At 40.3% G+C, this 56948-nt stretch overlaps 2 protein-coding genes across 2 annotated transcripts; one reads left to right on the top strand and one right to left on the bottom strand.

Moving 5' to 3' along the window:
• The first annotated feature begins 22982 nt into the window (after positions 1-22982).
• LOC124381585 lies at positions 22983-31125 on the top strand. Its single transcript, XM_046843355.1, has 9 exons — positions 22983-23125; positions 24233-24339; positions 25125-25209; positions 25317-25515; positions 25602-25670; positions 25988-26949; positions 27115-27887; positions 27991-28191; positions 28519-31125. The coding sequence occupies exons 1-9, from the start codon at positions 23004-23006 to the stop codon at positions 28755-28757; spliced, it is 2757 nt and encodes a 918-aa protein (XP_046699311.1). The 5' UTR covers positions 22983-23003; the 3' UTR covers positions 28758-31125.
• Positions 31126-33820: 2695 nt separating this feature from the next.
• cabz01076234.2 (butyrophilin subfamily 1 member A1) lies at positions 33821-41246 on the bottom strand. The gene is made up of 9 exons (XM_046843316.1): positions 41019-41246; positions 40797-40853; positions 39526-39888; positions 39120-39413; positions 38597-38707; positions 36919-36939; positions 36813-36827; positions 36246-36278; positions 33821-36013 (listed from the first exon to the last, which is right to left on the bottom strand). Exons 1-9 carry the CDS (start codon positions 41023-41025, stop codon positions 35409-35411), a joined length of 1506 nt encoding a protein of 501 aa, XP_046699272.1. The 5' UTR covers positions 41026-41246; the 3' UTR covers positions 33821-35408.
• Between the last annotated feature and the right edge of the window lie 15702 nt (positions 41247-56948).

Raw genomic sequence — 56948 nt, forward strand, 5'->3', positions numbered from 1 at the left:
AAAAATGTGAATCTTACTTTAGAAAAATAAAAATAAATAATAAAATTAATATGCAAAGAAATTTTTTTTAACACAGAAATGTTGGACTACTGAAAAATGTATGAACATGTACAGAACTTAATACTCAGTCGGTGCTCTCTTTGCATGAATTACTGCAGCAATGCGGCGTGGCATAGAGGCGATTGGTCTGTGACGCTGCTGATGTGTTATGGAAGCACAGGCCTTCAGCTCTTCTACGTTGTCTGGTGCCTCATATCTTCCTCTTTACAATACCCCATAGATTCTCCATGGGGTTTCGGTGGGGTGAGTTTGCTGGCCAATCAAGCACATGGATATCATTGTCCTTAAGCTCTATCATGTATCTACTCTCTTCTGGTAAGGTAGGATTCTAACTTTGTATATCTACTTAACTCAGTTGATTCTAGAGTGTTGGTCTGGGTTTATTAGTTCTGTCAGGTGATCAATCAAGGGTATTTTCAGTATCACTTGAGGTGTAAATTGTGGGCAGGGCTTACTCACTTATATTAAAGGCGCTCTTGCGGTTGTAGATAACCCCCCCCATAAGGCCAGTAATGCTTAGTGTTTATTTATAATTTCTTATATTTTAACTTTTAAAATTCATACATTGATCTCAAATTGGGAGATCAGTAAGTGTCTTAAACCCATCTCTGTAGTCACCTCTTACAGACACAGATGTTCCCATCCACAGAAAAGAGGTCACATTGCCAGTAACCTCATCTATCCTCCTCTGTTGTCTTAATCTCAAACAGTAGTGCTAAGTGGGCTCTGGAATTGCCAGTCTGCTGTAAGGAAAGCTGACTTTATTACAGCCTTGGCTTCCCACTACACTTTCTGGCACTTATTGAGACCTGGATATCCACACAGAACACTGCTAAACCAGCTGCTCTGTATTCCGCCTATGCTTTCTCTCACTCACCAAGGGAAACTGGAAGAGGTGGTGGTATGGGTTTACTGTTTTCACAGAGATGGTGTTTCACACCTCTCCCTTTGTCTCATCTAACCATGTCTTCTTTTGAATTCCATGTAGTTTCAGTTACCTCTCCAATCAACCTCTTCATCATTGTCATCTACCGCCTTCCTGATCCCCTTGGAGACTTCCTAGAGGAGATGGACACACTTCTCAGTACTTTCCCTTTTGACAGCACCCCTCTGACAGTTCTTGGTGACTTTAACCTCCCATCTGACAAACTTCAGTCATCTTGCCTTCTGACTTTTCTGAATACATTCTCCTTGACATTTAACAGCTGCCCTCCAACACACAAGGGAGGAAATGTCCTGGACCTGGTTTTCACCCGCCCTACCCCAGCTACAGACATGACCGCCACTCCACTTCCAATTTCTGATCACCTGGTTTCCTTTTCAATCACTCTTCCTATTCTACCAAAAAACAATTCATGTTTTTCCTATCCGTCCTAACCTCCACTCCATCTCTCCTTCCTCTGTAGCTTCCTGTACCTTTTCATTTCTTCCTGACCCTGACTCATTTTCCTCTCTACCCTTGGACTTTGCTACTAACTCTTTCTTCTCATCTCTTTCCTCAACCATGGCCCTCCTTTGCCCCCTGACTACAAAACCCAAGAAAACTTCCTGTCCCATGCCCTGGCTGTCAGAAGTTTTATGCAGCAATCAACAAGAACTCAGATCAGCAGAGAGGAAGTGAGAAAAAATCACAACTCGATGTAGACCTTGCATCTTACCGCGCACTCCTGACCAAATTTTCTTTGGATGTGACTTCTGCTAAAACTGCCTTCTACAAGGAAAAGCTCAAGGCCTCTGCACAAGATCCTCGTAAGCTCCACAACATCTTCTCTTCACTACTCACCCCCCCTGCCACACCTGCTTCATCCTCCCTGACTGCTAATGACTTTGACTTTTTGACTTTCTATGATGAAAAGATGAAGGAAATCTGCCAGACCTTTACTTCCTCCCCAACAATGATTACACAACACAGCCAGGAATCCACTAATCCTTTGTTGTCAAGCTTCTTAACCTTAACAGAAGATAAGATACTGCAAGTCATACAATCTTGCAATCCCACCACCTGTCCTCTGGATCCAATCTCTTCAGCAATGCCTCAGACCATCACACAAGATCTCCTGCCCTTCATCTCCACAATCATCAATGGGGCCTTAACATCTGGCTATGTGCCAACTACCTTCAAGCAAGTAAGGGTCATTCCTATCTTAAAGAAACCTGCTCTGGACCCATCAGACATCAACAACTACAGAACTACTATTACTTCTCTCCTTTCTTTATAAATCTTTGGAACACACTGTTTTTAACCAACTGTCTGTCTATCTCTCACAGAACAACCTCCATGATCCGAACCAGTCTGGGTTCAAAGCGGCACATTCCACAGAGACGGCCCTTTTGGCTGTTTCTGAGAAACTGCATGCTGCTCGATCAGCCAAGCTGTCATCTATACTTCTCTTCCTGGACCTTTCAGCAGCATTTGACAGTCATCCACAAGACTCTCTTGTCTACCCTCAAAAGCCTCGGTACACGCGGTACAGCATGGGAAAGGTTTGCTTCCTACCTGGAAGGTCACCCATACCAGGTAGCATGTGGGGAATCCACATCTGCCCCATGCAGACTCACCACTGGTGTCCCACAAGGCTCGGTACTTGGTCCCCTCCTTTTCTCCCTTTATACCCACTCCATTGGTGAAGTCATATCCTCACATGGGTTTTCTTAGCACTGCTATGCAGATAACACTCAACTTATCTTTTATTTCCCTCCATCATATACCACAGCTTCCACATGCTTGACAGACATATCTTCATGGATGAGTGCTCATCAACTAAAACTCAACCTCAGCAAAACAGAACTGCTGGTCATCCCAGGTGATTCATCTCCAGGGCAAGATCTCCAAAAAAATCTTCATTACTCTCTGCTCTCCCCTGCCACTGCTTGTAACCTTGGGGTAACTATGGACAATGAACTGTCCTTCTCCCCACATGTTGCTAATGTGGCGACAATGAACTGTCCTTCTCCCCACATGTTGCTAATGTGGCTCGTTCCTGTCATTTTCTTTTCTACAACATCCAAAAGATTTGACAATTTCTGTCCACACAGGCTGCCCAGGTGCTTGTTCAGTCTCTTGTCATTCCGAGACTGGACTACTGCAACTCTCTGCTGGCAGGTCTTCACCTGAATGCTATTCGTCCACTGCAAATGATCCAAAACGCAGCTGCACGACTTGTGTATAATCTGCCCAAGTTCTCCCAAACCACCCCACTGGTGCGCTTCCTTCACTGGCTTTCAGTAGCTGCACGTATCAGATTTAAAACACTGATGCTTGCCTACAAGGCCAAAAATGGACCAGCACCATCTTACATCAGAGACCTCATCAGATCTCGCACTGCACCATGCTGTCTGAAATCCTCCAGCCCTGCCCGACTAGTACCACCTTCTTTCAGAATGAGAGGTAAGTATACATCAAGGCTCTTCTCTGTTTTGGCACGGAGGTGGTGGAATGAACTTCCCCTAGATGTCTGTACAGCAGAGTCCCTGGCTATTTTCAAGCGACGGTTAAGTGTTTCCTACCTTTTCCTGAAAAACTTAAATTAGCACTTTCCAAGTTTGCTTTGTAGAATTCAGAAGTTATATTTATATTAAGTTTGTACCAGTGTACAAAGTGTAGCTTGCATACCAGTGAAGATGTATTCATTGCTAGAGACTCAAAGCACTTTTGTACATCGCTCTGGATAAGGGCATCTGCTAAATGCCGCAAATGTAAATGAGTTTTGGCAGTGTGGGCAGGTCCCAAACCATGTTGGAAATTGAAATCAGTGTCTCTATAAAACTGGTCAGCAGAGAGAAGCATAAAGCGCTATAAAACTTCCTGGTAGATGGCTGTGCTGACATTGGACTTGATCAAACACAGTGTTGGTCCAGCAGATAACATGACTCCCCAAACCACCACTGACTGTGCAAACTATACACTGGACCTCAAGCAACTTGGATTCTGTGCATCTCCTCTCTTCTTCCAGACTCTGGGACCTTGATTTTCAAATGAAATGCAAACATTTTCTTTAATCTGAAAAGACTTTGACCCACTGAGAAACAATCCAGTCCTGTTTGTCCTTTGCCCAGGTAAGACACCTCTGATGTTGTCTCTGGTTCAGGAGTGGCTTGACACAAGGAATGCAACAGTTGTAGCCCATTGATCGTCTGTGCGTGGTGGCCCTTGAAGCACTGACTCCAGCTGCAGTCTACTCTTTGTGAATCTCCCCCAAATTCTTGAATGGGCTTTGTTTCACCTTATTCTACCACATTTATTCCTTCCATTCAACTTTTCATTAATGTGCTTGGATACAGGCACTCTGTGAACATCCAGCTTATTTAGCGATGACTTTTTGTGTCTTACCCTCCATGTGCAGGGTGTCAATGATCATCTTCTGGACAACTGTCAAGTCAACAGTCTTTCCCCATGATTGTGTACCCTGAATCAGACACAATTTAAAGGCTCAAGAAACCTTTGCAGGTGTTTTGAGTTAATTAGCTGATTAGACCACAACCCTCCAATTTTAAACTTTTTTACAATATTGTATTTTTCTGAAATAATTAATTTTGGGTTTTCATTAGGTGTTAAGCAATAATCATCAAAATTAAAAGAAACAAACACTTGAAAATATATCAGTCTGTGTGTGATTAGTATGTGTGTGTGTGTGTGTGTATATATATATATATATATATATATATATATATATATATATATATATATATATATATATATATATATATATATATATAGTGTGTGTGTGTGTGTGTGTGTGTATAATCAAAAGGGTAGGGCTTGTCATTTTTTTAAATCCCGGTGACGTCTTAGGGAAACCATTCCGAAGACCACGCCCCCCGGGAAGGCAGTTTTGGGCTGCGCAGTAGAAGTACAGGGAATAAGATCATTGCAGCAGGTCGACGCTCGTTTTTGACGTTTTAAACGTCCACGCGAAACGACATCAGCACCCCGACGTCATTCCTGCACAGATTCAGGGGTTAAAATAACGCGATTCCTCTGGATAAAATACGGGCCGTTTTTGCGCGTGTCATGGAGGACCAGAAAGACCTAGAGCCGGGTCGGGTGGCCACTGCGCGAGCTGTTGCTCTCGCTCAATTACTGCACCAGGAGTGCACAACCCTCTTAGAATTATACGTAAGTATGGGATTTATTTATTTGTTACAGTAAATCTGCATGCATGTGTACCGTTATTTATTATGCATGAGTTCTATAAATCACGTGTTGTTGTTGCACCTGTTAATATCGTGTACTGTGCCAAATAATTGGATAAATATTATTTCCTATTCCTGCCACAACTCTTCTTCCTTTTGCCTTCAATATAAATTGCATTAGTTTGGAATATTGAAGTGACCCATCTGTCAAATTAAGTGGATTGAGGTCAGATGTCTTATACAGCAAATAGTATAGTAGCTTTAATGGGACCTTCCACTCTGGTAAGCAGAACTGATGAGTGTGAAATATGTGTGCTGTTATTAGGAATGTTGGTGCTGAAATGTTAGTTGATGCACTATTTCCATTACTGATATGAGAATAATGTGAGGTGGAGACATGGCTAGGACATGCATGTTGGCATTTAACAGCAGAACAATATTAGAAATCCATCACCTTCAGTGAATTTCCAGCATGCATTGCGGATGTACGATGCAGTTACGGTGAAGTCTCACTCAAACAGTCTGTGATTAGATTTATAAACCTGCATCGCTCGTTTTAGATATAGAGATCCATCAGGTAGTCGAGGAGACATTTCAGGGTATAACCCCAAAATAGAACAGGATTGTAAACAAAAAAAGACACATCATTATGTTCTTAATCTTTTAATTCTGAGAACTTTGTTACTTCAAACCATCAAAAATATATATGTACAATTGTGATTGTGTGAGTGTGTGTTTTAGTTTTGTTTATTCATTTTAAACCTAAAACATATTGGCCATAATTTGTAATAGTACTGAAAAGTATTGATTGATTTATCGATTATTTTTTTATGGTACCCTTTTAGTTCATATTCCCACATTAAATATAATAAAATGTAAAGGTTAAAAAAAAAAACAAGCTCTAGATATATCTTGAGGAAATAGTATTTGGTGTCGTTGCCATTGGTTGATAAGATTTTATTTAACAATTATCGAACACACTTAAATAGAACAAAAATCTATAGAGCCATAGAAAAGTGCTTAAACATCCCAGTCAGTATAGTTTGTTTGTTAATATACAGTTGAAAGTCATGGACTCACAACTAATTTTCCAAAGACAAGCGGGCCTGCACGTGATTACTCTCACACTAATAATGAGAAAGTGAAAATAGTTACAAGATTATTCACAATCCGCAGGAACAACAGTTACATAGAAAAGAATGGACAATTCACCACAACCATGTTAAACTCCTCTGATAAAAAAAAATAAAAACAAAAAAAACAAACAAACACAGAGATGCATTTCTAAAGTGGTTGGACAAATCAAGTCAAGTTTATTTCTATAGCGCTGTTCACAACAGACATTGTCTCAAAGCAGCTTTACAGATTTAAAGAGTTTTAGGCGAGTGAGGTGTATTTATCCCTGATGAGCAGCCATGGTGACTGTGGCAAGGAAAAACTCCCTTAGATGTTATGAGGAAGAAACCTTGAGAGGAACCAGACTCAAAAGGGAAACCCATGCTCATTTGGGTGCTAAAAAATGTGTGATTATAAATCATTAAAACAATACACAACAAATCCGACGTCTTTTGAAACAAAGTAGATCTCTTCAGCAAAAATTCAGCTGGTAATGCTTGGAGGAGGAATGGTTACGTGTGTGAATCCAAGAACACACGACCGTGGTGATGGGAGCATCGTGGTATGGGGCTGCTGTGTTGCAAATCATACAAATGCATTAAACAACCTCATCCAAGAAACTGTATCTGTGGAGCTAATGGATGTTTTACCAAGATAAGAACATACAGCCACAGTATCTCAACGATGGCTTGCATGGGCTAGCCTGTCTCCTGGAGAACTTTAAAGCTGTGAGTCCATCAGAGGAACGTGACCAGTGTAAATGAAGATGGAAAAGGCATGGTACAAAACTGAACCGCAATGCTGTAGAAGTCTAATTATCTCTCTCTCTCTTTTTTTTTTTTTTTTTTTGTTGTTTTTGCATCTCAAAGCTATAAATGCCAACAAACAACTAAATAGTACTAAAAATTGTCAATTGTGGTGTCTGAAAGTCAGTATTCTTCCGTATATTTAATAACAAAAATGTCTGAATACTTACTTCCTTACTGTAATATTTAAAATTGTTAATATTTGCACATAGTGACATGTTTATTTGTCCTCACTAGGGTGCCTTCTTGCTCATATCAGTCTCTACTCCTCTTGTCACTCATTCAGAAAGAGCGAGAGAGCTTTCTCACTCATCACGTCCCTGAGGGTGATCGTTTGTTGATCGTTGACCTCTGCTCTGACACGCCAAGCTCTGTGCAGCGTGTAGGCCACGCCCACTCAGCCTTGAGCCGATGTCTGGAGATGCTAAATTGCCTGATTAACCACGAGGTAGAGGAACTGGGTGAGGAATTGGAGGGTGAGTATGAAACTGCCAGGAAAACTGTAAAAGATCGAATTGGACATCTGCTACACAGCACTGGAGTGCTGCTAGAGAACGGAGAGGGCATGTGCTCGCTACTGCCTGAGTTTCAATGCATCCAGGTGGGTAAAGAGAGACAAAGAGAGTTTTCCATTCACATTTATAAGCAATTATGACCTACATAATAATAAGTGTACATATGTAGCACAAAACAAGGAATGTGTTGCAGATTTTCAACAATGCAGAACAATGTTCTCCTTTACTGGGTGCTGTTAGTGATTTCTATGCACTCTTTATTGCTTTTTCCATTCTTGCTTGTTCTAGCCAATGAACAAAATTTGTTTTAGAAGTATGGTTTCAGCCCTGCATGCATCATGTCAAATAGCAAACAAAACAAAAGTTCAAAATCAAAAGTGTCTGTGCACTCTTTCAGATCTCTGATGAATGACAAAATAGGAAGTGTTTTACTACAAATATTAAATACCCACAAGACAACAGACAAGAGGGACCTAATGTTTGCACTAGGCTCAAATACTCTTTATCTTTTAGCGCAAATCACGTGGTCAGTTCTGATATATGAAATATTAAAATAATATATATATGTGTGTGTGTGTGTGTGTGTGTGTGTGTGTGTATATATATATATATATATATATATATATATATATATATATATAAAATGTAATTTTTTTTATTTATTTTTTTTATTTAGCATTAAGTATGTGCACTTATTTTGCTAGATATATTGACAAGGTGTAACGTTTCCCATGTAGATTGCTACATGCCTTTTCCCATCTTTGTGAAACTTGAACCAGGAAGTCACATGACTGCCTTAACTAATTATTCACTGCCTGGACCCAAGATCATATTGCATTGACACATGGTGTGGTCACACCAGAGTTCACTTTAAGCAAACCAAAGACCGTAATGTTCAGGGTTGCTTGAGATTTTCTTCCCTGCAAATTCTCAAATACCAAATGTATTTGAGGAAAAAGGTGCACTTTTTAAATACCCGGTTATTTTGCAAAAAAAATTTGAAGGGTTTAAACTTGAGTTTTAGAGGTAATGTTATGGGAATTTACGAGAAAGGGTTCATATTTGTGAAAATAATCATAATAGTCCAATAAAATGTGTTCTTAAAGCGTATCTGACTCACCCCCAGAGTTTGGTCGTTCTCTATAGTAGCATTTTCTCAGCAGCGAACTTGGTTGACAGGGTTTTGTTAGTTTTTTTCAGACTATTCCATTTACCAGACATGCTTGGGTTGGTGGTTGGTGTTTATTTGTTTTCATTGCCGTTTGTAAGACACGTTTTGAAGATGCTTAAGTTCTTCAAACACTGTTGTTGCTTTTCCATCTATATTAACAAAAAAAAGGCTGTTGTTAATCCTATTGCTGTTTCTTGATGTTTAGCTTGCTCACTAATCTATTGCTAATTTGTATCAGTAAAAATAAAGTGTTGCATCGTGTATCACAATCTCTACTGGCAATGAAAATCAGTCAAACATCACTCAGACCTATATACGTCATCATATAGAATCTAATCATATCTAAAAGATCGTCATATTTACATTCGCAGGCAAAATCTAAAGTGGACCAAACATCGCACCACTGATCACTAGTGAACTTGTATTACTGATGTAGCATCCAAAGCCTTGACTTAACTAGCCATTTCAATTGAATCAAGAGCATTAGCTTTAATAGGATTGTGGGAATATTTCAAATTAAAATGTTTAATGGTTTCATTCCTCTGCACTATGAATCAATGTACAGTGGCTTTAGTGAAAATTGTAGCTCAGGTTGGAGCTTTGCCAGGTTGTGCCAGTAAATCCCTCTTTACAGTAAAGTAGTATTTCCCAGACACACACACACACACACACAAACTAAATACAGCAGCTACCAACAGATCACACTGTGCGTTGATTCAATTACCAACTGGCATAGTAAACTGTATATGATCCTGCATAGATACATACTGTAAATACTGCCTTTGAAACTAGAAGGTTATAAATGTGTCTGTTCCGAGTGGAAAAAAACTCAGGGGATCCTGATTTGATCCTGAGCTCTAGTTACTGTCTTTATGGAGCTTTGCATGTTGTTCCTGTGTTTGCATGTTGTTTCTGTGTCTGTATTTCAATCTGGGAAGACTTTAACTTCACTACGTTTTAAAGTCAAATATCTTTACTCAATTACATTTTGCTAAAGCAGTCATTATCTTTTATTTATGAGTTGATAAAAACGTAACTGGCCATACACGAAGCAAGCCACCAATCAGGGTAGAGCGCATTTTTTTAAACAGAATTACAGTTTAGCGTCAGTACAACAGCAAGCAGAATATTAATAGTTCTAAGAGTAATAAATGATGGAAGAAACTCAAGACTCTAACATGTCACAACACCCATGCCCTTATCTGTGCGTTTTTTTTAATTAATTTTTTTTTTTTATGTAATTGAGAAAAAGGTTTTGGGTTCATGTTAATTTTAATAGATATCAATCAGTGTTTGAATAATTAATATCATTATATTAATAGAGTCTTTTCACATAAACTGAGTTGATTAAGCAAAGTCGTGACAAAAATGATAATCTGACTTTATAGCCATAATAAATGCTAGTATATTTTTTATACTTGAGTATATTTACAAATACGTTTACGTATTAAATATTACTAGAGTAATATTTTACCTAGTGTATCCATGCTTTAACTCAAGTACATGGTTTGTGTACTTATTCCATCATTGGAATAAGTGTTTCATCATTGAAACCATTATTACTATTGACCACAAGTGATGTGTATACCTCATATTGTCTGCTTTTTCCCCTCATACACATTTTGGTTATTAAACACATTTACACACACACAGACAACTCACCTCTTCTCTCTTTGGCCCTCTTATTTATTTCTCTCTCTCTCTCTCTCTCTCTCTCTCTCTCTCTCTCTCTCTCTCTCTCTCTTTTCCTGTCTCTTCCTGTCTCTCTCACTGTCTCTCATTCACACTCTCGTCTGTCTATCTCTCCCCTGAGACTGTCTGTAAGAAAAATAAACCACCTCTCCCTCACTCTGTCTCTCACTCCTCTGTGTGTGTGTGGGTTTCTAACCTTGAGGTAAAAGCCACTTGCCACATACTATATTATCACCACATACATACAGATATTTATTTAACAACAAAAAAAAGAACTATGAAGAAGGAATAGTGCTTTTTTGATTCCTATCTGCTCTTTCAGAATAATGTGTTCGTATACAGTTACATCCCTACTGGGGACGAAATGTCCTCATAGTAATAAGAAACAATAACAGTTTTGACCTTGTGGGAGCATTTGGCTGATCCCTGAGAGGAAAACTGATTTCAACTGACGGGAAAGAACTGTAGTACTAAACTAAGAAGATAAATGCACATGCAAAAAAAATAGTGCAGCGAAAATGTCACTGCTGTACTGCTCCAGCTGTTCCATCCTGCTCTAGGTTGAGTGATTTAATCCAGAGCATTGAAAAATTGATGATGAACTCATGTTAAATGTACAGAAACAAACTGTTCTAACGTAATGCAGTTAATTTGTGTAACTCACGTACACAATTGGATTAAGCAAATTCAATTTGTGGAAGAATGCTTAGCAGCCAGTGTTTCTTCTTGTTTTGGTTACTGAATTTTAGATTTGTGCATACCATTAATAACCTGCAGTAATATTTGTCATTAAATTATTCCAAGGTTACATGGATGGTAAGGGTGTTGTATGTGTTTCTTTTAGGGTTTGGATGAGGTCGAAGGTTCAGGCAGCTTTGCCACTAAGCTCTGGACCTACAGAGTTCTGCTGGAGCTGATCCACTGGAGCGACTCAGCTGCTAACGCCCTTCACCTCCTCCACTCTGAGCAATAACTCTAGATAATTACATCGTGCGTGGGGTAAATCTTGATATTCCCATATAACACAGCCAGCAGGGATGAGGCTCGGTTTTTCCTTTTTTTTTTTTTCTTTTTTTTTTGCTCATCACATTTACTTGATTAATAGATGACATTTTTTTAAATGCACAATATAATGGTATAAATAAAACATCAGCAAAGCAAGCTATCTGCTTATACACTGCACAGAGCTAACGTGAGCCAGCTAGATAGTCAATTTATTTAATGCTACCTCTCTAGCACCAGGCATCCAATGTTAAAAAGATAGCGAGCTAACTAGTTAAACAGTTTTTGGTTCATTAAAAACAGTAGTCACGCGTACAAGCGAGATTAATTCAATTCGGTTTAGCCCTGCCCATGTTGATTCAAGAATAAGACAAGGATGGTAATAAAATTTGTGCATTATGACTGTATGTTGAAAATGTTATAATTTGCATGCAAGGATTGCAACAGAAACCTTTTTTTTTCACCCTGTCATCTGGAGATCATGAGATTGAATGCCAAAGATGATGGGGTGAGTTTTATAATCTTTCTTCCACGATTTGCAATGACACTAGCCAGTCATGGGAATCATATGTGGAAGGGGGTGGATAGTGCTTTCCTCAGACTATGACATTGCCCTTTGCCCTGTGAAAAGATTTTGACTTTACATGTTTCAGAGGACGCAGGTGATGTACATCACCATCACCCGTTTGGTAGCTCTCCCTTACAAGAGCTAAGACTAAAGAGTATATTATGGAGAAAATGCATGGAAACAATCCCTAAAATAATGGAACTATATCCAACCAAATCAGCTATTATTTCAATGTATTTTTATTGTGATATTTTTTGTTCTTTTAAATGAAACGATAATGAGAGTAGAGCTAAGTCCATTATAAGGATTTTGCTGTCATATTGTTGGAGGCACAAAATAACTATTAAAAAACTTAAACTACTTAACTTGAACTAACCGATTCAATAACAACATATCATTGTGTTTTATTCCTTAGTTGTCGCATCTCTTTATAGTCAAATAAAATGTTGTGGACCAGTTAAGAAAAAGAAAAAAAAATGTATGAAAGATTTTCTTACATACTTAAAAAAAAATGTATAATAATTCCGTTACCATAAAAACAAACTCCTCTGGGACAAGACTTTCTTGTGTCAAAAAACATAAAACTCAGATTTCCCTCTGACACTGGAGACTTTTTTTCCTCAAATCTGTTTATAAGAAGATAAAATAGAACAAAGGCATTAATATAACCCTTAAAATGATTCAACACCTTCTGACCATTTAGATTTGAGAATCAAACAGTATTCTGATAAATCCTCATTATAGGTTAGCTTTTTTTACTTCCTAGCTATATCTCTCTTGAGGTAGGGGATTTCTTTCTAACCAGTCAGTAGAGGACGGATTTTTCTTTGTTTAGTTACTGTTACATTTATCAGCCAGTTATTTCTTTGTATTGTTTGTTTACCTGCATAACTTTTGTTTTTGTTGCTTTTTTTTGATTGGTCAATATTTCTCTTTTAATCAGTTGTGTTGTAGCTATACTAACGATAGCGATTGTAATAAAAAGAGGATTGTGGAAAATCAGGATGACGTGAAGCAATGTTGCTCCGTGTCATCTTTCCCACCCTTACGAATGACATCATGAATATAATATAATCATATAATCAGCTACAGATCTAGTCACAAGTTTGGACACACCTTCTCCTTTAGTGTTTTTTCTTTTTATTATTTTCATCATTGTATTTTTATACTGAAGACATCCAAACTAATAAATAACATGTATGGAATTATGTAGTAAACAAAAATTTGTTAAATAACCCAAAATATGTTTTATATTTTCAATTCTTCAACTTATCCACCTTTTGCTTTGAGGATAGCTTTACACACTCTTGGCATTCTCTTGGTCAATCTCGAGGAGCTCACAGGAATGTTGAGAGCTTGTTGGCTGCTTCTCCTTCACTCTCCAGTCTAACTCATCCCGAAACATCTCAAGTGGATTTTAATCGTTTGATTGTGGAGGCTAGGTCACCTGATGCAGCACTTCATCACTCTCCTTCTTGGAAAAAAAATACATCTTACATAAGCTAGAGGTGTGTTTGGGGTCAATGTTCTGTTAGAAAACAAATGATGGTCCCACTATATGCAAACTAGATGGAATGGCATGTCGTTACAAATTGCTGAGGTAGACATGCTGGTTAAGTTTGCCCTCAATTTTGACTGTCACTAACAGTTTTGACCAGCAAAGCTCCACCACACCTCTTTCTCTATGCTTCACAGTGGGAAACACATTTAGGAACCGTCTTCTTCACCCTCGATACATCTAACAAAGAATAAAACATTAAAAAATTCTGACTCTTCAGACCAAATGACAATTTTTTACTGATCCTAAAGCCCATTCCTTGTGTGTCTTGGCCCTAACAAGTCTATTTTGCTTATTGTTATTCCGAAGTAATGGTTTCTTTGCTGCAGTTCGACCATGAAGGCCTGAATGTAGTCACCTCTAAACAGTGGGTGTTAAAATATGTCTGGCACTTTGTCTACGAAAAGCATTTATGAAAACTTTCATTAAAGCTAAATGTAGATACTTTTGACAAATAAAAGGAAATTTAAAGAAAACATATTTTGGGTTGTTTAACACTTTTTGTATTTATTATATAATTCCATATAGTTTGTATTTTAAAGTTTGGATGTATTCACTATTTATGTACAATGTTAAAAATAAGTGGTGGGCGGTCAGGGCCAGCAAAGCATTCTCTGCTGGCCTAAACATCAGAAGCACTGACCTACATTTACAACCTAGATTCTAATATTTGTTCCATGAAATTGTATTAATTTATTTTCCAAAAGTTTACTCTCTTTATTTCGTTGCGTTTCTCCTATCTGCACTGCTTCCAGTACGTGTATGTGGCTATTAGATTTTTTTGTCCAATCAGATTTCAGCCTCTGTGTGCTGCCCTTCAATCTAATCGCCCAAGGCTTCAAAGTCTGTTCTGCTGGACTTCATAAATAGCTTTGTTTCTTTAACCAATCCGATTTCATATTCGTCTCACAGGGCAGCTAGCTGGCCCAGAGTAGCATCAGCATTTTTCCGTACTCTGATTAGTTGGTCAGAGGGAAACTGTTACAGCTAAGTTTGACTGGCAAAACACGTCTGAAGCACTGCACACATTAATACATCTGAGTTAGACTTTTTGATGCCTACAGAGCAAGATAAATTAATTTGGTCACGGACATTCTTAAAAAATCTATTTTCAAGAAAAGTTAGATGGCTAGGAGAGGTCGGCCAATCCCGAAGCTAGCTAGCTTATCTCAGCAAGGGTTTGTTCTCCACTTCCAGACCAGTGAATACGAGCGGTACCACTGGCTTACAGCATCTGAGGAATGGTGCAAATTATGAGTCTGCATCTCTGGTGAGTAGGTTGTATTTTATTTACAATTCAACGTTTTTGTCATGTTATTAGTCAATATTGATTCTGAACTGCTCCAGATGATGTACGTGGCACAGTTGCGGTTGTAGTGTAGAGGTTTTGAGTTGTTTTTAAATGGATTTCTTGCTTTAGTAAAATGGTATTCACCCTCAATATGTAAAATACCTCTCTCTCTCTCTCTCTGTAATGCCACGGGTTGTTATATTGCGTTTTTGTATTGTATTGATGGTTTCAATAATTGTGACCTGTTAGTAATGGTATTAGGTGGTGGATTAAGTTGGGTAAGTTCCCACTGAAGGCACAATTTCCAAATGCACGGCCCGCCACTAATAAAAATAAAGAAATAAGGAGAAGGTGTGTCCAAACTTTTGACTGGTATTGTGCATGCTGCTAGACAGATTTATATTTCTCAGTGCTTGACAAATGGCTGTTGGTCTTTTAATGTTCTTTCTTTCTTTGATTGATTGATTCCTCTAGTGAAGTTGGATTAAAGAAACAAACTTAAAATTAACTAGCCTGCTTAAAAAGTTAGCTGCCAGTGTGCTCGTGACCTGTATATCACAATAATAGACACACTATACACACATGCAAAATGTTATTTTTTTAACAATTCTGATGTTAAAGGACATTAGACACTAATGCTCTAATTCTTCAGTAAGAATTTAAAGGTCAAGGACACACTGAAAAGGACTAACACTGCTCATGTGCTGCAAAAAGTTTCATAAGTATTGTTTCACTGCCTGCAATGACATTGTTAAATGTAACATCATTGTAATATGGGCAGGTTTCCAGGGTCAGGAAACTGCTCACAAGGCCGTGTCAATAGGTTCGCACAGACATTTGAATTAGGCCCATTAAACGACTTCAATTTCATGAGGTAACTTTGCCAACAACTTCAGTGGACTGAACTGGCAAGTTTTCAAATAAGCTGAAATAGTGTTGAGTCATCAGTTTTGTTCATAATACCATGCAGCCAAAGGACTTCAGTGTCCATCTATCCCTCTATTTTAGTTTTGTTTTTGTTTTTTTGGAAGAATTGTTCATTACAATTAAGCGATAGTTTAGTTATTAGCTATAGATTCATTCAGTCTTCATAATCAGATTGTATTTGACTTTGGTCAAAAAGTTTATAGCCTAAAGCTAACTAGGTATCATAGCTAGGTATTTGTTAGTCGGGGAGTTAGAAATGTCATAGCCTAACAAGATTATACAACGATACTCATGGGCATCAATTGGGGCAAATGCTATAATTTTAAGCTAAATGAAAACTCATTAGGCTCTTTGCTAACTATCTACCTTATGGTTGCCAGTTGCTAGCAAATGTGTGCCATGTGAATAAGGCCCTTAGTTTTAAAAATGTTTAAGTTGTCTACCAGATTATTGAAACTGATTTGCACTATTAAGAAAAATATTGACTAGTCAGACAATGTCAGACGCATATCTTAGGCTTTTCATGCTTTATGTAATACAAGAACAGCAAATAAGCAGAAAACATATACTATAAAACATTGAAATTTTTAGGCTAAATAAACTAATATATATGGCAGGTTTCAGTCTATTTTGCTAGCTAGTTAGCAAACATTTAATACAGAATACTTCCTGGTTTGCATCCTGACTGATTCAAAGAGAAGCTGATTAGGATCTAAGTTAGATATGATCCTGGCATCATTTGGTGCCAAATTGAGGGCAACTTGACTGTACAAAATATTTTAATTTCACATTGTTTTTGCTGCTAATATTTGATAGTTTTTTTTGTTGTTGTTGAAAAATGTGCTAGTAAATATACACTCCATTATTAAATACTCCTAGTGCTAATCCTGAGGGGAGAGCGGAGAGGAGTTTAATTGTGAACTATGGAAGTATTGTTGCCGCAACATGAACTAACATTTTATCCAGCATCATATTAGTTTTCTTTTTTCTTTCTTTATATGAACAACTTTTTTCTTTATGTATTTATTTACTTTCTTTTTTCTTTTTTTTACTAAACCTGTTAAGAATTTGTGCCGGTAACACGCTGTGAAAATGTAACAAGTTACTTAATGCTGCTTAGTTTTTGCAAAGTGTTGTAGCAGTCTGTTTGCAAACCTGTTAATAACTGCTTTAAACACCACAAAGATACACAGTTTTCCACACTAACTGCTTCACCAAAAAAATGTGAGAATGTAGAAACTATTACATTTGTTTTGTATTTTTATTTATTAGAGGATGGTGTGGAGCATGATGAATAAATAAAATAAAAAAATTAACTAACTGTTTGGTGTGATTTATTCAAAAGATATTGGATCGGTTCCTGATGCCATATTGCCACATAAGCCTATGTTCCACCAGCAAAAATAAAACATACTTTACAGTTTATTTGAGGACTTGTCATTGTGTGCAGTCTAATTATGCTTATAACCAGACCCTGATGCATAGTTCCATTTATAGTTATGGTGACAACTAGTAAAGTTCAGGTGTTTCTGAGGTGTTTTTAATGTTTTCTGAGGTGATCCCAGAAAGAGATCCATTGTGCACATTCAAAGACAATATTTTTCCAGGGTGCACATAGTTCATCATGTTCTATCCTCCAATTCGGAGGCTTTTGTGAACAAGTCAGTGCATGTTCACTTTCTTCACTCATTCTATTATAGATAATAATTCTAATTATTCAGGAATGTAGTGTAGTGTGTACTTCAGATTTTCAGATCAGATTTTTCTAGGACCCAATCAAATAGATTGTTTTGCTACACGGTGGTATCAAAAAGTTTCAAGACTAGTTTTGTAACACGCCAACAGATAGCATCACAATCCTGCACACAGTCACAGAGAGCACCAAACTTAATAAGTCAGTGTGCCAAAAGACGTCGTTCGTGTGTACGTCAGGACCTGTGCAACTGGTTTTCTTGCCAAAACAACATGATCTTACTTCTGCACCCACCATACTAGCCAAATTTGGCTTCTGCAACCTTCGCCCTCTTCCAAAAATGGAGATCCAGCTCAAACGCACCATTGTGGAGATCCAGTGGGAATAGGGGAAGGAGCTTGACACACTTTGAGAAAAACACTCATAACGTGTGTAAACGTAGATAAATAAAGTGCTTTTATTATTTATTTATTTTTATTTTAAATATTGCTAGTCTCAAAACTTTTTGATACCATCTATTATATATGTAAACGTTTTTACATTCAAAAATACCCAAATCTCTGGCAATGTTTTGCAATTATTATTTTATGCATTGTCACATTTATAAAGATTCATTCAATCTTTTGATAGGGTTACACCTTAATGGCCCAAAGAAACATTTCTTTTCTGTCTAATTTTCTTTATTGCCTGGATGGCTTTACTATCTCTGACCTTTATAGCTTTCCCTATAAAACTATGAATCTCAGGGAGTTTTTCCTTGCCACAGTCGCCACCAGCTCGCTCATCAGGGGCAAACTTACACTTATAAAGAACATATTCACCAGATTATCTGTGTAAAGCTACTTTGAGACAATGTTCATTGTTAAAAGCGCTATACAAATAAAAATGAATTGAATCTCAGGATTCACTGCTTTAACTACATGCTGCTGTCTGAGGCAATCATTTTGGATACAAGTTTGTGTTGTGGTATTTATTTGTTATTCTGTGAATAAATTTTAAGCTCCTGTCTTTGTGTTTCACTAGGCAACTCTACTCCATGCTCATCAAGCAGGTTTTGGGCAACAAAATGAAGTCACCTATTTAACATTTATTGGATTAAAAATAATCAGAAAGAGACACTTTTAGGAACGGAAATAATATTAGCACACAACCTCGGCTGATAACGTGGTGGAATAGTAGGACGTTTAATTGAAATGTTTACGTTTATCTCTAAAACCAGATGCAATTACAGTAGAAAACCTCCTGAGATGGCAAGATGAAGAAATCATGAGAAGAACTAGAAAGGGACTAGAACTATAAATGTTCTGTAATTTCTCTAAAAAATTTCTGTTCTGTAACTGTATATATACAGACAATATACTACACCTCAGTGGTGTCCTAAAAAAGGAATTCTCTACACAAATGCAAATTTCAGGCAATAGACAGACCCTTACTAGATTGTTTTTATGCCATAATTAGAGACATACATACATAAACTATACAGTGTGTTGAGAGTGCAGGTCAGAAGGCAAAGTTTACACACACATATATCAAATTCTTAAGCTACCTTCCAAAATTTGCAGTTTATTATTATATCCCTGCTGTTTATAACAGTTCAAATAATAATATTTAAACATGCAATAATCTTAGTACGTGTTATTTGCATCTGTGCATCTACCAATTTGCCTCCTGCCTCTACTTTCTCTGATGTAGGTCCAGAGCCTTCTACAATGTGATGACACAAGATTGATATTATCCTGAGCCAAAAATGATATGCGGTCTCCCAATAAGGTTCATGTTTTTTCCAAAGTTTTGATTTTTTATACAGTGGTACCCCGCTTATCGACCGGCTCGGACATCGACCTTTTCGTTTAGCGAACAGATTTTCGACCGAAATTTGCGCCCGCTGAACAACCAAATGCCCGCTTATCGACCTTTTTTTAACCCCTTCCCATGTGGAGCATTTATTTTTTTTGTTACTTTTGTAATGTTTTTAATTTATACTTTTTACTGTATTATTGTCAGAAATCCACCTGCCACGTCCCCTTCGGCGGCTGTCAAAACCTCCACTTTCCCTGAAGCCCCCGGCTTCAACAATGCACACCTTGGGCTCATTATTCACTCATCCCCAGCTCCTATATAAACCCCTCATTCACCCACACTCCTTTTCAGTTATTGTTGGTATGTGAAGGTGTTTGGTGCATGTTTGTCTGTGGTTTCCCTGTCACATGTATTCCTATGCGTTTCTTCCTTTCCGGACTTCACGCGCTCACCCCGGATTACCTTTTTCCTCCCGTGCGTTCGCGCGTGGACCTCGCCCCTCCAGGGAGTACCACGGATATCTCTCTCTCGTTTGTCAGGATTCTATGGACTGCCGTGTGTGTGTGTGTGTGTGTGTGTGTATTTGTGTTAAACTCTCCGTGTTTTCATTAAACCAAAGCAAACTGTGCTCCGGCTTTGCCTCCGCTCATTACGCTGCATAACAATTATATACAGTATTATTTATGTACCTGTATTATTTAGTATTGATACTGCTAAAAACAGGGCAAAAATTGTTAATAAATGGGTATCGGTGGAGGTCAGGAACGGATTAATTGGTTTTCCATTATTTCTTATGGGATAATTACATTCGCTCTTCGACCTTTTCGCATTTCGACCGGTTTTGAGAAATGGATTAAGGTCGATAAGCGGGGTACCACTGTATCTCGGTTTTTGTTTTGATCATGTTCTCTCAACGAATTAAAAAATCACCACAATCAGATAACTGACAGCCAATCTGCGTTTGGAATCCCTCCTCGACAACCAATCAAATCATGCCAATTGCAAGTGGAGTGGAATTTACCCTAATAATAATTACAAACATAATGTTCCCTGGTGGTCTAGTGGTTAGGATGTGGCGCTCTCACCGCTGCGGCCCGGGTTCGATCCCTGGTCAGGGAACCAACCCCAGCCACTCTTAGTGCCGGTCCCAAGCCCGGATAAATGGGGAGGGTTGCGTTAGGAAGGGCATCCAGCGTAAAAACGTGCAGAATCAAACATGCGGATTGTCCGCTGTGGCGACCCCTAGAGGGTGAAGCCAAAAGAAAGTTAGTTAATAATTACAAAAATAATACTAATAATAATTTTGAGATATTGAATGCCCTATACTATATATTTACGTAATTTAAAACACCATAATTAATTTAAAACGTTTACAAGAATATTTTGTCTTCATGCTCTATATTAAGTATGTATATGGTACACTGAAAGAGCTTCAAAGACGTAATTCCAAATGAGGTTGAATACTGCCATCTACTGGGAAAAAAGGGATACTGGAATACACTTCTGAACAAAATCTTAAAACCGGGTGAAACATTCCAAGTATTTAGATCATAACCAAGTTCAAAAGATTAAGACCATAGCCTTTAAAAGTTCAAATCTGTGCAAAAGTATGGCTTTAATGTCATTGTCCTTCAGACAGTCACACTGTCATGATCTCCTGATGGCAAAAGCAAAAAGGCTTTCTGTTTTTGGCAGGATTGTTGAGCTGCACAAGCAAGGGCTCTCGCAACACACCATTGCTGCCGAGGTTGGACGCAGCAAGACAGTCATTTTAAATTTCTTAAAAGATCCTGAGAGGTATTGGGACAAAAATGTGGTAGACCCAAAAAAATTTCACTTGCACTGAGCCGGAGGATCCGAAGGGCTGTCCGTGAAGACACAGGCCGATTCTCAACCCAAATTAAGGCCCTTACTGACACTGACTGCAGCCCAATCACTATAAGACGACACCTTCGAGAGAAAGGCTTAAAGAACAAAAAACGTCTTCAAAAGCCACATCTCCTTTCACACCACAAACTTGCCCTTTTGGAATTTGCAAAAGAGCACCAAATATGGGACACTGAAAGATGTAAGAAAGTTTAATTCTCGGACGAGAAAAAACCGGGATGTTCCTAATGGCTTCCAACAATACTGGCATGACAAGCAGAGGCCACAGGAGATGATTTCTACACGGCACAGTGGAGGAGGCTCCATCATAATCTGGGGTGCTTTTTTCCTTCAACAGGAAAATGAAGCTTCAGGTTGCGCAGGGGCGTCAAACGGCAGCTGGCTATGTGGACATGTTGCAGCAGACATCCCTCTTGACTTAGGGCCCTCGTCTATGTGGTAATGACTTGGTCTTACAACAGTACAACGCTCCAGTTCACAACGCCCGCTTGACAAGTGACTTCCAGGACAATACTTCTGGACCATCCTGCATGTTCCCCTGATCTAAATCCCCTTAAGAATGTTTGGGGATGGAAGTTATCAACAAGTATGGGGCTACTCACTACTGAGACCGTTTTTGAGACTTTTAGTCCTGCTGTGGGTATTTAGGTTCCCTGGTGGTCTAGTGGTTAGGATGTGGCGCTCTCAACGCTGCGGCCCGGGTTCGATCTCCGGTCAGGGAACCAACCCCAGTAATTAGGGTTGCACAAACCTTAGTGCTGGTCCCAAGCCTGGATAAATGGAGAGGGAAAGGCATCCAGTGTTAAAAAAAAAGCATGTGCCAAATTAAACATGCGGATGATGCCGAAAGAAAGTTTAGTTCTGTTGTGGGTATTTCAAAGGTTTTAAACTTTTGATCAGCTGATGATCAGCCTGAGTGTAAATGCAGTTTTTAATAAATTGCCTACTCTCTATTTTTTGTCTCTTGCTACTTTTTCTTCTTTTGACATTTTGAAGCAGTACTTACAACCTGGTTATGATCCACCACAAAATGCGAATACTTGGAATGTTTCCCCCCGTCTTAAGATTGTGTTCAGGAGTGTATTTTCACCAGTAATAAAAAAAATTCAGTCTGTTGAAAATGTTATTCACAAAGAATTCTTATTCCAAGCACATGGAATGGCATTTACTATAATTTTATTCTCTTTTAGTAAAGCCATATATTTTCCAGAGAATTCAGAAAATGGGCAATGCTTATCTTTCAACTAGCTAACAGAATAGAAATGACATAGGCTGTATATTTATAATAATAATAATACAAATAGAAACTTCAACAACTCCAATGACTTTTTCGCTTTTGTTAATATTCATTAGGACCTTCTTTTTGATTTTGTGTGGATTATTATTATTATTATTATTATTGTTATTGTTATTATTCTTATTGTTAATATTATTATTATTATAGTTATTATTATTATTATTATTATTATTATTATTATTTAATTAAGCTACTAAGAAACATGAACAACCGTGTAGAGTGTATAGTGTAGTGTGTTCTGATGTGATGAGGCCTGCACAGGGAAATTTCAAGAGGGTAATGCAAAAAGCAGGTATTTTCCTAAAGGTTTGCTAGGTTGTCATACCTTGGTTCTGTCTTTCTATAGAGGTTCTGCTTATATCTTCCACAAACTGAAGAGCTCTTCAAGATGTCAAAACCACTCCTGATTGCAAACTACGCATGCGCAGGAAACCCTTTCATCGGAGCGGTTAGGTACTACTGTACTCGCACTAATGGCGGAGTACGCATGCGCAGTGCAGCCTTTACCGGAGCCCTAATGGCGGAGAACGTACGGTCGCCTTTCGACTATCGGGAGCCACCGACTCTCGACAGCGATGGAGACGGTGGCAAGCCTCCGCCACCCCGGGGGTTAGTGAACAATCCGTTTTCCGGGCCGGAAACGGGGCGATACGTTAATGCTAAAGAATCGCATGCGTTCTGTCTTTAAGCAGCCCAAAGGGTTCCAGTCCCATCGGCTATCGTGCTAAGCTAACGTGTTTGTTTCTCTTGTCCATATAACAGCAGCCGTGCATGTTAAACCGGAGCGCAGTTTTCTTTACCGTTTTTCAAACTGCAAATCGTATTTATTTCCCCCGTCATTCGAAATGTTTAAAGTGGGGCTGCACGGCAAGCAAATAAAATAACATTCAATAGGCTATTTTAGCTGTATCGTTACCTGTAGCTATGCTAGCTGTAGATGTGCATGGACAGTGTTTATACCCCAATCAAACCAGTCACTGTGCTCATTACAACACTGCATGCTTCTGCAACAAAGCACAGCCATCTTTATTAATGATTTATTAATTCCCACGTTTATCTGTACATGTGCATGTATAATGCATTATATATATATATATATATATATATATATATATATATATATATATATATATAAAAACACAATTAAACACATACATAAATGCATACAAATATGTACTAGAACCTTGATGAACCTGTTTTTGTATGAAAACACGTTCTGTGGGACTGCAAAGTACTGTCATGTACACATATACACACACACATATACACACACACATATACACACACACACTCATACATGCATGCATACAAATATGTACTAGAAAAATAAGAGAACATTGATGAAACTGTTTTTGTATGAACAGGACTGCAAAGTACTGTCCTGTGTCATGTACACACACACACACACACAATATAGAACCTTGATGAACATGTTTTTGTATGAAAACACATTCTGTGGGACTGCAAAGTACTGTGTCATGTACTCACACATATACATGCATACACACAACTATGTACTAGAATATAAAACATTGATAAACCTGTTTTTGTATGAAAATGTTCTGTGGGACTGCAAAGTACTGTCCTGTGTCATGCCAGTCACATGGCACAAATTGCAGGAACCATCACAGTCTTTGCATAGGCCTTGATTTGTGCCACATATTATAAGCTGCTGCAAGTGGTAATTGTGACAATGAAAGTGTTGTCATCTTGTAGGCGAGTGTGTGGCCGAAAGAGAAAGGGCACTCCTGTGAAGGTGTGCGATCGTGCATATGTAACGGAGGATGAAGAGGAAAGTTTGTCTGAGCACAGTTACAGCCCAGGTGTGTACACACACACACACACACACACACACACACGCACACACTTTTCTAATGTTCAGTGTATTGTGTTCTGAATTACAAACTAGTAGTCCAGAGAACAAGTAGGTTCAATTACCTGCAAAAGAACATGACCTATATTTTCATTTTGTATGCATGTTTAAATATAACACTAAACCTGGCAACCTGCTGCACTACCCACATATTGGTTATTTTTATTTCTTTTTCTGCCTTTTGAGTAAGACGTAATCTATTTATTGCACACAATAAATATAAGCAACAGAGAACCTGTGGATATGGTGTGTTTTGACAATTATAAATGACAGGGCTACTGTTCACCTGAACTGTTTTTTACTACCTAGCATCAATTTTTAATTTATGAAGTATGTGTATCATATGATTTTTTTATCCATTTGTAGTTACATTTCTATTGTTGGAGAATGGCAACCCTTAGAGGGGAAACATGTTCACTTGTCTTATTAAAGGTATTAACAGTTATTTACGCACCCTGTTCCTCTTCCTCAAAGTCCCTATAAGAGTTGACCTAATTTCCTAGTGGAAAATGGTGACTAAACCCCAAAACCACCCATGGTTTTAGAATGGGAGGTTTAACAAAGATTGAAATTGTTCATTCAGAGAAAATTGTCATCCATATATTGTGTAATCCTGTCATTTATATTTGACCACGAATGGTACTGTCAGATGTAGTATTAAATAGAGATTTGCAATAAAAAAAAAACTAGGCATGATGAGAACATAATGATGGCAAACACTCCTTTGTTTTACAGGAGAGGGGCAATACCCAGACGAAGCAGAGGACCGACTTCCCCCTCCGAACAGTCCGTACTATCTTGCTGATCCGTCACAGCTTTGGTGAGATTTTCTTTCTTACAGCTCACGCATTCAGATTGAAGAACCAAAATCGAGCTCAAGACTCTAAATGAGATGCTGTTTGTGGGTGTATATGATTACATTCTCAGTGTATCGGAGCTAGGCGAAGAAGGTGCCAGTGGTGTTCGAGGCCCTGTGCTTTTTCCCCCTCTACCGCCTAACTGCAGAATCAGAGAAGTGCATTGTGGCAGCCAGGTACGACTGGTCGTCATAGCGATCAGAGATATTGCTAAAGGCGAGGAAATAACAGTGGACTACAACTTGGCTGAGTGGGGAGAAAATGCATTGGTAATCAAGCTCAGTTATTGATTTGTTTTTGTAAAAGAACACTCTGTTTTTTCTATTGAATATCTGATTGTTGGTAACTTTTCCAGGCTTTCCATCGCTCTGTATCACCACGTGGATTTGAATGCGCCTTTAATCCTGACAGCAATATTAAGAAGGTGATATGTCTTAGATATACATACAACTTATAACATGCTTTCGCCAAATCTTGATATAAAATTTTTCCTGTAATTAACTCATTAAGCATGTAGACCGGAAATTTTTTTTTTAAATAATTATAACAAGCCATTAAAATAAAATTTTGGAAATAAATTCAAGGATGATCTTTTTTTGATGTTTGTCTCTTTTGTTCTGCAAAAAAAAGTTTATTTGTTAATGTATGTATTATTGATAGTATATTGAAAATGAAATATAAATACAACTAATATTGCTGTGCAGCAGTTTTTCACTAGTCTTTGCCTACTTGTGTTTGTAGGAAGAAGAGGCAGCTCCCTCTCTCCCTCTATCTCTCACAGTATCAGACTACCTCACACCTTCCTGGTCTCTTTCTCCTTCATCATCGCCGCTGTCTCGCTCCGAAGCCAGTGATTCAGACCGAGAGGAGGATGAAGAAGAAGAGGAAGATGAGGAAGAGGACGATGAAGAGGACGAGGACCTTGAAGAGCTGAGGGGCCGCATGATGCGTCGGCGCAAGAAGCGGAAAACAACGAATAGCGTGGCTAAAAAAAAGTCTCAACCCGGCTCTCTTTCCTTCCCGCCATCCTCCTCACCTTTTCAGACACCTTTAGCCCCGCCCACCACAAATATAAACAATAACATAAACATAAACATTGGCCGCACTGCAAGCAGGAAGCAGCACTGTCCTCACTGCGGCCGCCATTTCCGCTCTCTTGCTCGGCACCTTGAAAAGCACCACGATCAGCAACCGGAAATCCGGAACGCCATGGAACTGTCACACGGCCCGCGACCCTCAAACTCACCGTCCTCACCACACACACGCTCACAGTCATTCACCACACCACAGCCCACTGCTTCTTCGTCCTCCACTTCAACCACCCCCAACCTCTTCTCTCGTGACACGTCTGGTCCCGGTTCAGCAGCCATGTCATTCTCTCTCTCCCTTTCTCCTCCGTCACGCCGGCCTTCCTCCAAAAAGAGCCCTGCCCCCACTACCACCACAACCAGAAAGAACGCAGCTCCTACAGCAGCAGCAACTGTGAAAAAGTCCTGTAGTCCACCAGCCAAAAGGGGCAGACGGTCGAAGAAGGAGAAAGAAGAGAAGCAAAAGAAGCAGGAGGAGATGGAACGAGCGAAAGAGGAAGCTCCACCCACTCCAGGCCGAAACGTAGAGGAGGAAAAGGAGGAGATAGAAGATGAGGAGCTGGATCTGACTGAAATGAGGGATGATGACAGTGGAGAAGAGAAGAATGGTGCAAGGTATTCAAGTAGTGTTTTGCATCACTGCTTTGCACTTTATTGTGGTTTAAATTAAAGTTTTAGATTCATTCTAATTCTCTCTAATTATAATAATAATAATGATTCTGTGATTCTTTACTGTGTACGTAAAAAATTTATTGTCTTAAATGTATTTCTCTTCCTCAGCTCTCACCGTTCCCACGTGTCTCCCCTCCTGTCCTCTCTCTCCACCTTGGTTTTGTATCTCCGACGTCAGCAGCACACGTCTTTCCTCTCCCTCTCACGTTCAAGCAGCTCGGCAGAGGCCTGGCGACTGCTATGCCACTCCAGCCTGGCGCTGCTCATCCTCTACAACCGCCATCGCGAGTGTGAGATGGCAAAGCTGACCATAAATGACTACCGCAGCCGCATTACTCCTTCCCCTAACTCCAGCTCTCCTCTCGAAGCGTCTTTGTCCCCTTTCGAGCGGCAAGTTTTGTGCCACCGGCCCCGTGTGGGCGTTTTAGGAAAGCGCGGTCGGATCCAGTCGCTAATCCTACCACCTCACTCTGAATCCTGCCTCGATTTGCTTATGAAAACATCCACGGATGTGAACGTTGATCCTGAAAGCCCTTACGTGTTTTCTCGGCCGTTTCATTCTCCAGCCACCCCTTTGCGTGGCACGGACCTCCTGCGTGGATTAGCGCGTGCCAGCGGAGCTAAAAACCCTACAGCATTGACATCACCACGCACCCGTAGGCAAGTTGCCATCCTCACCCAGCTCCTGCTGATGGATGAAGGAGAGAAGGAGAGGCTTGAGCACTTCCTGCACAACGAGTATCACGTCACCCAGAGCTGTGCCCGGATTGGACAGGACCCGGCGCTGATGGGCAGAGTGGGCCGTGTCGTGCTGTATGGGGAGAGGGATGGAGTGTTGTTCAGAGGAATGAGCCTCAAACACATCTGCCTCGAGCTGGACGGTGAGCATCGAAAAAGGAAACCAAAAATCATTTGGCAGCATTTCTGCTGTTTGAATGATACTGATTTTTAAATATTTGCTTTTCTTTTCTCTTCCTTTTTTAGTAATGTCTGGGAATTCAGCGGATTCGTTCTCGGAGGAGTCAGACGGAGAGGGAGAGAAAAGTAATGAGAAACCGCAGGTGGGAAAGGCAGCAGGAGTGAACGGGCGAGGGCCACCTAAAAACAGTGCCAGTCCCGTCCCTTCACCCACTACACCCGCCCCCTCAGGTTCTCGCAAGAGGCGGTGTGCACAAATAAAATCAGGTAAGAACGCCATGTAGTTATGTGTTCCAGAGAATGATTTAACGCATAATTTATACTGCATGCTCTTTCTCATTTAGTGAAAAGCATAGATGTGTTTGTGTCTAATCCCTCATTCACAGTAGCATGTATTTTATTCTTTTATATGAAAAATGATCATTTGGATTTGTTATGCATAATTTGCCAGAATTACGGATGCTAGCTAGAACACCCCCCTGCTAACCTAAGCCTTGTTGGCAATTGTGAATGGCAAAATGTAATTTTTTTACAGCCTCTGTACAATACGTTATTGTTATGGCATTTGGACAGAACATTTCCTTTACGTTTCAGGCAAACGTGGTGTACTGAAGAGGCCGTGGTCAGAAGCAGAGCGGGTCGCTGTGGAAACGCACCTGAAGCGGAACATCGTGGAGCTGCGGGTCCCAGCGAAGGCAGACTGCGAGCGATGTTTGCAGCACTGCCCCCTACTGGTGAGCAACCAGCGTGACTGGCGAGCCATTAAATTCTACTGCCACAACCGGATTCAACTACTGAAGAAACAGGGGCGCGGAGGAGGGGCTGTCTGTTAGCTCAACACGCATGCGTGCACACACATTCTCTCTCACACACACACACACACCTCACAAACCACACAAATAATGAGGGAGAGACTCTTACCCACACATTCAGTGCTGGAACCATGGTTTGAAAAGGTGACCATACTTTTTTTTTTTTTTTGGATTGCTGTGCATCAGTGTTTCTATTTGGACCCCCCTTCTCCTCACACACATACACACACTCACTTATACGTCCTTATACATTGTAAGTGACTGTATACAAGCGTGTCTATTGAATACACACATACAGACAGAGAATGACACGCACACACTCTGGAATGTTGGACTAAGTAGGTGACGACACACACACACGCACACTTGCCCGCACAAACACAATACTTTTGTGTCCTTGTACATTTCAGCATTTCACCCCAAACATACTCACATCAAGAGTTAGTCAATATAAACTATGAACTGACCTCTTATGCTCGCCATTGACCTGCACTGGGACCGAGGAGTGTGTTTAAAACACCTGACAAAGCAACTCAAAACACATCACATATGGACCGCAGCAAAGGATGTAATTATTCCTCTAGGAACTCTTTATTTTTTTTTTTAATACACGATGATGCTAACCTTGTATGTCTGGTCTAGTCTCGCTATTGGACTGATTATGATAAACGTCTGTATAAAGATCTGACATTTCTGTACCTGTCACTGGCAAACAGTTATTTTGGGACCATGTTAAGTTCATGTTCCAGAGAAACTTTCACAGCAAATCTACTACGCTAACGTGTTGAATTGCAATTATGAAGGTGGTTCTCGGTTCCAGTCCCATTGAGGTGACACACCAACACCAAGTGATGACGACATTGCAAAATGCTGTTACGATTTCAAGAAGTATTATTCCTCTAAATGTGTAGTAATGGTTTCCCAGTAAAACACCAGCTCCCCAGTCAGCTAGCTATCCATTTTAACTACTCCAAGGACAACAATGAAGTGTAAAGCTAACCAGCATATAAATATAATAATTCAATGTAAATGAGTGATACTAGCTAAACAACACCTTATTTTTTATTTTATCCACTGTATTTATAAAGATAAATATGTAGAATTAAGTGTGTAATAGTATCTAGCTAGCAACTTATTCATTTTAGCAACTTAAAGGACAACCCCTCAGTGTACAATTAGCCAGCTAAGAGAAAAAGCTCCAAACTGGAATATCTTTCTAATCATAGCTATACTATTGATGGCTAACCCATGACAATGCTAGCCATATTGCTATTTTACAAACCTTTTACTGCATTATTTTGTAAGTAGAAAATCTTTTTTATCTAACTAACACTTTTTTATTATTTATTTTTTTAATGCTAGCAAGCCAGTGTACTATTTATGGTATTAAATTCGCAGAGTGATAAAAATCCTGCGAGCTTCTTTTAACATATTTGCATATTTGATAAACCATAAACTTCATGACATACAAAGTTCTTAAAATATAGTAAGCATGATGGCTGTCTTTATTATCTAAAGGGATAATCGCTAACTACCAAGCTAGCCAGTGATTTATTTGTAGTCACTGCAATAATGCAACCCTACAATTGAACTAAAAGAGAGAGAAAACATGCTGTAAACGATTTGTACTAATGTTAAAATTTTTATTTAAACAGAATACATTTAAATACACCACCAGGGACTGGAACTGATTATCATGAAATTAAATTGAGTAAATGCATCAAGTTGCACTGAACCTGGTATTTTCCCCCTTAAAGTCAGTGTACATGTAAGTCTGTATAAACATGGACAGAAACCTTTTTATTATTATTATTAATGAAGCTAGCCAAGGATTTCCTGTTCTCTCCTTTTTACAAATTTTTTTTTTAAGATTTGCCTATAGACAAAGAGGAGGTGAAATCCATGTAAAATTGTCCCATTTCTTTTATTTCATCCAATAATTATCTTACAACAATCTGAATTTTTAAATGTTTGTTTTTATGGTTATATATTCAGCAGTATTTTATATAAGCTAAAATCCCGGTGTGATCATGTTAATCTTTTACCAACTTTACCTTCGTTTATTTCAGGGGTTTTTTTTCCCTCCCTCTCCAAGTATCACACATACTTGAACCTTATTTTTTCCATTAGGTTTTATAAATATTTTTTAATGTTCACCCCCAACCTCTATCCCCAGACCATTGTCTGTATGTTGATTTAAAGTATAAGAAACTCGTATTGGCGTGATAGCTAGCTTTGTGAAAGTGTACAGTCTGTAAATATCGACTTATATAAGTGCTTTCCGGGTTGTGTTTTCTTAAATGGCATTGTAAAGATTTTAGAGGAAAAGCTGTTTAGACACACCGATTAATGTATGTCCACTGCAAGAAATAACACACCTTTATTTGCATTTTGGAGCTTGTGCTGTGTTTAATTGCAGCTTGATATTTATTAAGGTAGATTGTGTGTATAGACTCCACAAGACTTCTGAAGGTGTTCTATAATATCTGAAACCAGGATGTTAGCAGCAGATCCTTTAAGTTGTGAGGTAAGGAGTCGATGGATTTACTTGTTTGTCCCACACATCCCACAGATACTCAATCTGACCTTGGAGGGCCAACAACGTTTATCAGAGCATCAGAACTTAGTGCCAAGTGACACAACTGCATCAGGCTATCCACATGGCTCACGTGCCAATTGTAGCTTTTGGTGTTAGACAGGGGTCAGTATTAGCATTGTGACTGTTTTGGAGCTACACGGCCCTAAACACTGTAATGCACAGTGTGTTCTGATGCCTTTATCATAAACAGCATTCATTTTTCACTACTTATCCTTTCATGGACCTCTTTGGGAGATACTAAGAAAAAGCTCATAAGTCCTGCCACTTTGCCAATGGCTAAATTCTGGCTAGAAAATGGTTTAAAGCTTCTCCAAAGTCGTTCAATTCCATTCACTTGTAGGGCTGGATATCGTTCAAAAATATTCTATAACAATACCTTGAATTCGATACTGGTTCCTGAACGAAACTTTATTCGATACCGATTTTTAAAAATCATTTTTAACAAGATTATATTACACATTATCTCAGAGAAACTTTAATTTTATTTTTTCAGGTTGTAAATGTTTTTCAGGCTTATCTCCTGAGCCACTACACAAAGGAACAAAATCACAATATATCAGTGCAAATAGTTTTAATCACAGTTTTAAATCAATTAATTTGAATAAAGTTTAAGCAGTTTTAAATCAGTATATGTGAGGCTCACTGCTGCTTAAGATCACTGAATCACTCAGCAGTTCTTCCTCAGAAAAATTAGCATGTCTGCTTTTTCAGGAGACAGACAAGCCCGCAGCTGACTGATAATGTCAATAACATTGACTCCATTGCTAAAAAGGCCTAGTAGAAGTTATACTTCCTTCGCCAGCTGAAATTTAACCTGCCCCAGGAGCTGCTGAAACAGTTCTACTCGGCCATCATGGGGAGAGGGTGTCCTGTGTAGATCTATAACTGTCTGGTTTGGTTCAACTACCAAATCAGACATCAAGAGGCTACAGCGGACAGTCAGGACTGCTGAGAGAATTATATGTGCCCCACCGCCCAATCGCCAAGACCTTTACTCTTTCAAAGTCCCACACTCTGTTCGAACTGTTGCCCTCTGGTCAGCGCTACAGAGCAACGACTACCAGAACAGCCAGGCACAAATACGTTTTTTTCCCCACAGGCTCTACTCAGCATGAACAATTAAAATATTCATAACTACACATTGTCCATTATAACTCACACATTTATACATAGAATCCAATGGTGCAGTTTACAAATGAGTTATGATGGACAATGTGTAGTTATGAATATTTCAATTGTTCATGCTGAGTCTGTACTTTTTCCTGCACTGGAAGCTCCTGACGCTAAGTCAAGTTCCTTGTGTGTGTAAACATACTTGGTAATAAAGCTATTTCTGATTCTGAGTCTGATAGCATAGGTCCTAATAAATACAGTAGGACTAAGTCACAACTCACAAACTTTAACTTAACTTAAAAAGAACACAAGCAGTTTGATGATTGTGTATGGTTGTTTACCTCTCGGAGCCCGTCATAGCGCCACTATCTTCATCAGTAATGGAGAAGGACTCTTGTGGTGGGCATTTTCAAGGAGGTCCTGGAACAGGAAATTGCTGAGGATGACTGCACCGGCTCGGTGCTCTTGCTATTGCAAATATCGCATGACATTGTTGTAGACCTTGGCAAAATGTAGCCACACGTTTGATTGTTTTAACATCTTTTAAATCTATGCTACGGGGGTTTGGACTCTACACTACACTACAGCCTCACATGTAAGACTCTGGGCGAAACCAGTGTAAACTATCGATTTTCCCTGGTGCTTCGCCACAGCCAGTCACCCTCATTTTATTTGGGCATGTCAAGCACGTTTACTGGCTTACTGACATTGACAAGATTAAACCTTTAGGTATCGAAATTTGGTACCGAACGAAAATAAATTTTCAGATACTCTATAGTAACGAGGCAATTCGGTCAGTGCTCAAAAAGATCGATCTCGATACCCAGCCCTATTAAACTTTCTTTCGGCTTCTCCCATTAGGGGTCGCAACATCGGATTATCTGTTTTCATGATCCACGTTTGATTTGGCACGTTTTTACGCTGAATGCCCTTCCTACCGCACCCTCCCCATTTATCCAGGCTTGGGACCGGCACTAAGAGTGCACTGGCTTGTGCAACCCTAATGGCTGTGGTCGGTTCCCTGACGGGGGATCGAACCCGGGCCGCTGCTGTGAGAGCGCCGCATCCTAACCACTAGACCACCAGGGAACACAGCCCTATTCACCTAACTTACTGCCCTAACATGTCCCAATGTCCCACAGGACAGGAGAACAGGAACCTTTGTAAAGAGATAATTAACATTATTTACTTCAGCTGTCAATGGATTTAATGTTCAGTCGAATTGGTTTGTAAATATTTTCGTTTTCTTAAACCACAGCTATTTGCAAGTCATTACATGACCTAAAACATTTGGCATGTTAACATAAAAAATATGAAGAAAAGTGACATTTTTACTTCGAGATGAGTAAAAGGTGTATAAATTACTAACAACTTAAGAAAAATGGTTAGTATTTATTTTCAGATTTTTTTCATGACATACAAACCTTATAAAACTTATAAATACAAATAATTATACAAATGTAAAATAAGCATACAACTACTAACTTGAAATCCATATAACAACCATATAAGGCATCACAAGCTTTTTTTTCTTGAAAACCCTGAAAACAGATAAGAAATTTAAAAAGGAGGAAAGGAGGAAAAGAGGAAGGCCAAGGAGGAGGTTTCTGGATGTGGTGAGGGAAGACATGCAGGTGTGAAAGAGGCAGATGTAGGGGACAGGGGGGTATGGAGACAAATCTCTGGTGAGCTTTTTTCCCCTAAAGGGGAAAAAAAACCCTTTTTTTCCCCCTTTTTTCCCCATATATACAACCACAATTCTAATAAAGTTATGAGAAAAAGAATTCATAGGTTTTCAAGCTTTCAGACGCTACTTTGAAAATAGACATGATTCTGTAATGAGAATCACTGCATGGGCTCATAAACACCTCCAAAAACCATTGTCTGTGAACAATGAACACAGTTCGCTATGTCACTACCACTACCACATGCAGGGTAAAACTCGCTCATGCAAAGAAGAAGCCATATGTGAACATGTTCCAGATATGTTGTCTTCTCTGGGGAAAAGCTAATTTAAAATAGACTTAGGCAAAGTGGAAAACCGTTCTATGGTCAGACTAATCCAAAATTAACCAAACCATGGATGCCTTGTCCTCTGGACTTAATAGAGGGACCATCTAGCTTATAATCGGTGCTCATTTCAAAAGCCTGCATCTCTATTAGTATGGGATTGCTTTACTGCCTACAGAATTAACAGCTTTCACATCTGAAAAGGCATCATCAATGTTAAAAGGTATACACTATATAGCTTTTAGCACAAAAGTAACTAAAAAGATACAGTACTCATTATTACCCACATCGAGCTCTAAATTACATGGCAAGTTGGAGATGTTGACTATGAGGTTGGGTACACAGATAAAAGCAATACAATCCAGGTACTCTATGCCACCTCAAACTCCTGAAACCAGGGACAGAGACAGTACCTGTGTCTCTAATGATGGTGTTTTCTGAGAGGGCAGAGCGGGGACTGGAGGTATGTAAAAAAGGTGCAGCCCAATACCTCCCAGTCGAGAGCACAGGTTTAAGGTTTACAAAAAAAAAAGTTTTTGGATGTGTTTGTGGTCCTAGGTGGTGGAGGGGGGAGCCAAGCCCAGGTTTATGTGTGAAGGGCAGAGCTTTTAGAAAATAAGCAGTGAAAATCACACACCTGTTTGCAATCTCGCTAATCTTGTTCTCGATTTTAGTGTGAAAAACTTCAAAATAAAGCTAGTTCTGTTTTAACTTGTAGCTGACTTCCTGCTCTCCCTCCTCTGAGCTCAAAGCTCTCCCGGCCTTTATGCTGATGTGATCTACGCTAATTAAGCAGTTTTCAGTCTTAATGTAGTGTATGTTCATAAATGATTTTTATTTAACTTTTATTTGTTTTGGGATTGTCACTTTTGATATGACTAGGCTACACAAACTGCTCTTTATAGTCATAAATAGGCTTGATCAAACCTTTTTTTTTTGTTATGTTTAATTTATACGTGCTGATTTGCATCGCTGCCGCTAGCATTTCCTTCAGGCTCAGCTTGAATTTTGCGCAATGGGTTTATTTTTAATGGCGCTTTATCCCCTATTCCTGGATTAAACAGAGGTACAAGTTCTTCTTGGGAATTCCTCTTGATTTTCATTGTAAAGATATGAGCACTATCTGTAACATTGTAAAATGAAAGCTCACTTTTGCTAAAATCTAGCAAAACTCCAATGCTCTCTGGTGTTATGTTTTTCGGAAGTACGATTTCTGGCTCGGTGTTAACATGGAGGCCATTTTCAGGGTCTGAGCACAGGAACCAAAAACCTTTCCCTGGTGAAAAATCCTCCTTGTTGTTACTTATGGTATATGAAGCTTTGGCGACTCCAATCAGCCACGACTTCTTACATGGAACATTTGTTTGCTTTAGTCCAACTTCCCAATATGCACGGCCAGAGCTGAATTTGTTTCTTCCATGTACACATAATTCATAAGGAAAACCAAATCCTTTATAAATTTTAGCAGCCTCATCATTATCTCTCACCGCATCGTCTTGTTTGTTAAACGAAAGGAATTCTTTTTTGCAGCTTTCTTTATCTAATATAATGTTCACTGTAAAGAGAGAAAAATATGATTAATTTAACCAGTCACACAGCATGTTCAAAATATTACGATTTGGAGTGTTTTGAGTAGTTTGAGTTTTGAGTGAATTTGTATTGCAGTTGACTATCATCTGGGCATTAAGTTACAGGACAGGCTTTTATGGCTTATTATCCCAGCTATTTAAAACTGCATTAAAAAGCCTGCCTCCTTGTATACTCATATTTTGAATAGGGAGACATACCTGTTTCTTTCCATAATTCCTCCATAGAAAAATCTAAAATAGAAATTATTAAGTGAAAATGGGTTTAGCATAACATCACTATGAATGGCATATGCTCAACTTTGGGTATTGATTCAAAGCCTCTAAGATGAGTGTTTATACTAAAATAAAGAATGTTGATTCGTGACAGGCCACATCATAATACACCGTCCTTGATTGTTTTTACGAGCACATGTCCAGATGTTTTATTTCATAATGCACAGAAAGTTGTTAAAGATTTTTTTTTTTTAAACACTTTTCACTTTTATATTTATGTACATTGTAATATTTATGAACATATTTATATTGAAAAAAATAATCAGTAACAACTGAAATGCAAAAACCTAAATAAATAGGATTATATAAATACCATAAACACATCATTTTTGTAAATGATGAAGGTTTAGAAATATATCTTTCTTGCAACTCTCCATCTCTAATGTGATTAAAGTAAGAAAAATGTCACTCTAGTATGTTTAAAAAAGCTTGACTGAAGTACTTTGAGTACTTTTTGAGTGATTTTATATGGCAATGCAGGTATGCACCTACCGTTGGGTTGTTCATCTGAAAGTGTGTAGCACATTAGAAATTTAGTCACCAGGTAAATAAAACCATTTGATAAAATGAGGAAAAGGTAAATAAGGTACAGGATTACCTCTGCAAACTTCCTTATATTCTGCAACATAAATGGACAAGAATAAATATCACAGAAAAAGATCACTACACCACATGAATGTATAAAATACTACAGGGAGTGCAGAATTATTAGGCAAGTTGTATTTTTGAGGATTAATTTTATTTGAGGATTTAATTTGAACAACAACCATGTTCTCAATGAACACAAAAAACTCATTAATATCAAAGCTGAATATTTTTGGAAGTAGTTTTTAGTTTTAGCTATTTTAGGGGGATATCTGTGTGTGCAGGTGACTATTACTGTGCATAATTATTAGGCAACTTAACAAAAAACAAATTCATACCCATTTCAATTATTTATTTTTACCAGTGAAACCAATATAACATCTCAACATTCACAAATATACATGTCTGACATTCAAAAACCAAACAAAAACAAATCAGTGACCAATATAGCCACCTTTCTTTGCAAGGACACTCAAAAGCCTGCCATCCATGGATTCTGTCAGTGTTTTGATCTGTTCACCATCAACATTGCGTGCAGCAGCAACCACAGCCTCCCAGACACTGTTCAGAGAGGTGTACTGTTTTCCTCCTTGTAAATCGCACATTTGATGATGGACCACAGGTTCTCAATGGGGTTCAGATCAGGTGAACAAGGAGGCCATATCATTAGATTTTCTTCTTTTATACCCTTTCTTGCCAGCCACGCTGTGGAGTACTTGGACGTGTGTGATGGAGCATTGTCCTGCATGAAAATCATGTTTTTCTTGAAGGATGCAGACTTCTTCCTGTACCACTGCTTGAAGAAGGTGTCTTCCAGAAACTGGCAGTAGGACTGGGAGTTCAGCTTGACTCCATCCTCAACCCGAAAAGGCCCCACAAGCTCATCTTTGATGATACCAGCCCAAACCAGTACTCCACCTCCACCTTGCTGGCGCCTGAGTCGGACTGGAGCTCTCTGCCCTTTACCAATCCAGCCACGGGCCCATCCATCTGGCCCATCAAGACTCACTCTCATTTCATCAGTCCATAAAACCTTAGAAAAATCAGTCTTGAGATATTTCTTGGCCCAGTCTTGACGTTTCAGCTTGTGTGTCTTGTTCAGTGGTGGTCGACTTTCTGCCTTTCTTACCTTGGCCATGTCTCTGAGTATTGCACACCTTGTGCTTTTGGGCACCCAGTGATGTTGCAGCTCTGAAATATGGCCAAACTGGTGGCAAGTGGCATCTTGGCAGCTGCACGCTTGACTTTTCTCAGTTCACGGGCAGTTATTTTGCGCCTTGGTTTTCCACACGCTTCTTGCGACCCTGTCGACTATTTTGAATGAAACGCTTGATTGTTCGATGATCACGCTTCAGAAGCTTGGCTATTTTAAGACTGCTGCATCCCTCTGCAATATATCTCACTATTTTTGACTTTTCTGAGCCTGTCAAGTCCTTCTTTTGACCCATTTTGCCAAAGGAAAGGAAGTTGCCTAATAATTATGCACACCTGATATAGGGTGTTGATGTCATTAGACCACACCCCTTCTCATTACAGAGATGCACATCACCTAATATGCTTAATTGGTAGTAGGCTTTCCAGCCTATACAGCTTGGAGTAAGACAACATGCATAACGAGGATGATGTGGTCAAAATACTCATTTGCCTAATAATTCTGCACTCCCTGTATATATAAATTATAGAAAAATAACCTGATTTTGATTTATATTTCCTGTAGAAGCGGAAGAGGAAAATGCCAACCAGGGCCAGAACACATAACAGTGCAAGAGTGAAAAGAATCTTCCACACCCCACTATTTTCAACTGAAAGATGAAGTTGTTGTTAAGTCTTAACATGGAACTGGTAATTAGGTATGCGTACACTAAGTTTGTATACAATTATGAAATTTAACATTGCATTTAATAAGTTGGATTTAATGTTGTAAAATGCATCAAAACCTATGATTTCAAATCATTAATAGTGCAGACTTCTTCCACAAGTCAAATACATATATCCATATGTCTCCTAGCTTCATATTTTCAGTGATCATACATATTCTTTGTTAAATAACATTGTTTATTATTAGTATTAGATCATGTGAAGGTTTAAAGCCCTCTAAATGATCTGTTGCTACAGCAACTATCATGTATTGGAATTGGCTATAAATCCAGCAACTAAACGCCTACAAATTGGACATAACTTTATATCAACATGTACAATGTTTCCATAGCAAACCTGGAAGGCCGGCCCCAATTTCCAGGCTCACGTTTCTCTTCTCATCTTCTGACAGAGTGACTAAACAGGTCATCGAGTTAGAGACAGAAGAGGAAAGGATGACCCAGCTGTAAATGCAAAAAAGGCCGTTCTCTTGTTCACTGTAAATGGGGGATTGGCGTTCAGAAAGATCTCCTTTTTCATTGGTAGATTTCCACAGGAGACTCGGCTTAGGAAACCAGCCACAGGAAGAACAGCTAAGGTTCACAGAGTCATGACGGTGCTCAAGAGAAAGGTGAGGGAAAGACCCTAGAGCTGAACATGAAGGAGACAGAGAGAAAGAGTGATGGAGAGGGAGGGTGAGAAAGATGATTTTCAGATGAGTATAAAACATCATCCATATATTGAACCTTAAACTTCTACTCACCAGTTAAACTGAGTTTCACAGTGTTGCTGTTATATGATTTGTCTCCACTTACATAGCAGTGAAAAATCCCTATATCTGACAAACCAATGTTGTCCAACCTCAAGGAAACATCTCCCTGTTTCAGGCCAGCAGACTGTGGGTTTCTCAGGGTCAATGAGCTTCGATTGATGTACATTTCCACAAGGTCTGTAATGACTTTACGATTTTGGTATAACAGTAGTGGATTTTTGAACTGGTCTGGGCGGTACCAACGAATCTCCAAATTTTCTGCATCAGTCACAGGAGTTAGCCAACATGGGAGAACCACAGAGGAACCGTATTTACCCATAATTATATTCTTAGAGCAGTTTACGGTGATGGTGTCTAAGAGGGAGGGAAAAATGTGTTAAATACAAAAAAACAACGCAATTATAATATTAAAATGAAGGTAGGTGGGAAAGTATATTTAATTTAAATGTATATTAAATATAGGACTAAATACCTAATAAAGCTCTGCATATAACTGTAAAAGAATGACCCATTATAAACTCTGCATGTAGGCCAGACTAAGTACATAACCGCCAAATATTAACCCTAAACCAACTAAGTTTGTTTATTTATTTATTTGTACATTTTTTGGGAAATGGAAATGTTGTCTAGTTTATACAGGATGGCACGGGAAATATTGGAACTAGGACCCTGGGGCATCTGCAATAATTTTTATTATTATTATTATTTATATAATATTTTTTAAATATTTTTATTTATGGTCCTCAAAACAACCGAAACATTAATTATACATTTATTTAGTGGTCAAGATAAGAAACTTGATCAGTGTCATTTGAATCTGATTTGAAATCTGATTTCTTTAAACATTGTGATGACATATGCTAATATACATGTGCCTTGTAAACATGCCATTACAGATTTAGCCCGCAGGATATTGTCATACTGGGACTGATTTAGGCCTCTGAAGGAAAATTATAATGCAAGAGCATCCAAAGACATACAATCATGTGATTCTAAATCTGTGGCAACATATTTCAAGGAAGCTCGAACCACATGTAAGTGTAAATGCCACGTGCCTTTTGCAGTATAATGTACTTGTACAGGCTACTAATAATAACATAATACATATTATAATAATTATAATGTCTATAGCGCACCATATTTAGCCAGACCCCTACAAAGCTCAGCTCGGTTTTATATGTATTATGTTATTTTAATGTCTCCTCGTTCTGAAAGATTTAATAATTAACCTCTTTTTTTTTTAATCCAAATATTCTTCTTACCTGAAGCCATTACAAGGCGCGCGCCGAAAAACACAAGGCAGAAACAAACGAATGTTTCTGGAAAAAAATGCAAACAGCATTATTAAAAACGAATTATTAATGCAGTCAAACACGTAATTTCTTCTCCGACATTTTCCCCCTCTATCTGGCAAGCGTCGGGGAAAATAAATAAATAAATCCCTGAACATAGAATGTGTACTGTGTCTGTGTGCGCGAGCTCACCCTTCATTTTGTCTACAATTTCCACGGATCAGTAGACTAAAAAATCCCGATATTTATGATCGAAGAAGATTTGAACCGCCAAAAAGAATGGACCTGGTTACCAGGAAGTAACCCCAGTGCAGCTTTCACTTTCTAAATGATCCTAGTTGGTGGGTGGAGAGGGGGGAATTCTCTTCCACAGCGCCATATTTGTGGCTTCCCAATCCAGAAACACGATTTGCACTGCGCATGTGCGAAAAAGGATTGAAAATAAGTAGAAGTTTTTACATATCTTTGGAAAATTATATATTAAATGTCACACACACATCTGTATTAACAAAATAATGTCTAACTAATGTAAACTACGGTATTTATTCGTTCCATTTATTACATTTTATTTAATCAATTTAATTTGCGCATGGGTGTAAATTTCATTAAACAGAAGGGGGGGAAATAAATATATAATTTCTCATGAGCAATTTTTTAAGGGGACACAAATAATACAGTCAAATTGTACTTATAAAGACACAGTGTCCCCACAGTGAAAAACTTTGCTTTTATCATTATTATTGTAGTATGAAGACTGCATTATTATGGTTATTTTCAAAGTTTTTCTCAGGTTCAATGACAAAGCAGATTTTTCTTCAAAACTATTTATTGCATTGTTTGTGTTGTTTACAGTTAAGCCATCAACATACAATAAATTATAAACATGAAGGTTATTGTGAAAAATATATATAAAATAAGTAATATTTTGTAACAAAATCAATTATTAAATAATCAATTTACAGTAACTGCTCTATGTATAAAAACAACAACAAAAAAAACATCTGCAATTTAAAGCAAACTTACATTAATGAATGGACACTAAACAAAAGTACCAAATGTGTTTTTTCTGGTATCACTGTTGTTTATGTTAAGGTTGTCGAGCTTGTCTTTGTGCACATTGCAGACTACCAGACTGTTAAGTCTGTTTTGGCCAATAGTAGCCCTTAGCCACGTCTTTAGTCTCCGTAATGCACTGAAGCTCCTCTCAGCTTCACATGAGGACACTGGAACCCCCAACAAAATTCTGACAAGGACCTTGGTCAAACAATCCACGCACCTCCACTGGCATTCCCCTTAGGACCTCTGCTGCCTCTCTAATCAAGTTTTTTTCATGTCAAGAAGCTTTTATTGTCATTTCAACCATATATAGCTGATGCAGTACACAGTGAAATGAAACAATGTACCTTCAGAACCCAGGTGCTACATAAAACAACATAAAACAATAGTCACAGAACAGAAAAAAAACACAGGGCCAAGAACTAAGTAGGAGATCCTTGTCACATAAAGTGCATGTGTGCAACTGGTGCAAACAGTGCAAAAGACAACACAAGACAGTGCAAGACAACACAGGACAAGACAATAAACAAAACACAAAATAGCTCTGCCAGTACACCTGTCTTAACAAAATAAGGTGCACAGTAGTAGAAAACTGTAAACAACATTGTGCAATTTAAACAAATAGCAGCAACCAAGATAAAGTGAACAGTGGCAAAAATATGTGGACAGAATATTGTGCTAAGAACAATAGCAGCAATCCCGGAAGATGTGCAAAAAAACGGCATGTAAACATTTTTGTGGTAATGATTAGTGTAAGTGGTACTGAATGATGGGTGTGCAAAGTGTATGATGTGTGTTAAGTCCAGTTTGTACAGATCAGTCACACAAAGTGAGTATGAGTGTGTGTTGAGTTCGGTTTGTGCAGAACAGTCACACACAGTGTGTGTGTGTGTGTGTGTGTGTGTGTGTGTGTGTGTGTGTGTGTGTGTGTGTGCGTGAGAGTTCAGTTCAGTTCTTTGTTGAGGAGCCTGATGGCTTAAGGAAAGAAACTATTGCACAGTCTGGATGTGGCGGCCCGAATGCTTCGGAATGCGTCGTCCATGAGGCTGTTTGCTTTGCGGATGCAGCGTGTGGTGTAAATGTCCATGATAGAGGGGAGAGAGACCCCGATGATCTTCTCAGCTGTCATAGCACCTCACTATCCTCTGTAGGGTCTTGCGATCTGAGACGGTGAAGTTCCCAAACCAGGCAGTGATGCAGCTGCTCAGGATGCTCTCAATGGTCCCTCTGTAGAACGTGGTCAGGATGGGGGAAGGGAGATGAGCTTTTCTCAGCCTTTTCAGAAAGTAAAGACGCTGCTGGGCTTTTTTGATGATGGAGCTGGTGTTGAGTGACCAGGTAAGGTTATCCGCCAAGTGAACACCGAGGAATTTGGTGCTCTTGATGATCACCACTGAGGATCCATCGATGATCAGTGGAGAATGGTCACTCTGTGTTCTCCTGAAGTCAACAACCATCTCTTTAGTTTTGTCGAAGTTCAGAGACAGGTTGTTGGCTCCACACCAGGCTGTTAACCGTTGCACCTCCTCTCTGTATGCTGACTTGTCGTTCTTGCTGATTAGATCCATTATGGTCGTGTCATCAGTGAACTTGATGAGCACTGAGGGGCTCCAGTGCTCAGTGTGGTGGTGCTGGAGATGCTGTTTCCGATCCGGACTGACTGAGGTCTCCCAGTCAGGAAGTAAAGGGATCCAGTTACAGAGGGAGGTGTTCAGGCCCAGTAGGCTCAACTTCTCAATCAGGTACTGAGGGACAATCATGTTAAATGCTGAGCTGAAGTCTATGAACAGCATCCTTATATACAAGTTCTTGTTTTCTAGGTGGTTGAGTTTGGACGATACGCGAACTGCATGGGGTCCAGTGCGGGTGGAAGCTGGGTCTTGATGTGCCTCATGACGAGCCTCTCAAAGCACTTCATCACGATGGGTGTGAGTGCAACTGGACGATAGTCATTGAGGCAGGAGACAGTAGACTTCTTCGGGAACGGGAATGATGGTCGTTGTCTTGAGGCACGTAGGAACAGTAGCGCTGCTGAGGTAGATGTTAAAGATATCGGTGAAAACATCTGCTAGCTGTTGTGCACATTCCCTGAGCACTTTGCCAGGAATGTTGTCTGGTCCAGCAGACTTCTGTGAGTTAACTCTGCATAGAGTTTTCCTCACTTCAGCTGTGGTTAGACAGAGCACCTGGTCACTGGGAGGAGGGATGGTCTTCCTCACCACCATGATGTTCTGCACTTCGAACCGGGCGTAGAAGCCGTTCAGCACATCTGGGAGGGAGGCGTCACAGTCACAAGCAGGTGACGTTGTCTTGTAATTCGTGATCCCCTGGATGCCCTGCCACATGCGCCGGGTGTCTCCGCAGTCCTGGAAGTGGTCGTGGATTTTCTTTGCGTGTGTGCGCTTCGCCTCTCTGATGGCACAAGACAGTTTGGCCCTTGCTGTTTTTAAGGCCGCCTTGTCCCCTGCTCTGAAGGCAGAGTCTCTTTGTTTCAGCAGCACACGCACCTTGGCGGTCATCCACGGCTTCTGGTTGGAGTGATGGTCTTGGAGATGGTCACATCATCAATGCACTTGCCGATGTAGCTGGTCACTGTTGACGTGTACTCCTCCAAGTTAATGAAATCGCCATTGGTTGCAGCTTCCCTGAACCTGTCCCAGTCAGTGCATTCAAAACAGTCCTGGAGAGCAGACATGTATCCTGCTGGCCAGGTTCTCACTTGTTTTTGAGCTGGTCTTGAATGCCTGCTGAGTGGTCTGTATGCTGGGATCAGCATAACAGAGATGTGGTCTGAGTACCCGAGGTGGGGGCGGGGCTTCGCCCGGTATGCGCCCCGGATGTTTGTGTAAACAACATCCAGCGTGTTTTCTCCTCTGGTTGCAAAGTCCACATTCTGTTGAAATTTGGGAAGCACAGTCCTGAGATTTGCATGATCTCCGGCGACAATAAACAATCCGTCAGGGTGTGTGTTTTGAAGTTCGCTAATAGTCCTGTAGAGCACGCTGAGCGCTTCCTTAGCATTAGTGCTAGGTGGTATGTACACTCCGAGCACAATACCGGTGGTGAATTCCCGGGGTAAATAAAAAGGTCTACATCTCACAACAATAAACTCCAGCAGCAATGAGCAGTAGGTAGAAACAAGTACAGAGTTCTTACACCATTCCGTGTTGATGTAAACACACAGACCGCCGCCATGAGTCTTACTGCACAGAGCTGCATTCCTGTCTGCACGAAACGCGGCTAGCCCGTCCAGCTGAATGGCGGCGTCCCGAACTCTGTCGTTCAGCCACCGTCTCAGTAAACACAAAAACGCAGCAGTGTCTGTACTCACACCGAGTAGCTTGTTGGAGTCTGATGTAGTCTAATTTATTGTCCAGGGAGCAGACATTTGCCAGCAGTAGAGATGGTAGAGCAGGCCGGCTAGGGTTAGATTCCAGCCTAGCATTAGCACCCGCTCCCTTTCTGCGCTTCTGCTTCCTCGCACAGCGCTTCCGATTCCCCCTCCTCCGACGGCGAGGTCTGGAGGCCTGGTTCTCGGAGCACGCCGAGGTCGCGTAGCTTCTGCCGCAGGTCATCATTTATTGTGTTGTTTGGGTTATTTCTGAGTCCTTTGAGGGTTTGCAGTTGTACACAGGGGCACCGTTTGCTCAATGTCCATGCGTTGCGTAAGGCGGGCTACAAACTGAAAGTAGCACCATTTTGGGTCCGGAGCGGCCGCTGCGAGCTACTGCCGTGCCGCCATATTGGACGTACTTCTACTGCTGCTACAGGAAAATTTCTGGTGAAAAAGAGGCAACTGTACTGCAAGAGTACTTCTGTGCAACTCGGGGTACTTATCTACTGAATCAGTTAACAATCCAGTCAAAAGGACATTCTCTAAGCTTTGCAGAGACTTTAGACTGACTGAAACTCTCACCAAACTGAACCTCCACACAATCCAATACTTTGAAGAACTCTGCCCTGTAATGGTCCACTGCTTTGCCAGCAAAACGCCTTGAATTTGCTGTCTCAATAGGGTCAACTAATTGTTAAATTTACCAATGATGTAGCGTTCTCGAACAATTCAAGATAGCTCTTGTCATTTCTCTTTCCCTGAAGGTAGGCTCGTACACAATCTACTGCATCCTGCATACCAGAGACAGTCTGGGTCTTCTTTTGCAGTGAAATGTTTAGTAGACTAACAAGGACCCACTCATACTGCCCTAGCACAGCTATTATAGCAGAATTACGCACAGGGTTCATTTTCAGAGGTAACTATGTTTTCAAACATTCTCTTAAATTTCTGAATGGTTGAAAAGGATGCCCAACTGATGGACCCAAGAAAGGCAGTCCCAGATCATTGGGGAGATTGAGCAGCCAGCCTGTATCATTAAATTGACACAATGTGCCCCACATTGCACATAGAGGGCTAATGGCCGCTGCTCCCTCACTACTGCCTGTGCACCACTGTACTTTCCTGCCATGTTGGACTTTTACAGAACTATTACAGAAAACTAAACAAGGGCTGGAGACCTAATCTAACTTGCAGTCCCTCAAATTATTGTATTGGTCATAATGTTTTAGGGCTTACATATGCAGTGGCATGATCTGTTAACCATTTCAATAAAACTGGATCATCCTCTTCTGCCCTAAGTTTTATAAGCTGATACAGATTCCCACTTTCTTCAGTATGGCCTCTTAAAGATTGTCCTTGCCTTGCCACATGCCGCACAGAGCTAACAATTTTCCTCAAGCAATGTCTTGCAACCTCCTGCTGTTTATGCCATGCACTAGATAACTGGGCACTAATTGGGTTTGGCTGACGTGCAGTGACAGTCACATAATGTTGGTGTGATGTAAATTTTTCAATGGCTTTCTTCCAATTTCTAAAGCCTCTACTAACAAAAGCAGCATCAGGTCTATGACCTAAAGAGAATTGGTTTGAAACACCTTTGCTGCAGTAAAAACATAAGACCCCTTTCACTAATGGACTGTAATGTATGGAAAGTCTTGATACAATTTCTCTTGAAATGTCAATGACTTATTTGAAAGTATTTGTTTTTTGATTTACTGGGGAGGTGGTTGGTACGGCTTTGTGCAAGCACTGAGATCTTAACTAAAAACTGTGCTCCCTGTGCTGGTTCTGACAATATCATCTCTTTGTTCTGCTGTCTCCAGCTCCCTCCCTGGGTCTGAATCTGCCCCTTCCTCTACTCTTACTCTCTCAGAACAGACTGACTCCTGAAGCAGAAAAAATGCAGGAAAAGATGTTTTCCATACTCATAATAACTAACTTGTTTACATTACACTTGTTAAATTGACAGATCATACTGTAAATTGGTGAGCCTGTGATGTTCATCTGCTGAACAGCCACAACTCCAAAAACATTAAAGAAATTGTTCACCCCCCAAAAATTCTCATCCCTTCAATAAAACCACAACACACTTACCTGACACTGTACTGATTGACCCTGTTCTACCTGTCCCTCAATAATTTTTGTCTTCTTGGCCTGTGATTGATATTGTGCCATTAGTATTTTTCTTAAGCACCCATTCTTAAAACCAAATTGCCTCAATATGTGAACTTTTTATACTTACTTGGCGTTTAGGTGCACTGAAAAATGATCTTATGTCCATTTTCCTTTTCCCCATTATTTTATCTAGTCTATGACACTGCAAGGCAAGGAAAGTTTATTTATACTGTAGCACATTTCATACACAATGGTAATTCAAAGTGCTTTACATAAAGAAAGTAAAAAAAAAAATTTTAAATCACCACAATAAAAACAAGGAATTAAAAAAGGTTTAAAATTGTATTTAAAATTAATTAAAACACTCGGATAATTTTTGGGGGGGGAGTTTGTTGTGAATGGGGGAGATCCGGCCGCTCTGAGTGGGTCAGAGGCCAGCCCCGAGTGGTTGGTTCCCCTGAGAAACTTTCTGACAGCTTGGGAGGGGCTGCCAGAGGTCTCCCAGTGGGTCCTGCGTACTGTAGAGAAGGGCTACGCGATTCAGTTTGTGTTATTTCCTCCCCGGTTTAACGGGTTGTGTCCCACCCTGGTGGGACCCGAGCAGGCTCTGGTCCTAAAACAAGCGGTGCGCACTTTCCTGGGGAAATGGGCCATCAAGGTGGTTCCCCCCTCGGATCGAGAGTCAGGCTACTACAGCTCGTATTTATTTTCTGGACCTTCGCTCCTTGAACCGCTCACTTATGAGGCTCAGGTTCAGGATGCTTACACTCAAAGAGGTCGTGTCTCAGATCAGGTCCAAAGACTGGTTTGTCACGATAGATCTGACGGAGTTATTTTCCACATTGCCATCCTTTGCCATTGCCATCCTTCCCGCACACAGGAGGTTTCTGTGGTTTGCTTTTGGGGGCGAAGCTTACCAATATCGGGTCCTCTCGTTCGGCCTAGCACTTTCATCCCGTACCTTCACAAAATGTGTGGATGCAGCACTGACCCTGCTGCGGCTCTAGGGCATCCGCATTTTGAATTATATCGACGGTTGGTTGATATTGGCTCATTTAGAGCAACAGGCAGTTCGGCATCGAGATGTCATCCTTTTTTTTTCACGTCAGTTCCGGTTTCCTGTTGTTGAACTGTTCACCGGGAATTGTGTTTGTATCGGCGTTTTAAATTTTTTTATAGTTCGTTTTTTCTCACTTTTTTCGCTTTAAAATATCAAAATATCGTTTTGATTTCCTGCATCCTTCACTTTCCGTTGGCTCCGTCTCGACTATTTTTGCTGTCGGAAGAGCGCTTTTTTTCCCTGTCTGAGGGTTTGAAAGCAGTGAGTGAAGGATATTCACCAGAACTACAAACACACACTACAGTAATCACATTAAGGTACGTAATTTCTCTATTATGGCGAACATCCAGTTCACTCAGTGTGTGAAGTGTGACATGTTTAGTCAGTCTTTCTCCGTTGTTAGCGATAATTTTATCTGTGAGAAGTGTAAGCTAGTTTGCTCTTTGACGGAGAAGATCTTAGCATTAGAGGAGCGCATCCAGAGTCTAGAGAGAAGTAGTGAGTGTGAGAGCAGTCCAAGTTCTGCAGGGGAAAGTCTGGATGCCCTAGGTGAAGGTAATATTCCCCGACTCCGGCATTAGAGCCCTCGCAGCGGGCGAATGGGTGACGACTCGGCGGCATACTCAAAGCCAAAGCTAACGCTAAGGCTCGCCCACGGAGCACCATTCCTCTCCGCTTGGCGTGTCCAACAGGTTTGCTCTCCTCAGTGAAGCACCCGCTGAGAAACCTGAAAGAGCTCTGGTTTTAGGAGACTCCATTCTGAGGCACGTGAAACTAGCTAGACCTTTAGGGCACCAGCAGCACAGGTTATGTGTATACCGGGAGCCAGGGCGCGGACATAGCAGGTCAGCTTAGATTCTTAGGAAAGCACAGGTTCTCTAAGATAGTTTTTCACACAGGAGCTAATGATATACGCCGACAGTCAGAGGTTACTAAGAGTAACATTATAGAGGTGTGTAAATTAGCGAAGGCAATGTCCGATGCTGTAGTATGCTCTGGCCCCATCCCAATGCGACGTGGCGATGTAGCCTACAGCAGGTTATGGTCGCTGAACTGCTGGATGTCCGAGTGGTGCTCCAAAACAATGTGGGCTTCATTAATAATTGGAGCATTTTTGAGGGCAAGGCTGGCCTGTTAGGGCGGGACGGTGTCCATCCCACCCGGGAAGGTGCTGCTCTCATTTCTTGTAGTATAGGTCATAGTCTCAGAACAGCACTAGTTAACAAGTGACTGTCTAGAGCCTAGGCCAGGGAGCAGACAGACAGGCTAAACCGACCGTCTGCTAGCTGCACAGAGTCGTCACTCAGGATCCACCATATTGAGACTGTGTCTGTCCCCCGAGCAAAACCAAAATATAGGAATTATCAGAAAGTCTGTTTAAGTAACCTGATTAACATTAAATTAAATAGGACTGAACGCACAGCCAGCACCTCTGATCTAAAAATAGGATTGTTGAATATTAGATCTCTCACGCCAAAAGCGCTTACTATAAACGAAATTATTACCGACCAGGAGTTTAATATAATGTGTTTGACAGAAACGTGGATTAAATCGAATGAATATGTAGCATTAAATGAGGCGAGTCCTCCTGGGTATAGTTACATACACCAACCCCGTCTAAATGGCAGAGGAGGCGGAGTAGCAGCTATTTATAATAATAATCTAAACGTCACACAAAAGACTAAACACAAATGTAAAACATTTGAAGTTCTCTACACCAACATAAAATATTCAGTGTCTGAAAGCAGGTCAAGTCAGTTAATTCCACTAATTATTATTTATAGACCCCAGGGCCCTACTCTGATTTTCTGATAGAATTTGCAGATTTCATTACAAATCTAGCTACTTTAGACAAAGCATTAATTGTTGGAGACTTTAATATTCATTTTGATAATCAGGAAGACTCCTTAAGAGCAGCAGTTGTGTCCATTCTAGATTCAGTCGGAATTAATCAGAATGTTATAGGACCCACTCATAGTGGTGGACACACTCTCGACTTGTTGTTAACATTTGGATTAAAAATAAAAAACTTAGTCATAATTCCACAGTCTGAAGCTATTTCAGACCATTATCTAATCTCGTTTAAAATTTGCCTTAGTCATCGCATTTCTACCTCACCACGTTACCGTGTTAAGCGTACTTTCACGTCAGCTACAGCAGCGCTTTATTAATTATCTTCCCGATATTACGATATTAGATAGATCTCCGTCAGACCCCGCAGAGCTCGACTGGGCCACTGAACATCTAGAAACAACGTTACGTTACACTCTAGATGATGTAGCTCCTTAAGACCAAAATGATCAGGGAGAAAAATTAGCACAGTGGTATAATGATCATACGCGCACCTTAAAACAGACCACTCGAAAACTAGGCGTAAATGGCGTCAAACAAAATTAACAGTATTTCAAATAGCATGGAAGGAGAGCCTCTAAATTATAGAAAATCTCTTAGTGCTGCCAGATCAGCATATTTCTCCACCCTCATAGAAAATAACAAGCATAATCCTAGATTTTTATTCAGCACGGTAGCAAAATTAACAGGGAATAAAAGCACTGCGCTAACATGCACACCATCAATAGGTAGTAATGATTTCATGAACTTTTTTAATAATAAAATTGAAAACATCAGGCAAGAAATCCAGGCGGTTAATATAAATCCAAATTATTTTACAAGTAACCCTGTAGACAGCAGTGTAATTATAACAGACAATCAATTACAAAGCTTCACTACTATTCATGAGAGTGACTTAATTTCATTAATCTCCTCATCAAAATCATCAACCTGTATTCTCGATCCCTTGCCTACTAGTTTCTTTAAACAGATAGCTCCAGAGGTAATCAAACCTGTTTTAAAAATAATTAACTCTTCCATTAGCACTGGTTATGTACCGAAATACTTCAAACTGGCAGTTATCCACCCCCTTATTAAGAAACCTGACCTTGACCCATGTCAGTTGTCCAACTACAGACCGATATCAAATCTCCCCTTTATATCCAAAATTTTAGAAAAGGTTGTAGCACAGCAGTTATGCTCACATCTGCTTATGAATAACATTTTGAAATGTATCAGTCAGGATTTCGGCCTCATCATAGCACAGAGACGGCGCTAGTTAAGGTGGTAAATGACCTGTTATTGGCCTCTGATCAGGGTTTTGTCTCCTTACTTGTTTTGCTCGACCTTAGTGCAGCTTTTGACACCATTGATCACACTATACTGCTTGCTAGACTTGAGAATGTTGTAGGAATAAAGGAACAGCTCTCTCTTGGCTCAGGTCTTATTTGACTGATCGCTATCAGTTTGTGGATGTAAATGGTGAGTTCTCCACGCTCTATGAGGTAAAGTTTGGTGTTCCTCAAGGATCTGTCTTAGGCCCACTGCTTTTCTCTTTATATATGCTGCCTCTTGGTGAAATTATTCATAAACATGGGATTCGCTTCCATTGCTATGCTGATGACACACAGCTGTATATTTCAGCAAAGCCAGATGAGAGAGATCAGCTTAACAATGTTGAGAAGTGTGTAAAGGACATTAGACAGTGGATGCTTAATAACTTTCTTCTGCTCAACTCAGATAAGACGGAAGTACTTTTACTAGGACCACATGCAGCTAGAAGTAAACTTTCCGATTACGTAGCATCTCTGGATGGTGTTTCTGTTTCAGCATGTACGGCTGTCAAAGACCTTGGTGTGATTATTGACCCGAGTCTTTCCTTTGAGTCTCACGTGAATAATATCACCAGAATCGCCTTCTTTCACCTTAGAAATATTGCTAAGATTAGAAATATGATGTCGTTACAGGATGCAGAAAAACTGGTTCATGCTTTTGTTACTTCTAGATTAGACTACTGTAACGCTTTACTGTCTGGGTGTGCGGTAAGTGCATCAATAAGCTTCAGTTAGTCCAGAATGCAGCAGCAAGGGTCCTCACTAGATCTAGGAAATATGACCACATCACCCCTGTTTTAATCAGTCTACACTGGCTCCCAATCAAATCTCGCATTGACTATAAAATATTACTACTGACGATAAAGCACTCAATGGTCTCGCACCGCAGTATCTGAGTGAACTTCTGTACCAGTATGATCCTCCACGCCTACTTAGATCAAAAGGTGCTGGCTATCTGTTGGTTCCTCAAATAATGAAGACTACAGCAGGGGGCAGATCTTTCTCTTATAAAGCCCCACAGTTATGGAACAGCCTTCCAATCAGTGTTCGGGACTCAGACACAGTCTCAGTGTTCAAGTCGAGGTTGAAAACGTATTTATTTAGTCAAGCCTTTTATCAGTAGATTTCTCTTAGGTAAAGGCTCAGATCTGGAGGGAACATGGATATAGAGTGTTTGGTGAACTGGTATATTTGTATGCTGTCGTCCCTCACATTCACACGTTCACTCAGGTTTGTTGACGGTGGTGTGGTGGGTCGCCTCTTATCCCAGAGATCCCTCATGTCTGTGTTACCTTCTGGTTCTCCCTTTTAGTTATGCTGCCATAGCGAGTCTTGCCGGAGTCCAAACTGCACAGTGACATTAACTTTCATACACCAATAGTTACACTTAATAATCCATATCCTTCTCTTCCGTCACCTCTCTCTCTCTCTCTCTCTCTCTCTCTCTCTCTCTCTCTCTCTCTCTTCGGTCGAGTTAAACATGCTCCTGAGGCTCCAGTGACCAGTGTTCCTGCCCCTCTCCCTCCTTGGATCTTCACACTTCTGTGCAGCTCGGGACGGTCTCTTAATTCGGAGTAGAACGGGTGCTTTGAGGACGGATTGGACTGTAGTTGGTGTCGGCGGTCTGCTGCACTGACTCGGGAGTGCAGTTTGCTTCTGATCATCATCACTGTACCCCACAACATTGTATATCTGCTTCAAATGGACATTTGGTGCAACCCAGATGAGGATGGGTTCCCTCTTGAGTCTGGTTCCTCTCAAGGTTTCTTCCTTATGCCATCTCGGGGAGTTTTTCCTTGCCACAGTTGCTCATCAGGGACAAACATACTTACAAAGAACATATTTATGTTTAATCACCACATTATCTGTGTAAAGCTGCTTTGAGACAATGTTCATTGTTAAAAGTGCTATACAAATAAAAATGAATTGAATTGAATTGAATTCTTGCCTGCATGAAGGAATAGGGGTTCAGACTGAACGTGTACTGAAGAGTGTACTGAAGAGTGTACTTTTTTCAGTACAGAGAACCACTTTTCTGGGCGTGGTGTGGGAATCGGCCAGGTTGCGAGCACGGTTGTCTCCCTCCCGGATCGAAGTCATCCTTACGGCAGTCAGGAGGGTAAGAGAAGGCCAGCCACTCACTGTGAAGCAGTTCCAGAGGCTGCTGGGTCTTATGGCGGCAGAGTCCAGTGTAATCCCACTCGGCCTCCTTCACATGAGGCCCTTTCAGTGGTGGCTCAGGGCCGAGGTTTCTCCCCCAGAGGGAATCCGTATCGTACCATCAAGGTCTCGTGATGTGCATTTCAAGCCTTGGATGTGTGGAAGGAACCGACGTTTTCTGTCCCAAGGTCTTAGGGACTCTTTGTCGTCGCATAGCGCTCACGAGAAACGCTTCCCTCACGGGGTGGGGAGCGGTCATGAGTGGCCACTCCGCCCAAGGTCTGTGGAGTGGGCCGCCATGTGTTGGTCCACACGGACAATACAGCGGTGGTCTCGTACATCAACCACCAGGGGGGTCTCCGGTCTCGCGCCTTGTACAAGCTGGCGCGAGAGGTCCTCCTGTGGTCTCAGGACAAACTCTGCTCTCTGGAGTTCTGGAGAGAGTTCACCGGGAAAGACTTCATCTTCTCCTGGTAGCACCTCGATGGCCAGGCAAGCCATGATTGCGGATCAGGTGTCTGCTCGAGGGCCCTCCGTGGGAAATTTCTCCCAGGTGGGATCTCCTCTCGCAGGCGGGCGGAACCCTGATTCACCCCCGCCCGAAGTTGTGGAAGCTGCGGCAGTAGAGACCCTACTCCATTCCAGAGCTCCCTCCACGAGGAGGTCATATGCCGCACAATGGCGGCTGTTCACGTCATGGTGCTCACACTATGACTTAGACCTGATTGGTTCAGCTCTGGAGTTCTTACAGGAACAGTTTGCCACAGGGTTAACCCCTTCAACCCTGAAGGTTTAAGTGTCTGCCATCGTGGCCTGCGGGGCAGTTGCTGGGTAGGCACCCTCTGGTGACACGTTTCCTCCTCAGCGCCCGAAGGCTGAGGCCTGTCTGAGACTTGGCAGTTGTGTTGGCGGCTCTATCCAAAGCCCCCCTTCGAGCCCTTGGCCGAAGTGGCCCTTAGGTACCTGTCAGTCAAGACCGCCTTTCTCTTGGCAATTTCCTCCCTGAAGAGAATGGGGGATCTGCAGGCTCTGTCCGTGGCCCCGTCCCGCCTGGAATTTGCCTTTGGCATGGCCAGAGTGTTTCTGTATACGAAACCTGGGTACGTACTTAAGGTGCCTACGGCTCCAACATGACCTGTCATGTTGCAGACATTTTGCCCTCCTCCATTTCTTGCCCCCGGCCAGGAAAAACAGAATCGACTGTGTCCAGTGGGAGCACTGGACGCTTACCGCCACAGGACAAGTCCATGGAGGAAGTCGGAGCAGCTGTTCGTCTGCTATGGCCTGAATAGGAAAGGTTTCCCAGCCAAAAAGCAGACGTTAGCAGGTGGGTAGTGGATGCCATCTTGTCGGTTTAGGAGTCCTCTGGCCTACTCACTCCACTCGGAGTGTGGCAGCCTCTACGGCCTGGTCCGCTGGAGTGTCATTTCAGGCAATTGTGGCGCTGCGGGTTAGTTTACCCCGCTGACCTTCATCAGATTCTATGACCTTGACCTCAGACCGTTGCTACCACCACGCAGCCATTTTGTAGCTTCCTGGTTTACGTGACGTCGCCCGATGATGACGTCACAACTCGCCTATTGGTCAGATTTCACACGTGGTTCAGAGTGCGGACAACACAGGGGCGTTCCCAAAGCGTTTCGACGCAGTGCTTCGTTCCCTTGGGGAACTAGAGTTACATACGAAACCTAGAGACGGTATATCTTATTTTATCTTATCTTAGATATAAAATCCCTAAACACCTCATTGTCGACTGAATTGTACATCAATGCATCCACCAACAGTTTCCCTGTATACAAATGCAACTATAAATGCAGCTAAGTTTTTTTTTAGATAAAGATAAAAACGTTTGTATTTATCAACTGATATCAGTGGTTTATGATGTATGTGGACTACAAAAACATCTCCAGTTACTTAAAATCTCAAATCAGTTGGAAAATTATTCAACAAGGAAATGTGACAGCCCACAATTGTCTTTGCCCAAAATGTATATTTTTGGCTTTTTTTTTAATCTTGGTTTAGAAGGGTTAATTTAAAATGAATTAAAAGTCTTGTCAGCAAGGAACAGGCTTCTCTGTGTTTACCTCATCACCATTATAGCTTTCCTTGTACTTTAGGTCAGAACATTCCTCGTTCCCTTTGGACTAATTGAAAAAATTTAAATGTTAATCTTAAGTAATAACTGACCATCATTGAGAGAATAGAAAAAACAGGCAAATACAAATCACACTGGCAAGCTCTTTTCTATATTTTTAGAGCACTATAATGATGCAATTACATACACAAACACAATTACAGGTATATACTCCAAAACAGACAATAACAGACAACTGATGGATTTTCTATGGAAGTACATGTATGTGATATGGTACAACACAGTGGCGGGCAGTGCATTTGGAGACCAAATCAATTTCTCTTCCTTTGTAGGCATAAAAAGTCTAACTCAGATGTATTAATGTGTGCAGCGCACTACAGACGTTTTTTGCCAGTCGAACTGTAACAGTTTCCCTTTGACCAACCAATCAGAGGATGGAAAAATGCTGACGATATTCTGGGCCAGCTAGCTGGCCCTGTGAGGTGAATATGAAATCTGATTGTTTAAAGAAACAGAGCTAATTCTTAAGGAGACTATGGTAAAAAAAAAGACCAGCACTACAGACTTTGAAGGCTCTGGGCAGATTAGATTGACATGGCAACACATAGAGGCTGAAATATGAATAGACAAAAAAATCTAACATCCACATACATGTACTGGTAGCAGTGCAGCCAAGAGAAACGCTACGCAATGAAAAGAATAAACTGTTAGGAATAAATTAACACAAGTTTATGAGACAAATATTATAATTTATGTTGTAAATGTAGGTCAGTGCTTCTGATAGTGTTTAGGCCAGCAGAGAAGGCTTTGCTGGCCCTGACCGCCCGCCACTGGTACAACAAACATATCACAGTGCTGCAAATACATTTGTAATATGGTATAAAGATTATAGTAGGTAATGAATACTACAACAAATAGTATTTTTAAATGTAAAAAGTTTACTATATCCACTGTATATAGTAATCAAAGGAAACAACTAAGGGAATTAATAAAACAACTGTAGTAGTGTTAAAAAAGGTTCCCGCTTTAATCCTCGAAGCCCCGCCCCTTTTGTGACGTTCGCTTCCGCTAGGGTTGTAGTTGATCCCCAGTAATGCCCTAATGAAAGGAACGTGCACCTGCATTTGAAGAAAGGCAA

The sequence above is a fragment of the Silurus meridionalis genome, chromosome 28 (assembly GCF_014805685.1).
Source record: "Silurus meridionalis isolate SWU-2019-XX chromosome 28, ASM1480568v1, whole genome shotgun sequence".
In the NCBI taxonomy this organism is placed as follows: Eukaryota; Metazoa; Chordata; class Actinopteri; order Siluriformes; family Siluridae; genus Silurus; species Silurus meridionalis.

What these genes read in the sequence shown, in the direction of transcription:
- LOC124381585 (XM_046843355.1), top strand. Translation starts at nt 23,004, where the DNA reads ATGCGCAGTGCAGCCTTTACCGGAGCCCTAATGGCGGAGAACGTACGG. An exon ending in AGTGGGGAGAAAATGCATTG is followed by an intron (nt 25,516 to 25,601) that starts GTAATCAAGCTC and finishes TAACTTTTCCAG; the next exon opens with GCTTTCCATCGCTCTGTATC. An exon ending in CATCTGCCTCGAGCTGGACG is followed by an intron (nt 27,888 to 27,990) that starts GTGAGCATCGAA and finishes TTCCTTTTTTAG; the next exon opens with TAATGTCTGGGAATTCAGCG.
- cabz01076234.2 (XM_046843316.1), bottom strand. An exon ending in TGTGAAACTCAGTTTAACTG is followed by an intron (nt 39,414 to 39,525) that starts GTGAGTAGAAGT and finishes CTTCATGTTCAG; the next exon opens with CTCTAGGGTCTTTCCCTCAC. An exon ending in AATTGGGGCCGGCCTTCCAG is followed by an intron (nt 38,708 to 39,119) that starts GTTTGCTATGGA and finishes TTCATCTTTCAG; the next exon opens with TTGAAAATAGTGGGGTGTGG.